At 46.0% G+C, this 71,816-nt stretch overlaps 2 protein-coding genes across 4 annotated transcripts in view; both read right to left on the bottom strand.

Moving 5' to 3' along the window:
- Positions 1-12,216: 12,216 nt before the first annotated feature.
- Positions 12,217-49,640, bottom strand: SESN2 (sestrin 2). Of its 2 annotated transcripts, none has more exons than XM_056846214.1 (10): positions 49,550-49,640; positions 29,656-29,721; positions 25,259-25,456; positions 22,989-23,171; positions 21,237-21,449; positions 19,790-19,940; positions 19,062-19,177; positions 17,744-17,934; positions 13,665-13,809; positions 12,217-12,353 (listed from the first exon to the last, which is right to left on the bottom strand). In XM_056846214.1, the coding sequence occupies exons 1-10, from the start codon at positions 49,637-49,639 to the stop codon at positions 12,267-12,269; spliced, it is 1,440 nt and encodes a 479-aa protein (XP_056702192.1). In that variant the 5' UTR covers position 49,640; the 3' UTR covers positions 12,217-12,266. The 2 variants fall into 2 exon arrangements, with proteins under 2 accessions (XP_056702192.1, XP_056702191.1); XM_056846213.1 differs by having other exon boundaries at positions 19,062-19,180.
- A 20,555-nt stretch (positions 49,641-70,195) lies between these two features.
- Positions 70,196-71,816, bottom strand: part of FAM76A (family with sequence similarity 76 member A) — a 15,287-nt gene continuing 13,666 nt past the window's right edge. For both annotated transcript variants that reach the window (XM_056846954.1, XM_056846953.1), the window contains 2 exons: positions 71,321-71,422; positions 70,196-70,326 (listed from right to left, as the gene is read on the bottom strand). In XM_056846954.1, the coding sequence (XP_056702932.1) occupies positions 70,240-70,326; positions 71,321-71,422 (189 nt within the window). In that variant the 3' untranslated portion in view covers positions 70,196-70,239. The remainder of the gene's footprint in view (positions 70,327-71,320; positions 71,423-71,816) is intronic.

The following is a 71,816-nucleotide window of genomic DNA, read 5'->3' on the forward strand; positions in this document are numbered from 1 at the left end:
TGAAGCTTCTCTAAACTATCTACCCCTTAGCCATAACAAACACGAGAAAGATCAGTCAACCTCACAACAAAGACCACACACCTCCTCTGCAGTGCAAAGGCAGCCTTAGTTTATCTAGGGGGCAAGCAGGGAGAGAAGAAGGGTTTAACCCCTTACCCTCCATTCAATTTTGCTAATTGAAACCCTGGCTCTCCACTTTATTCCCTTTAAAATGAAAATGGCAGAGCCGGGAAGCTAGTTTTTGCCTAATAGAATCAAGCATAGGAGGTTGAAAGCTTAAACCCCTGCATCTTCCTTCCCCGCATGGACCCAAGGCAAACTGAGGGTGCAATAGCTCACAACCTGCATTTAATACATGAACAAAGTTGCACGATCTTCACCTCCATAAGAAGCATACAAGCTAAACCAAACCTGGCCAAACCATTTGACTGGTTCACAGAGCCACTTTTCTGCCTAGCCTCAGACACCAAGGTGGAATATTCTTACTCATGGGGCTAGATCTTATGATACTTTCCCACTGCACCTTCCTTCAACAGACTTGCTCCAATGAAGAATTAATTTTTCAGATGGAGAAAGGTTTCCTTTGACGGAGAAAACCATTTCTTTCTTGAAGGATGTCATTTTTCCGTTGGAGGAAGATTTGGTGGAATAGAGTCGTAAGATCCAACCCATTATAAATAACAAAGGTAAGCAAGCATCCTTGCAATCATCCTGCAAACATGCCCGACACATATACTACATTCAAACTTCTCATTTAACTACAGTTAAGAAACTAGCTTGCCCTAACCTGGATGGTCCAGGCTAGCCCAATCTCATCAGATCTTGGAAGCAAAGCTGGGTCAGCCCTGATTAGTACCTGGATGGGAGACTACCAAGGAAGTCCAAGGTTGCTATGTGGAGGCAGGCAATAACAAATGACCTCTGTTCATCTATCGCCCTGAAAACCCTATGGGGGTCACCATAAGTTGGCTGTGTCTTGATGGCACACAATTATTATATGGCTCTGACCTGGATAGCTCAGACTAACCCAATCTCATCAGCTCTCAGAAGCTATGCATAGTTTGCCCTGGTTAGTACTTGGATGGGAGAACCCAAGATTGGGCCAGCCTGGGCCATCCAGGTCAGGGTAAGAAAAGGCTTTACCTGCTGTTAGGGTTGCCAATTTCCAGGTACTAGCTGGAGATCTCCTGCTATTACAACTGATCTCCGGCCGATAGAGACCACTTCACCTGGAGAAACTGGCTTCTTTGGCAATTGGACTCTATGGCATTGAAGTCCCTCTCCTCCTCAAACCCCGCCCTCCTTAGGCTCCACCCAAAAAACTTCCCGCCAGTGGTGGAGAGGGTCCTGGCAACCCTACCTGCTGTGAAAAAAACAGACATGCGTGTGTGTGTGTGGGGGGGTAGAATTTGACACCTCAGAATCAAGGTGAGAATGTCAGCTGCCCATACTAGAGCATTCTCTGTCGTGGCTCTCGCTAGGTGGAAAGGCCTGGCAAGGGAGGTCAGAAAAGCTCCCACGTTGCTATCATTTTGCAAATTATGAAAAACAGAACTGTTCAGGAGGGCATTTTTATACAATGTTGTAGCTTAAATCGTCTGTGAACTTTTCGTTACAGTTTTCTCCCACCCCTGCATTGCTTTCTGAACGTACCGTACTTTTCTGTTTACTGGATTATGTTTTACTTTTTAAATTTCATTGTTTGAATGCTGAAATCCACTTTTATCGCATTGTTTAATGTTTGTCTTGTGCTAGTCTTCATTGCATAGTTTTTATCGCTCCCTAATCCCCGTGACTCTAAACAAGAAAGGGAGATGATAAAGCAAGGAAATAAACAAATACAAGTGGAATGCCTCCTAGAAGGAAAGATTGCATAAACCTCAAAGAAACATGGTAGTGTTTGCAGGTTCTGATTGCCATGAGACCAGCTTTTCACTAAAGTACTGAACACAACAAGCTGTTTTAAACGGATTTTGATTCTTAGTCCATTTAACTCAAGTCCATTTAACTCAATCTTGTGTCTAGGTTTTTAACCAGTAACCAGTCTTTTGCCAGCTGTGTTTCCCAAGCTCCTGTTAAATGGGAAAATGCCAGGGTCTGACCTTGGGATTGCGCACACACGCAAAGTGTATGCCCTGTCATTTCAGTATTTATATCCCATCTTTCTCCCCAAAAGCAGCTTGCCATATTTTTCTCTCCATCTCTATTTTATCCTCACACCAACAAACCAGTGAAGTAGGCTGGGCTAAGAGAGAGCGGTGTGCCCCCAAGGCCGTCCAGTCTCAGAGACTTTCCCTGGCAGTGTGAGGATTCAAACCAGGCTTTCTCAAAAGCTAAACTGATGCTCTAATCTAGAGTTGCCAACTCCATATTGGGAAATTCCTGGCGATTTCACAGTGGAGCTTAGGGAAGTTAGGATTTGGGGATAGGGTTGCCAGGTCCCTGAGGAGGACGGGGTTTGGGAAGGGGAGGGACTCTATGGCATTGGAGTCCAATTGCCAAAGCGGCCATTTTCTCCAGGTGAACTGATCTCTATTGGCTGGAGATCAGTTGTAATAGCAGGAGATCTCCAGCTAGTACCTGGAGGTTGCAATCAAAAATTAACACCTCTGCACCATTACCTAAGGTTAGAAAATTAGTACAGAAACAGGCTGATCACAATGTGTAATGGCAATAGTATATTGAATGTAACAACGTGCTACCAAGCCAATAACATATATACAACAAAGTATTTCTCAGTCCTGGGTATATAACAACGTGCTAACAAACCAATTGCATATGTATAACAAAGTATTTCTCAGTCCTGGTACAGTAACAATCAATCCGAGGTTGATGTCTTCAAGTGAAGAAGGGTAGAAAGGGATACGATCGTTTCAATTCTTCCTCAGTCCCGTTTCTGTACAAATATGCATATATTACAATAAACATTCTCTCATAAACATTCTCTCAAATGACTTAAACAATATAAGTAAAAGAGTACTTACATATATTGGTGTCAAAATGTACTCATTTCAATATAAGCTTCTGTAGCTTCCAAAATTTTTCTTTGGACTTTTAAGCACCACCCTTTTAGGGATAAAGTGGCAACCATGCATATTTTTTAGCTTACCTATTCCAACATCAGGATATCTGTTGAAACAAGGTTGCACAGACAAATTTAGTTGCCACGTTCCCAAATGGGATACAAGTTGTAGCAGCCAAAGCCCCCCAATGGAGAAGCTTAAGTATCTTCCGGTGTGATACAACAGCAGGCATTTCTTAAAGAGACAGTAACGTTTTCAAATAAAACATGATAAATCATGTTTCAAATTTAAGCCATATGGCTCTAAGGAATTGAACAGATGAATGAAATATGCCTCTTTCTGCCTGAGTAGTCTCTCTGTGTCTCTTCTATCAAAGCGTTTGCCTCTGAGCCTCCAAACCACAAAAAACCTACGATCGTTCTCATTATGGCGAAATTTTTTTAAAGTGTTCTACTAATTTTTTTTTAAGTTTACCTGGAGGTTGGCAACACTATTTGGGGAGGGGAGGAAGCTCAAATTGATTATAATAGACTCCTCCCTCCAAAGCAGCCATTTTCTCCAGGGGAACTGATCTCTGTAATCTTGGCATCAGTTGTAATTTTGGGAGAACATCACACCCCACGTGGAGGTTAGCAACATCATACCACACCTGGAGGTTAGCGACATCACACCATACCACACTGGCTCTTAGTGTTAGGATTACCAGGTACCCCCTGGTGGGGGTCATAGGGTTGCTAGATCCCAGTTGGGAAACTCCTGGAGATTTAGAGATGGAGGAGAGGGACCTCAGTGGGGTACAATGCCATAGAGTCCACCCTTCAAAGCATCCATTTTCTCAGGAGGCTGAAGTTGCTAGGAAATGTGAATAAGGAACTGGGAACGAACTGGGAACCAACTTCACCCTCCTCATGTTATTCAGGGGAATTGATCTCTGTAGTCTGGTGATGAGCAGTAATTCCAAGGGATCCCCAGGCCCCACCTGGAGGTTGGCAACCTTACAATCCATTACACCACACTGGCTCTTAGTGAGCTACACTTGCCCGCCGTGCCCTAAGCAACCATCAAGACCCACAGTCTGACAACCTACAGGCTGGGCATCTTAGAATCCCATGCCTCTTTCATTGAATAAATAACAGCATCGGGCCGTGGTAGATTCCTGATTCCACAGTGCTCTGTGCGCTCTCCCACCTCCTCCTGTAGTTGCCTCACATCTGTGGCCTGCTGCGCAACCAGGGGTTCTCCTCAAAGGTTGATGAGTAACTCAGGGCAGGCAGATAACTCTCAGCAAACAGTCCTTCCTGTAGAGCTGTTATCATCCCAGGCAACGGGGAGGTGGGAGGTAGGGGAACATGACGCTGTTAAGGAGGCCTTGAGCTCCTGTGGAGGGAGCCAAACAGAAATCTCCCTCCCTGCAGCTGGCAGTGGAGGGAGCCAGGCTCCCTTTCCTTGCCTCCCTCCTGCAGAACAGTTTTGCCTAGATCAGAGCAGCAAGGTAGCTTTTGTGGATGGGCTTGAACCATGGATGGGTGAACGTATTTTGTCGTCACGGCTCAATTTTCGCTTTCACGCACATTGAACGATGCACTTTCCATGCACCTTAGTCAGTGCAAGGATTTGCAGTGCATGGATTTGCAAGCAGATCTTGCCATTTCACACAGTAAAATTCATTTGCAAAGTGCATAGAATGTGGATTGAAAGCAAGGGTTGCCAGGTGGGTGGTAGAGTGGCGGCCATGAGTGCATGCGGGGTGGGTAGCCGCTCCGGAGTGGCGGCCATGTGTGCGTGCACGATGGCAGCACTTCCAGTTTTACTTCCAGAAGTGCCGCATCGCCGTGACTGCTTTAACACTCAAAGGCACAGAACCTTTGTCAGTAGCATACACAAACCAGTCGGCACAAAACTCTTCCTCTTTCTTCGAATCCCAGCTTGCAAATGATCTCATTTATGCGTGCATCCACTGATCGAGAACCTCACACTCCTCTTGTGCCAGGAATATTGGAGTGCACTAAAGGCAGGCAGGCTCACATGACATTCCCACCCACCCACCCCAGTTAGCATGCAAGCCACCAAGCGCTTTGAGCCTTCCAGCACGTACCTTCTCTGTCAGCAGTAATCTTTATAACACGTGCAAACAATGCCTGTCGACAGGTGATGATGGAGACGTGGCTGCCGTTGATGGACTAATCCCCACTGAAGTAGAGTTTTTCCAGTCTTGTCTTACCGTATTCAACCACTCCAGAGTAGGACTGATTTGATGAAGGCCATCTAGGGCATCAGAGGGGCCCTGTTGGATCGAACCAGTGGCCCATCTAATTAAGCATCACAGTGGACAAACAGTTGCCCTGCAGGGCCAACAAACAGGACACAGAAGCCAGGGCCTCCCCATGATGTCACTTTCTATTGTCCAAAGGTTAACAGCCTCTGGACACTCATCGTCTCTTCCCAAGCCCTGCTGTGCAGAGGTAGGGTTGCTAGGTCTGGGTTGGGAAATACCTGGAGGTTTTGGGGGTGGAGCCTAAGGAGGGTGGGGTTTGGGGAGGGGAGGGACTTCAGTGGGGTATAATGCCATAGAGTCCAACTTCCAAAGCAGCCATTTTCTCCAGGTGAACTGCTTTGTCACCAGGAGATCAGTTGTAATCCCAAGAGTTCGCCAGCCACCACCTGGAGACTGGCAACCCTAGTGCAGAGGTGGACCAGTCACAAGTTGTGTCCCCGCTTTGGAACACCCTCCCAAAATTTTCAAGGCTTTCTACAGATTCAGAGGGGAATCCAAAACCAAAAGCCATGGAATATCTTCTGTTAAGAACAACTAAAATAACACCATCTGCAAGCTTTGAAGTTCTCCAAAACTCTTCATCAGGCTGAATATTTTTTTTAAGTGGGAGAGAAAACACATCTTTCAAGCCATGGTATTACGGCTTGTTTGTCTGCATCTCGTAGGATGCTTAGCTGAACTGAGCAAGAGCAAAGTGTGGCTATCTGGTATCGGACTGCACCCCTGGCATACTGGGAGGAAGAAGCTGAAACAGAAGGCATCCAGTTGCAAACTCAGCCACTAATATTTGGTCAAAGGGTCTCCCGATCTAAACAGAACCATCCAGAGGAATGCTCCTTAGGCTGGAAGAAAGCAGGAAAACTCTGTTGAGCAGAGCAGTAGAAGACAGGCTGATGTTCCCCAGATGTGGGCCTGCAGCAGGGACTAATTGGCAGCAGCCAGTGCCAAGGAAAGTTGTACGAAATGCCACTGCGCACTGCTCTTATCTTTAGCAAAGCAGCCAAGCTTTCTGAAGCAACCCTGTACGCCTACCTCTGCTCTCTGCTGATAAAACTTGTTATTCCAAAGGCACTCCCAAAGTTGAGGTTTAGTTCTTGCCAGCAGTGGAGAATCCTTGGATACTCAAAGTGCCTCCATAAATGGCTGAGTCTCTCCAGCCAACACTAGCATTGATTTCCTACAATGACCTGCCAGGAAAGAAAGGGTGCTTCAATAAGCAAAATGGAAGTTTTCACTCTTCAGTTAGGATTACCATCCTCCCAATGGGGTCTGGGGTTCTCCTTAGGGTTGCCAGGTCCCTCTTTGCCACTGGCAGGAGGTTTTTGGGGTGTAGCCTGAGGAGGGCAGGGTTTCAGGAGGGGAGGGACTTCAATGCCATAGAGTCCAATTGCCAAAGGGGCCATTTTCTCCTGGGGAACTGATCTCTATCGGCTGGAGATCAGTGGTAATAGCAGGAGATTGCCAGCTAGTACCTGGAGGTTGGCAACCCTAACAAGACAACTTCCCAAATTCTCTTCCTCCATCCTGGAGCAACATGCAGGAAACTGGATTGAAAATGGCTGCAAACCCATCTCTATAAACTGGAGAAGTCATCTGACATATATCAGGAAAACATTCCACAAAGCTCCCAGAGCCTTCTTTGCTAAGGATTCACCCAACTCTACCCATATTAAAGCTGCAGATTTTTTACAGCCCATGCCTGGCCAATTCCTTTCAGTTTTCAGGACATGTTTCATTAAAACACGAGACACGGTGCGGTGTTTAGGGTGACAGCATAAGAAGCTCAGGTTCAAATCCAACTTCCTGTGAACCCTACTGGGTGACTTTGGGCCAGTCATTCTCTTCCATCCTAATGTACCTCACAGGATGGTTGTTAAGATTGTCAGCCTCCACGTGGGGCCCAAAGATCTCCCACAGTTACAACTGAGGTCCCTCCCCAAACCCCTCCCCTCCCTCTCCAAATTCTACCCCCAAAACCTTCACGCAGCCTAAATTGCTGTAAGGATAAAATAAGGGGGGGAAACCATGTATGCCATCCCTTGGAGGAAAAAGAGCATGATTTAAAAAATACTCTTAAGTATATAAAAGAAATTAGCGTGGAAACCAAGGGGAAAACAGACAATGCCAGGCAGGTAGCTGAAGTACGAAGGCTGGCTTGTGATAGCCTGCAAAAAGTTTAATTTTATTTTCCCTTCCCTGTTCATACCACATCATTCACTGGCTGTATTATAACATGTGTCATTGTTCTGTAATTGTACAATCCAGCTTATTAGATGTATTGCACAGTGCACATACTCTTGGCTCTCCAAATGCACAATCCAGATTTATTTTCTTTTTTATTGTGCGTATTATATTGACATTTCTTGCATTGTTTTTTATAATTCTGTAATCTGCCCTAAAGAGAAAGGTGGACAAAAATGGTCAGGATAGGGTGGGATAAAAATTAATACATATGCACAGGGTTTTATGTTTGTTTGTTTTTACTTCATTTACCCCGCCTTTCTCCCCACCGGAGATTTAAAGATTCTTCAAACGTCCGACCTCCGAAAGACCCCTTACCCAGCACAAGGTGTGTAACTTCACATTGCAGGGTACTGGAGGAAATAAAGATCCAATCAAACAAGTGAAGGATCCGCTCAGAGTGGGCATGAACCACTTTTAGCCATGTCACCTATTCGGTTCCGGACTAAGCCCACTGCTTCACTTGATTGTCGCTACTCCCAAAACCTTCACGCTTATGTATTTGCAGAGCCCCAGTTCCAGACAATTTGCCTCATTAAATTCTGTCCTGCCCTCTTTACACAGAGCCTAGAACCCAAATTCTAGGAGCGCTCTTGAAGAGCTCCAATTCATCAGATGCAGAGAAACTGAGTTTTCTTCTCTCGGATTATCAATCCACTCATTTCATATAGAGTGTCATAGTTTGCCTCGGCAGCCAAGAAAACACGGGCTGAAAATTGTATCTGAAGGAATGAAATGTTTTAACCTGATAAGTACTTTTAGTTCTGGTTTATTTTAATGCTGTAATTTATGACTTGTGTTCTGTGTGGCTGATTGTATGTAATGCCCTGTCAAAACAGGATGAATCTGAAGTGTTATGTAAACCTGTAAGGAAGAATATTTACTTCCTGTAGTGAGATAATCACCCAAGTCCCTACCGAGTCCAAAGTCTGCTATTATTAGACCTGTGTGTGAACACAGGCCATGGCTCATGATAAACTTCACCACAAATCTGTCAGCCTCCAAAAGTGCCACAAGATAATCAGTTTGGTGACAGTATCTGACTGGGATGTGGGAGACACAGGCTCAGTTCCCCACTCTGCCTCTGAAGCTCACTGTGTGACCTTGGGCTAATAGAAAAGGGGAGAACAATGTTGTAAGCTGCTTTCGGTCCCTATTGGTGAGAAAGGCTGGTTCTAGATATCATTATGAGGGATAATTTAGAAAACACTCTTTTGGTTGCAGCGGACTAACAAAGCTTACACCCTTGGGTTAGCCTTCCATAAAACACGTTAAATAAAAATATATGAGTGCAGGTTCCAGTGGCCAAGCAGGTACAGGGTGCTGATATGAGGCAGACTTGCTCATACTGGTGAGAGAACAGATGCGGCAGCCCTCTGCAAACACACGTGGACCGAGGCTGCAGGTTTCCATTCTAGCAGGGTTGTTATGGGGACGAGACTATTTCATAGTCCACCCAGAAACATTTGGATACAGACAAGTAATTCAAAACACAGCGTGGAGCTCAACTGACTCTAGCCTGTTAAAGCAAGTCAGTTTTTGGCTTTTAGATCTAGCTTTTAACCCCACCCCAGCACCTACAGGCAATGGTGTAGTGGTTAAAGTGTTAGGCTAGGATCTGGGTTTGAATCTCCACTTTGCCACAGATGCTTGCTAGGTGACCTTAGGGACTAGTCACTCCAAGTCTAAAATACCTCCCAGGGTGGTTGTTGTGGGCATGAAACGGGAGGGGAAAACAGTGCCGTTAAGCCACAAGCAGGGTAATAAAAGAGCTAAACGAATAAAAATTTAACTGTAGGCAAGAAGCCATCTTTGGAAAACAAAAGGCAATTTTATTTGTCAAAACAGAATTGGTAGCAAAGTCACAACAATGGTACAGTCGAGAGTAAATACATTTTTTAAAAACCATTATAATTTATACAGAGTGAAGGTGCAGCTAAGACAATGGGAGACGGCCAAGTCTTCGACTGTCCCACTTGGGGGGCGGGGGGGGGGTACCCAGATGGCAAAAAACATCTGGTGCAAGTGTGAAATGTAGCAGCCACACTAGGCTAAAGCTACAGATGCTCTGCTTCCCTGGCCTCCTTTCCTCCCTGCCCCCCCCCACATTTATATGGGGCTGATTCTTCACCCTCAAGGTCAGAGATTTGGGCTTGCTCACACACACACACACACACACACAAAAAGACTCATCAGAACTGAACATATGACAACAACAACAACAAAAAGTGGATCTGGATGCTGACAAAAGCCATCCATACTGTGCAAAATGGGTAGAAAACATATTAGCTTGAAGAACAAAATCAGGAATCGGCAGGGGCGGCGGCAGTGTGTGTGTGCGGAAACGATGATCGAAACCAGCTCGAGGAGTTGAGGCCTGCTCAACCCAGGTCATGAGACAAGCCGGCCTTTTAATTTCACAGTGTGTTTGTTGCCTGATTGTATAATACTGTTGTGGGCGTAGAGAAAACTAGAACCCCCCCCTTTTCAGAGGAGGCGGGGGCTCATTCCGCAAAGCAGCCAAGCAACGGGCTGTTCCACGGTAACACTACTTTGACTTGTGTTCCTCTATGAAAATGGGGGGGGGGTGGGCCTTAACATTTTTTACAGGATGTGGTCTGAGATGTTTAATAGAAGTCCCTGTTTCAGAAAGGCATTGAGTCTAGCTTTGCAATGCAAGAAGTATACATTGTCTTAAGGCAGTGTCTTTATGCCTAGGACTAGCTCCTGAGCTGCGTAAGCAGAGCTGGGCTCCAGGAAATGGCTTCCCTGTTTCTGCCCTTTCACTGAAGATTTTTCGGCCCCTCCTCACACAAAAATTGCTCCTGAGGGTCAGTAGACCTGAAGGAACAGTGTGGAGGACAAATCATGGATCTGAAGCTGGGGTGGGGGAGCAAAAATCACCTTCCCCTTCACTGCAGACGGAAGAGGATCCAAGCCATAAATAAACCAGACAATTAACATAACTGGATGTTTGTGCCCTCCAAGGGTAGCTGGCAACAGCAGCTGGAGCACACAGACCTCTTTTACCATCTCTCAAGGGCATCTGTCAACTCATGATTCCAGGGACTATTTTTTTTTAAAGAAGAAAACTAGTACACCAGAAGAAACCTACATCCACATATTAACAGCAAGAGGGGTAAATCTCAAGTCAAGATGTGAACGATAGAATGAAACATACAACTACATCTTGTTGGGTGTTTTGAAATGGAGGGACACTTTTATGGAAGAACTAAGTTAAAAGGGTCATGGGGTGGGGGGGAAATGGATCGACAGCTGTGCAGAGCAAGCCCTTTTCAAACGTTACATCCACATGAGTACGCAGATCTCTCCTCTCGGTTCAGCTGCCATGTTATCTGAATGAAGACATGGCGTGTGTATCAGCTTCAGCGTGCGCAAACCAACTACTGGATTTTACAAGATGGCAACTGCACCTATCAGGAGGATAGCTTTGGCCACCAATTACATTAGAGAGGATTACAAGTTAATCCCGCCCCCCACAACTGAAAGTCACTGAGTAGGCAGAATTCCCTAAACAGAGGCAATCAGGGAAGGATAGTCTCCCATTGCTGACAGCTAACAATTAGGGCTTGGGGGAAGTTGAAAAGATAGTTTTATTAATTCGAATTCTCAGAACACAGAAGCAAGAGAGGATGCTGGAATCAGAGAGCTATCATAAGGAGAGTTTGCCAGGATACCAGTTTGACTTAAAAGTGGGAGCTTTTTGAACAGAACCCTCTCCCATTGCATGAGTGGGCGTCGCGTTGAGAAACGGGAGACCTGTGTGCTCGAGACCTGCAGTAACTCCAGTGGGAGTTTTCTCCACCAGTGCCAAGAAAACCATCTTGCCCAATTTTCACATGACAAAAAATAATAATCAAAGATTCTGGCCCAGTTTGTCCCCAACCTTGCATTCCTCCCCGAGCCAGCCTCCCAGAGTTAGGAGACAGACATATCTGCATTTGGAGTGCAAAGGCTGGGGCCCCTAACATCAGAAATGTAGTATAACCACCAATCGCAGAGGAACACAACACTCCGTCCGCCCGCACCCCCGCACGCCACCTTCCCAACTTTTAAACAATCATCAAGTTTGTCAAAGAGACACTGGTGATCTGCTTGAACCTTCAAAGACTGACAGCAGGTATATAGGCCACAGAGAAAGAAATCGAACTTTTGACACAGCAGAAGGATCTCTTTGGTTCATCGAATCTTCGCTCCAGTTGGTTGGGCGGTATCATTCTTGCAACCAGACGACCAGAAAATCATTGCACTAATCATTTGGGTAGGGGGAGGAAGTTGAGTGCAGCTGTGGTAGAAAGCTACCACCTATTTGAACACATCCCGGGCCAATCAAGGGCTTAGCAAACTAGTCTTTCCAAGATTCCAGGCCATACTGACCCCATGGAACCCCGAGCCCCTATGTTGGCCAGCGACAGAGCCTGCAAGCCACACAGCAAGCTGCTGATGGCTCCAGATCCAGCCAAGGTGGCCAGAGCATGCCAAAGTCATTTTTCATCACAGGTGTACCTGGAACAATTTGGTCTCCCCCCCCCCCAAAGCAAGTCCCTTGGCAGGAGATCCCCTTCAAACGACACACTTGTCTTCGAGAGCCAGAGACGAGACAAGGTCTTTTCATGATGACTTCTGAAAACAGATTGCTAATTTTAAAAACTCCCCTGTCCTCCAGTCGGTGTGCTCCTTGCAGGACAAGAGAGGGGACGGTCTCATCAGGTCATGTAGCGGGTGATGGCACGTAGGGCGTAAAGCAGGGCGGCCTGCATGCGGGCTTCCAGAAGAAGCAGGTTGACGTGTACCTAGGAGGAGAAGGAAGGATTTGCCAGAAATGGAAAGGGAAAACACAAGTGCCACACACCAAGAATAAGGGCAACTCTTTACCCCACCAGCAAAGAAATGCCCTGAACTGGATAGCCCAGGCTAGCCCAATCTTGTAAGATCTCAGAAGATAAGCAGGGTCAGCCCTGGTTAATACTTGGATAGGAGATGACCAAAGAAGATTGAGACAAAATCTCAATCCACCTCTGCTCCGTTCTTGCACTGAAAAATCCTACAGGGTCAATGTTAAGTCAGCTATGACTTGATAGCAAAAAAGAAAAAAATTCAGTTCCCTACGCGCAAACAAGGATTATCTGGGCTACTTCAGACAGAGACATTTTTTACTAGATCACAGGGTATGGCTGGAAGGCACATGATACTTCGTTGAATAAACAGGGCTGGATCTAGTCCAAGCCTAGACAGGATTCCTCTTTAAGTCCCCTGTGATGGAAGAAAGGCAGATGAACAGAACAGAATTTTATGATACTATTATCATAAACAAAAATGCAGCAACATAAGGGAGATTGAGGTTACACACAGATGTCCCTCAGCCCCAGGGCTGGGCGTATGCTGTGTTTGTATGGGAGTGCCGAGTTCAACCTCCTGAGACTCTCTGCTTCTTTATTTATTTTAAAGAAAGCCGATTTCTAGCTATTATGGCTGCAAAGGTATATGGGCAATCCTGGAAGTCAGAATGTATCAAAGCAATATTTTCAAGAGGTAAAGGAGAGGTTTCTAAGGCTATTCGCTGTGGGGCATCCCTGCCCCCCCCAGATTAGCAACCCCTTCCTGCAAATGCTACATATGAGGAAGTATACAGTTTTGGGCCACTGGCATAATTTGCACAAGCCAGAGAAATTCAGTCCTTTTCGGTAATAGTATCATTATTCCCCCTCCTCAAGATCTAACAATTTTTACTTGTAGATATTTTTTACACCGGGGGAGCATTAAAAAGTGTAACTCCCTCCACCTGAAGTGGTACGGCCCCACTCGCCCCTCCCCCACTCCAATTCTACCACTTCATTTTGTTGCATGACTGCATCAGGGTTAAACAAGGCACCAAACAATACATATTTAACTCTTGGGTGGGAAGATTTGAACAGGTTTGAACCCTTCTCCCGGGTCCGCAAGTAGAAATTCTTGTCTGTAGGAGGAGAAATGAAGTGAAGATTTCCCCCGCCTTTTTTGTAATCAGATTTGGGGGCTACACTTCTCTCAACAGTGAAAAATTATGGCCAGCTTTCCAATACAACCCAAAAAAGGTTAGCACACACCAGTGGGTGATACATTACCTTCTCGGAGTGCTTGAAATGTCTCCAGAAGTGTGTATACATTCTCTTGGTGGTTTTCTCTGGGTAGCAGGCTACTGTTTTGATGTAAACCTTCAAGCTGCGCTCCAAGAGCTGGTTCACTTCCCTATAATCGTAGTCGTCGTACCTGGGAAAGTGCAGACAACGAGAACTTGTGATGCTATCTTGAAAAGAAAAACTGAGTCTGATCTCTGGTTACCCTAGTCTGGCAGGAGCTGTCCAAGCTCTCTGGCACAGATCTTTCCTTGCTCTTCTGATCCAAGATCACACATATGAACATGTGAAGCTGCCTTATTCTGAGTTGGAGTGCTGATCCATCAAGGCCAGTATTGTCTACTCCGACCTGGCAGCAGCTCTCCAGTGTGTTAGGTAGAGGATCTTTCACATCACCTACTGTTTTAACTAGAGTGGCCAGGGATTGAACCTGGAAACTTCTGCATGCAAAGCAGAGGCTCTTCCACTGAGCCACAGCCCCTCTCCAATCCAACTTGACTTAAGGTGGAGGCTCTCTGCTTGTGCCCTCAGCCATTAAAAACACACGCAGGGTCCCAGGGAGAGGTGTTTCACATCACCTACTACCTGTTTAGTTAACTGGAGATGTCAGGGATTGAACCTGGGACCTTCTGCATGCCAAACAGAGGCTCTACCATGGACACATGGCCCTTCCCTAAAGGGTGTCAACATAGTTCTAACTAGCCTAAAAGTACAACTGGAGTGCATGTAGTACAAGCCATCAATGCTGGAACTGAGCAGATACAAGACTGGTCAGAGATTGGATTGGAGAGCTCACAGACACCCTAGGCATACTGCCTTGAGTACTACCAGGGGCAGAGTAGGCATTAAAGGCCACCCAGAAAAGTCCCAGTTGGGTTGATGGCCTGCCCCCATCCCGGGCCACCCTAACCACAAGCGATGGATGGAAGGCAGCTGATGCCACTGCAAACTGGCAGCCTGACCCCCACGTGGTGAGGGGAAGGAGGTACGAAGAAGAGTTGGTTTTTATATGCTGACTTTCTCTACCACTTAAGGAAGAATCAAACCGGCTGACAATCAACTTCCCCTCCCCACAACAGACACCCTGTGAGGTAGGTGGGGTTGAGAGAGCTCTAAGAGCTGTGACTAGCCCAAGGCCACCCAGCTGGCTTTGTGTGTAGGAGTGGGGAAACAAATCCACTTCACCAGATTAGCGTCCGCCGCTCATGTGGAGGAGTGGGGAATCAAACCTGGTTCTCCAGGTCAGAGTCCACTGCTCCAAACCACCGCTCTTAACCACTACACCACGCTGGCTCTCAAGCCCCAGCGGGCGTGTGGCCAAGCCAAGCCTCACACAGCAAACGAGATGCATGGCCAAGCCACACATGGGGTGGAGCTCTTTTTCCAGGCTGCTTATTTCTCCCAGTCTGCCCATGTACCAGGATGTGATATAAAAAGTAATGAAACGCAATTTAACGGGGGGGGGGGGAGAGAAGAGACTAGAACTGGGATCTTCTGTGACTCTTACATCCAAACTAGGGCCCCTCCTAGGAGATACAGCTACATCTGTCCTGCCAAGAGAACACCGCCTTCCTCCTTCACATGGATGGCCCGGCAGAGCCAGAGATGGAGCAGGTCCACCCACATCCTTCAAGCGTGCCTAACATCCGACTTTGCTAAGAGTTAGGTGACTCAGTCCTTTAGTCACACCCAATTGGGGAAGCTGTGCGCAAGGCCAGCCACGTGGCTTGGGCTCATTCATCCAAATGGATACCAAGGACAGATTGGGGAGGGGCCGTGGCTCAGTGGTAGAGCCTCTGCTTGGCATGCAGAAGGTCCCAGGTTCAATATCCGGCATCTCCAGTTAAAGCAGTGGTTCTCAACCTTTTTCGAGTCGCGACCCCCTTTTACAATTGCCAAGTAACCTGTGACCCTCGTCGCATTTGTATAAATTTGCATAAATTTGCATAAATGACATTTTCAATAGGATAAAGAAAACACATTTGTTTTTTTGGCAGTCCAGAGTATCCATATATATAATTACTTTAAATTTTAAAGTTAAAAACAAACAGTCAAACAGTACTACCACCTGTTGCGCAGCGGCTATGACTGCGTGGCACGGCAACCTTTCCTGGCACGGAGGAAAGAGTGCCTCTGAGCATGCACTGCGTTCCTTGTCCTCCCCTATCTCCCCAAAAACTCTTCCAAGCAGGCCGGGGCTCTCGCGAGGAAACCCCCTCTCTTGTGACTGGGACACTGCTGGTGCACAGAACTGCAGTTATCCCTCAAAGTGGAGCTCCGTTTAATCACCTCACGAGAGCGAAGGGCCAGGAAAAAGCCGAGGGCCGCTTATCCCGCTCGGACTTTTCGTGCCTTTTTCTCCCCTCCGCCAGTCACAGCTCCTTCTGCGCCTCACCGAACCTGCGCGCTCGAGGGCGAAATCCCGAACTGCGCATGCACCTCGACTCTCTCCCCCTTGGCCTTGCCAGAGCGGAACTGATGACTCAGGGCAGAAAAGCGAAGCCACACTATAGACATGTTCACTTGGATTCCAGGCTGAAGCTCCTGCCCCACCCAAGCGCGGCTAAAAGTAAAAACAACGTGGCTGTAACGGCCTCAAGGGGGACCGCCCTCTTCTCCTCCTAGACCTGAACTGGCCGAGCCAGGGGAGCTTCCTCGGCCTCCCACACATCCTGTCACATCATCCGCCCAGAGCAGGTGTGACAGCGCCCAGGGCTGGCCCGCCCGCCTCTCAGCTGGGCAGCGGGGCTACAGCTGGTGTGCGGTGGCACGCCGCCGCGTCTCTGCAGCCCGGCTCCTTCTGGCTATCGGTCGGCCAGTTCCTCACCTCTCTGCTTGGGGTCTTCCCTGCCCTCGCGGACAGATCAGGGTTATAGGGCATCTGGGTTAGTCCTGGACAGCCCGGGATGGGGGCTGTCCCAGGACAGTGGCGGCGACCCCCCAGAAAACACTTCGCGACCCCCTTGGGGGTCCCGACCCCCAGGTTGAGAACCACTGAGTTAAAGGGACTAGGCAGATAGGTGATGTGAAAGACCTCTGCCTGAGACCCTGGAGAGCCGCTGGTGGTCTGAGTAGACAATAATGACTTTGATGGACCCGGGGTCTGATTCAGTATAAGGCAGCTTCATATGTTCATGTGACAGGTCAGGCCACTGGTTCAAAGTGGCAGCGGTCTTCAGTGTTTTCTCATTCTGAAAATTAAATTCTAGGAAACAGGAAGGTAACTTTTTTTTGGCGTGAGAAACACAGCTGAAAGGAACCAGGCATATACCTTCAGGAGGCAGGGAGATTTAGGGCCTGACTCTGCCCTTGTGTCCTCCCGTTGTCTGCCACAGTCCTGCTGACCAGATATGTGCTAAGGGTTTCGTATTCAGAACTTAATTCCCAGGCATGCTAGGAGCCAGATTTGAATCAGGACTGTGGGGAAAAGAGGCTAAATTCCCCTCCTCCACCAACATGCATACACTGTTTTCCCAACCATTTCCCACTGGGGGTTACTATTTGCCTCAATGGGGAACTTTACTGATGGGCTATACATAAGTTCTCCCAATGTGAACACATGAAGCTGCCTCATACTGAATCAGACCATCGGTCCATCAAAGTCAGTATTGTCTGCTCAGACTGGCAGGGGCTCTCCAGGGTCTCAGGCAGAGGTCTTTCCCATCACTGACTTGCCTAGTCCCTTTAACTGGAGATGCCGGGGATTTAACCTGGGACCTTCTGCATGCCAAGCAGATGCTCTACCACTAAGCCACAGCCCCTCCCCACGGCAATTTCAGACTGGGAAAATGGCATGGGGAAGGCAGGTGGAAGGTTCTGAACCTGAATCAGGCCCAAACACACTCCTGAGAATTAAGATCCTAGCATGGAACTTTCCAGGCACACCTGGTCAACAGGACCATGGCAGACACAAGGACAATATAGCCTATTGTTAGGCCTTCAGAGAAGGGACTCAGTAGCACTCAGCTGGAGGCCATCAATCTTCCAATGCAGCAGGTCTCCAAGTGAGTTTGTGTTGATGGGACACAACAGGCTAAATGGGAGGGGGGAGGGAGAATGTGACCTACCGAATGCCAAAGACACAGTGAACATAATTCCAGATGGCCCTCCGGAGCATAGAAGTGTCCACACCACTGTGCATAGCTATTGTGTTATACGTCAGGTTGTAGACCACCTGGAATTTCTCATCTAGCAGCTGCCCCACATCAGGATACAAGCGATTGATGAGAGAGTAGCCATGGTCTTCCCAGGTGTAGTCCTGAAAAGAAAGAGAGAGAGAAGTTGGCACATAGGTTCCAAAGAGATACACAGCCCCAAACCAATACTGTGCTTAATTTAATTTATACTCCATGTTTCTGTCCAGCAGGTACCCAAAGCAGCTGGCAACATCATTCTGCATGCCTCCATTTTATTCTAAGCACCCTGCGCGGTAGGTTAGGCTGAGTGTATGTTACTGGCCCACGGTCACCCAGTGAGCTGGGATGTGAACCTGATCCAAGTCTGACACACTAACTACTATGACACCTCTCTGTAGGACACCCACGGTTTTGAAAAACGTCTCCCCAAAGACTGCACTTGGCCTAGAGCTATCCTGTAAACCAGGGGTCCCCAATCTTTTCCAGCCTGTGGGCACATTTGGAATTCTGACACAGCGTGGTGAGCGCAGCAACAAAATGGCTGCCACAGGAGGAGGAGCCAGTCATAAAATGATCGCCACAGCTTAATTTCAGTAATACAGTGCAGATCCTTGTGTGATGGTGGCAGCTGCTGCCAAAGCAACATTTAAAAAAATCTGTACAGCCAATCAAATCTCCAATAATCAATCAGAAGCCTTGCTGGGCAAAAGCCATACCAGGTCCCATCCACTTTCTAAAAACACTTGGTGGGCACCAGAAAAGGTGTTGGCAGGCATCATGGCACCCAAGGGCACCATGTTGGGGATCCATGCTTTAAACAGTACTGTAGGGTGCTCCACTGTTGACAGTAGCTTTGAATCCAGTCCTTCCTCAAGGAACTTAACGCTCTCCCTCCCAGTCAGCCCCCACTTGAGAGGAGAGCTACCAAGATAATTTGTTGGGGTTTTTCCAGCTAATAGAATTGGAGCCACCAAACTGATAATGTCCTATATTTGCAAAACGTAGCTCTGCAGCATTAAATTCCAGCCTAGCCACCCATCTGTAGTACACAGGCAATCTAAAGACCAACCAATGACCTGCAAATCATAAAAATCAAATATAGAGCATGTTAGAATCTGTACTGAATGGAAGAATTTAGCATCTTTGGGAAAAGGTTGGTGGTGGTTGTTGTTGTTTTGTAATGATGATGAATGTCAGTACCAGGCCCCTTCTGAAAAAACTGGGTCTCAAATGTAGACAGATTAAGTACCTGGGCTCGGAACGTCGGTGGCGTTTGCTCTCCTCTCCTAGTGAAATCCTTGTATCCAAACTCTGGATCCTCCACAAAGCTCAGGACATTGGGAGGCAGGGAGTGTTCAGCGATATCTACTGGTGGAAGGATACCAAGAAGGTAACAAGAGGACGTGGAGAGTGTCACCAAGTGTCATTACCCCAATGGTTCCCCTTATGGATAAACCTCGAAAGTGTTCATAGAATCGGAAGGGACCACCAGGGTCATCTAATCCAACCCCCTGCACAATGCAGGTCACAACTACCTCCCCCGCACACCCCCAGTGACCCCTACTCCATGCCTAGAAGATGGCCAAGATGCCCTCCCTCTCATCATCTGCCTAAGATCATAGAATCAGCATTGCTGACACATGGCCATCTAGCCTCTGCTTAAAAACTTCCAGGGAAGGAGAGCTTACCACCTCCTGAGGAAACCCAAAATTTTGTACTGTCAATCAAATTTAATATGAGATTAAGCCCTTCGCAGGCAGAAAAGTAACCTATTTGGTAACCTTCAGGAATGCAAAGAGCGTCCAGTTACTACCATACTTAGTAGGGAGAGTCTCTTCCTAGTCTGATAATCTGATTCCACTGGCAAAAGCTACCTGAACAGTGTTTCCACCATCCCACCTGAGTCTGCAAGAAACCCTGCAGAAGACTCTCAGCCATCTTTGCCCTAATCCTTACCCAATAACTCTGCTGCCTTACCTGAGGTAGTAACAAGCAAGCTCTCGGTCTTCTCCATCTCAAAGCGTGTTTCCATCTCCTCCTGAGTGACCTCCTCTTCTTCCAATTGGCACTCCTGAAGCAGTTTCATCCTCTCCATCAATACCTCCACCTCCTCCATAGCATCTGTGCCCTAAGAAAGACAGAAACAAACATTGAAGTATGTGGGTAGGAGACACAACCAGCCATCTAGCTCCAAGATGGGACACCGACACACAGAGCTGCCTTACACAAAGCCGGATCCTTGGTCTACCAAGAGCAGCATTGTCTACTGTGGACTAGCAGTGGCTCATTGGTAGAAGAAGTCTTTCAATCTGATCCTTCTAACTGGAGATGTCGGGGATTGAACCTGGGACCTTCTGCATGAAAAACAGATGCTCTTATCCACTGAGCCACATCCTCCCCAGGTTCTCTGGAGCCTCCTTGAGTGCTGCATTGCTGCTTTGTGCCTACACTAGGTCATGGAGACTTTCCCGTTTCCCTTCTCCTCCTTAAAATTTGTTATGGCAGTTGGGTCTCATGCATTTTCCTCCTGTGCTTCCCTCCAAGGAGTTCAGGGTGGTGTACATGATTCTCCCCTCTCCTATTTTAGCCTCTGCAAGGTAGGTTAGGGTGGAAGAGTGATGGGCCAATGAGTTTTAAGGCCAACTTGAGATTTGAAGCCAGGTAATTCCCCCCCCACACACACACACAGAGTTCTAATTCACCTTTGCTTTCCCCCTCAATACAAAGGACAGGCAAAGTCCTGCCATACTGTGCTGTAATGAATTTCTTCAGTTGCCTTGGCATTAAAACATTAAGCTTGGCAGCATACAGGGGGTTCAGCCAAAAGCTGCAACCCTTCCTCCCTATTTGAAAGCCAAAATTGACCAAAAAGAAAAAAAAATACAAGTTTAGAAAGACAGCTCACACACTGCTGGGAATTTACCAGGGACAATTTGCAGAAGTGCCACATTTTGTGCCAAAGAAAGCTATGGCTATCAGTCACATACAAAGAGGAGAGAAGGGCTGGTGGCTCAGTAGTAGAGCATATGCTCGGCATGCAGAAGGTCCCCGGCATCTCCAGTTAAAGGGACTAGGTAAGTAGGTAATGGGAAAGACCTCTGCCTGAGACCCTGGGGAGCCGCTACCGGTCTGAGTAGACAATACTGACTTTGATGGACCAAGGGTCTGCTTCAGTATAAGGCAGCTTCATGTGTTCAAGGGCAGAGGCCTTTCCAAGACTGGATTCCCCACCATCACCACCACCCCATCTTCCGCCAACTTCAAACGGTCTAAAATAGGTTGGACCTTGCAGATCCGTTCTGCTACCAGAGATGTTTCCCCTCTGGTAGAAGAAGTCTTCCTCAACAGATTTACAGAATCCACCCCATCATGTTCTGTTGCTGAAAGCTGGAAGTACACGCCACTGATTCTCGACTCCACTTACGCTGGAAGTGCTCACGCCATCCTCTGAAGCTGGACTGCTATCACAGCTGCGTGGTGAAGGGGGCTGGAACGCGTGACCCCCATCCTGGTCGATTTCCAGATTGATGCCACAGCCAAACACGAAAGAAGCCAGGGAGTGATAATGCGTCAGGAGCACCAGTGCTTGGATAAGTTCCGCGAGGGACCAGCTGTTATCGCCCGTCTTTAGGAGTGCCTGCAAAAAGAGACCATTCGCTTGAGAATCAGAGAATCAGACCCTTGGTGCATCAAAGTCGGTATTGTCTACTCAGATGGGCAGCAGCTCTCAGGTATCAACTGATCCTTCTAGCTGGGGATGCTGGGGATTGACTCCGGGACCTTCTGAATGCCAAGCAGATGCTCCACCACTGAGCCACACAGTCCCTCCACCAGTCCCAAAAGAGAATTCAGCAGTCTATGCTATTCCACCACTGAACAGCCTAGCCCAATGCCAAAATGCCACCAAGGGGTGGTTTGTATGAAGTTGAATGATTGGTCCCTCCTGTGCTACCCAGTCTCTTAGCTCTGCTACTCAAGATCCCTTAATTTCCAGAACTGCCAGGGGCTGAACTGGGAACCTTAATCACACAGTGGGCATGCTCTCCTACCGAGCTACACCTGCAAGCCCAAGAATGGCTCAGGTATCAGCCCAAGAACCATAACCAAACAAAAAGACTCCTGGTTAGGATGATGTTTTATGCCATCGATGCTGCTTCTTGCAAGATTACATTTTATGCTTTTGATGCCCTCTTGGTTGCTTGTTTCACATAACTGGCCTGTGTTACTTTACACTGTGATTATGTGTTTCACTGGAGACCAGCCCTCAACGAACTTTGAGAAGCCCTGACCTGGATAGCCCAGGCTAGCCTTATCTTATCAGATCTCAGAAGCTAAGCAGGGCTGGCAGGTATGTGGATGAGAGGCCTCCAAGGAATATCAGGGTCGTGACGCAGAGGCAGATAAGGGCAAACCACCTCTGAACATCTCTCGCCTTGAAAACCCCACCAGGGCTCTCCATAAGTCAGTTGTGACTTGATGGCAAAAAAAAATTTTAGAAAAATATTTTAAAGACTTGTCACTGCAAACTGCTTCACACACACCTTCTCTGCCCTTACATGAACTCTGCAAGCAAGAACAGTATTATCAGCAGCATGTCCTGGAACATGCCCTCATGCCACTCATGGACTTGCACATGCGCAGAAACATCGCTGTGTGTGTTCCTGACACTCACGCAGATGGAGGCAACCGCTACCTCATCACAGGCAATGTGGACAGGCTTTGCATCACCACTATCTGGGAATCAGAGATGTAACTTGAAACGAACTGAACGCTGTCAATAGCACTGCCATGGAAAGGAAGAGACCGTGGCTCCTTGCCAGCCTCCCCTGAGTGGGTGGCCATGTCCATGTTCTCCAGACAGGTTCAGCAGCTGGGTTTGCTCACATTTAGGAGCCAACGGATCGCTTTGCTAGCGGCTGACCAGTACTCATTTCCTCTCCCAGTCAGCCTACTTAATGCATTAATTTTTTTAAAAAATATATTTTTTTTATAAAAGGAGGGGTACAGAAGGAAAAGGTTGGAAAAATAAGGATATTCACAATACAGTTAAAGGGACTGAGATGCGAAAACAAATCAAACAGATTGCACTGCATTGCCTTGCTTTTCAGCCAAGGTATCATTAATCGCAAGAACACAGACTTTCTGAAGTGCCTTTCCTGCCATTTCTAGCACTCACCTTGATATGATCCTTGGTGATCAGCCAGGGTCGGTGGGCCAGGATCTTGTTGATCTCGTTGAGGTTCCGCAGTTTCTGTGGGGCGTACTGCAAACCTCGCAACCACTGTGGGTCTCCACCCACTTGGAGGAACTCTCCCATGTGGAAGCCAACCAGGTAGGAGCACTGGTGTCTAGCAGCAGCCTAAATGGAATGCAACCAGTAAGAGGCACTATTAACTTATGGAACTCCTTGCCACAGGATGCAGCGACAGGGAAAGACTTTGGTCTCGAGATATGAAGTTTGTTCTTGCTCAATCTTTGAGAGAAAATATTTATAAAATGATATATAGGTGGTACTTAACACCTAAAAAGATGGCGACGATCTACAGTACAATGTTCCCAAAATGTTGGAAGTGTAATACGGAAATAGGCTCATTTCATCATATGTGGTGGACTTGTGATAAAGCAAAAGACTTTTGGGACATGATTTATAATGAAATAAGATTGATTATACAGAACAATATACCTAAAGCACCAGAGATGATGTTGCTTAGTATGATACTGGACTCTATTTTGACGCAAAGATCATTTTTACCTTATGTCACCACGGCTGCAAGATTGACTTATGCAGCTAAATTGAAATAATCGGATATTCCAGATAAAAAAGATTGGATACAAAAAATGTTGGAACTGGTGGAAATGGCAAAACTTACAGAACTGATAAACCAAAAAGATAATATGCAATTTGTGGGAGAGTGGGAGGCCTGGAGAAATAACTGCGAAAATGAATTGCAAATGGGGAAGTTTGAGGGTTATTCTTTGATCTAATCAGTTTTATACTACTTTTAGGAACGACGCAATATTAGTATATATAGTTACTACAATAATTGACTATGTGATAGATAATAGATAATTGGAATATATATATACATGAAGATATTTGATTTGATTTAGACATAAATATATATTTACATGAATATAACGATAGAAGGATTAGAACTATATTCAAAAGAGTATACAAATTTATATTGAGATTGACGGAGATGAAGGGGAAGTCTTATGTTTAGTTTAAATATGTTTGTATTTTCAACAATAATTTACTATTTTTATTTTTTATTCCAATGATCTTTAATATTGTTGATTTAAATATTTTGGAAAAAATAAAAAAATATTATTAAAAAAAAGGATGCAGCGACTATCAGCTGAGATGGCTTTGAAGGCAGATGCATAGAGGAAGATAGGTCTACTGACGACCATCAGCCTCAATGGCTAAATGGAACCTCTGTGTTCAGAGGCAGTGTGCCACAACTCCAATTGCTTTGGCCTCTTGCGTCTGTAAGCCTTGTGGGGGGCATCTGGTAGGCCATGCTGGGAAACAGGAGCCCTGCTGAATCAGAACAATTAGTCTACCATCCTATGTTCTTAGGGATGTGGAGGGCTCTCGGTCTATGTACTGGCTCAAAAAGGTCACTCCACTTTGAAACAGTTTGACCCAGATACTGAAGCCAATTCTCACTGGGTCTATACTATAATAGTTTAAGAGTGTGCTTTATTAAAGGAAAGAGACTGCAGAGTTATACCACTGTGGATAGGACATATGATCTTTTTGCTGCATTTTGTTGCTGTACTGTTTTCCACTGATATAGCATTTTTCTCTATTCATATTGCTTCCTAATATGCTATGCTTATTTAGATTTCCAATATGCTATGCTTATTCAGTCCTCATACATTGCTTATCAGATGTCTTTCCATATTTATTTAAAGCACCTATTAGCCACCTTTCTACCCTGCAAAACTCAAGGCCGCTTACAATGGAAATAAAACAATTATTATTTTTTTAAACCCACATAAAAGACCACAATTTAAAATCTCAATTAGGACTGCCAGTCAATAAAAACCAAATTAGTCAAATGCAGTCCTGAATAAAAGTGCCTTTAGCTGCCTCCTGAAGATCGAAAGTGAGGGGGCTGCCACCGAAAAGGCCCCCTCTTGTGCGCCCACAAGACGAGTGTCTTTCATTGGAGGGACACTCAGGAGCCCCTCAACATCGCATCAACTTTCATTGAGACTCAAAGCGGATTACACAGTGTGAAAGGTGGAGTATAAAAATAGTGAACTAGCAAACTCCCAGTATGTGGCAGCCACAACAGCTCTTCAGTAAAACTGGTACATTATACAGGCAGAAGCTGGCCAGTCCTGACTGAAAATCTTTGGTTATTTACTGAAAATGAAAAGCGGGTTCTGAATTCAAGAGCGGTTGGATCTGGCTCCTGCCTCCCCTCCACTCACCATGATGGCGATGTAGTGGCGTTTGTGATAGGGCAGCGGGCCGTCCATCCGCAGGAGGAGGTACTGAGTCTTCCAGAAGCTGGTGAGGTATTCCGGATGCAGCCCCATCACCATGGTAATGTTATCCACTCTGCCCGTCGAAACGAAGGCCTCAATGAAGAGGCGCCGCTGGGCACTCTCCGCTCCTTCCTGTAGGATCTACGAGTGGTGGTGGGGGAAACAATCCAAACTTTAAGGGACCCGCCTTTATAAAGCTGTCAGATAAGCTTCACGTACATATCTCTTCAAAATGGAGACAAAAATCAATGGGGCATCAGTAAACCAGTGTGGTGCAGTGGTTAAGAGCAGAGGTTTGGAGTGGTGGACTCTGATCTGGAGAACCGGGTTTGATTCCCCGCTCCTCCACGTGAGCGGCGGAGGCTAATCTGCTGAACTGGATTTGTTTCCCCACTCCTACACAGCTCTCTCAACCGCACCTACCTCACAGGGCGTTTGTTGTGGGGAGGGGAAGGAAAGGTGATTGTAAGCCACTTTGATTCTTCCTTAAGTGGCAGAGAAAAGTCGGCGTATAAAAACCAACACTACTATTTCTTTTTCTTCTTGAGAGACCTGGTGACTCATTTCAATATTTGGACCCCACTTTCTTCCTCAGGCAGCTGACAACAGTTCTCTGCTCTTCCATTTTGTCCTCCCAACCAGCCTAAGAGGTAGGTGAGGCTGGGAGTGTGTGACTGGCCCAAGCCTCCATGGCAGAGTGGAGATTCGAACCTGGGTCCCCCACATCCTAGCCTGACGCTCCAACCACTAGACCATGCTCCCTCCACAGGAGACCCCTGCATCTCCTCCACAAGTGTGCGTGAGAGAGATGGAGGGGGCTGCTGAAGAAGAGTCAACATAGCCGGTTGAAAGTCTCCATTTCGAACCGCAATTTGTATACTTAGCCGACTGATGCAATCCTGTTGTTTGTTCAACGCCCTGTCCAGAAAATGCCCCTCTCTCCGCCAGCCCGGCCCATCGCACACCTCCCGGCCATGCCCCCTCAGCAGGGGAGTTTCAACCATCACACGCAGCTCTGGGCTGCCGGATCAAGAATCCCTGCCTCGTGACGTCTGTTGGAAGCAGAGGGTGTCCCCGCAGCCAGCATCCGAGAGCTGTCCAGGAACACGGCGATAAAGTTTCCACCCGGCCGGCCAACGGCTCTACGGAGCTCTCGGGGAATGAAGGGGGTGGCAGAGAAAGTGGCACCAGGCCAGGGGAAGGAGGCGGCAGCTGCCAGCCTGGGCGGGGGGGGGGGGAAGAGAGGAACACCCCAGCAGAACATGCGAAGGCAGGGCAGCGTTCCTGCTCAAATGCCAGAACCGTTAAGGCGGTTAGTCACACACACACCCCGCCAGAAGGTGCCTCCAAGGCACAAAAGAAAAGTGGTGGAATTTGACAGGTGTAGGAACACGGCTCAGAGAGGTAAATCCGCACGGGCTCTTGCGATATGTTGTTTGTGCACCCAGGCGGGGAAGGTCGCTCGATAAACACGGGAGATGACGCCACTGCAGGACAACGCTACCACATGGGTCAGCCGAAGCATAGCCAAGGATCTGATTGCAGCAATAACCATTCCGTGCAGAAACTCCGGAGTTGGCTCCCCCCTCCCCGCCCCTGGGAGGGAGGACGAATTAAGTAAACACCTTGCACGCCTCCCAATGTAGCAGCCTGAACACCCTGATCTCGTCACAGCTTGGCAGTTAAGCAGGGCTGGTCACAGTATTTGACTAGGAGACCACCAAGGAAGACTGGGGTGGCTATGCAGAGGCAGGCAGTGACAAACCCCTCGGATCCTCTCTCAGCTTGAAAACTCCACAGTCCTGGGGTCAACCGTGAGTCAGTTGTTACTAGACGGTGGACAATTATTACGATGCCTCCCAATCCGCCACTGATCACCTGCTCTCTTTCAACCCTTTCAGAAATCTTGGAGAAAAAAACAAAGTTCCTCCTTTGCTTTAGGTAATATATTTATACCCTGCCTTTCTCCCAAGTGAACACATGAAACTGCCTTATACTGAATCAGACCCTCAGTCCATCAAAGTCAGTATTGTCTACTCAGACTGGCAGCGGCTCTCCAGGGTCTCAGGCGGAGGTCTTTCACATCACCTACTTGCCTAGGCCCTTTAACTGGAGATGCCTGGGATTGAACCTGAGACCTTCTGCATGCCAAGCAGAGGCCATACCACTGAGCCACATTCCCACCCCAAGTGGGGACCAAAGCAACTTCCAGCCTTCTCCCCTTCTCCATTTTATCCTCAAAACAACCCTGCAAGGTTGGTATAAGCTGAGTGTGCAAGATAGGCCCAAGGTGAGCTTCTCTGGCGCATTTTACAGAGGAAATATTAATTCACTTAGGTGGGTCCTCTCTTTGTTGCCTACTGGGATGCCAGTCCTAACAGTGCCAATCCTACATCAAGGTACTATAGTCTAAATCTCATTTATTTCAATGGACTTTAACTGGAGTAACTTTGCATAGGATTGCACAGCAAAAGGCCCAATCTTCCTAGAACACACACATATGGCAGGCAAAGGAGATGGGAAGGAAAGGGTACTACATTTTTCCACCCTTTCTCAACAAGAAATCTAGCATGTGGATCTAGGAACTGGTGTAGCGTAATAGAAAGCAAGCTATAAACCAAGGTTACCAGTTCAAATCTCCACCACGAGCTTGCTAGGACACCATCTCCATTTAAGGGGGAGGGATAAACTAGGGGGAGGGGGATAAGTTCTGAACTGCTGTTTATAACAGTACAGTTTTCTGTCTTTCGTAGAATATTTTTAACTTAAATTTGTTATTTTATAATTATAGTTGTGCACGCCCATTGTGAGCTGCTTTGAGCAACTGAGGAATCCTAAGCAGGGCTACTCAGAAGTAAGTCCCATGTTATTCAATGAGGCTTGCTCCCAGGAAAGCATCCTTAGGATTGCAGCCTAAATAAGACATGTCTTGCATTAAATAAGCATAGTGTCCTACCTTACAGGGCTGTAGTGCAATGATGTGAAAACACTCAACACCAACAAATCTCTCAGTGCCAAGTATTACAGGTTGAGTATCCCTTATCCGAAATTCTTGGGATCAGAAGTGTTCTGTATTTTGGATTTTTCCATATTTTTGGAATATTTGCATATACATAATGAGATATCTTGGGGATGGGGCCCAAGTCTAAACACAAAATTAATTTATGTTTTATATACACCTTATACACATAGCCTGAAGCTAATTTTATACAATATTTTAAATAATGTGGTGCATGTGGGACACTGTGGGGAATCTGCTGCTGGCCAACCGGCCTACACACATGCCATCTTATTATCCTTTGTGGGTTCTCAAAAAAGTTTTGGATTTCAGAGCATTTTTGATATTGGAATTCCAGGTAAAGGATACTCAACCTGTACTAGGCTTTTGACATTCCTATTCCAAAGAAGCATTTTTAAAGCACCTCCTAGCAGTTTCAAAATATGTTTTTAGTCCTAATAAAAGGTATTACATGGATTTTGGTTTTGCATTTGAGTTTGGAGTAATAGGGCAACTTTTTCCCCCTACTTGCTGAACATTACTGATTTTTCTCCTGGGAGACGACAATACTCATTAGGAGATGTCTTATCCAAGCTGACCACCAAACTTTTCCAGAAATTACACCTTGTCATAAATTTAACTCCCAACTTCAAAAGTGACCACAAGATCTTCCACACCTGGACAGGACAATTTATTTTATTACTTTTATTTACAAAATTTATATTCCACCTTTCTGCTCTTACAAGCACCACCTAGACAGCTAACATGATAAAACATAAAATTACATTATTAATCCATTAAAATAAACCTCCCTCCCAAATACACTTTAAAGAGTTTTTTTTTAAAGAAGTAAAATGCATATAAAAGAGTTAAAATACATACAAAACATAAAACATTGGTTAGGACAAAGGAATCATTGAGGGAATGCCAAATGAAACAAAGAAGTCCTCACCCACTTGTGTATAGGGTTGCCAACCTCCAGGTACTACCTGGAGATCTCCTGCTATTACAACTGATCTCCAGCCGATAGAGATCAGTTCACCTGGCAAAAAATGGCCGCTTTGGCAATTGGACTCTATGGCAACCCTACTTGTGGAAGTCAGAAGCAGATGGGGGCAGACAAATCTCCCTGGGGAGAGGGTTCCAGAGCTTAGGTGCCATGACTGAGAAGGCTCTCTCCTGGATTGCCACCTGCTTAATCTCAGAGAGTGGGGGTATACCTGAAGCAGGGCCTCCAAAGATGACCACAAGGGTCGGACAGGTTCATAAGAGGCTACCGTTGCAATTGTTACCCCAAGCCCAGTAGAGAAAGAGAGTATCATCACAAACCAGGCAAACTCACCTCTTCCACGGGGATGAAGGAGCTTGGGCCTGTTCCCAGCTGCCGGGGGATTTTTATCCCTCTGTCCTGGGGAAAAAAGGAAAGAGGCATTGAACAACTCCCATCTCACACCCACCCTCTGCTAGGAGGGCTTCAAAGGAAGAGTCTCCACCTGCCCAGAGGACGTCAGCCAAAGGTTTCATATTACCCCCTTCCCAAAAAAAGCAAAGCGACAGATTGAAAGCAAACAGCCCAGGGTGAAAACTCACTGCTCCGATTCTCAGCCTTCTGCTGAGGAGATGTCTTTTCAAGCACAGCCTCCCTAAAGCCACCCGCGGCCAAATCCCCTCTGGAGGGATTGCAGCCGCCACACCTGCCCAGAACTGGTTTGCCCAGCAGGAGTGCTGGGATTTTCCACCCACTTGCCTGCCCCTCTGATCCTCAGTTGCGGAGGCAGCCCGGAGGGAAAGAGAAGGACAGTTTTCCCAGCCCCCTAAAAGGAGCTATCAAGGTTGGCTGGAAGGACGAGAGCCGTGATCCGCTGCCTGATGAAACCGCGCAGCCCAGTTACAGGGAGCGACGCTTACATCAGCGGAGTATGTTACATCGCCTCTTTCCCTGGGGCAGGAGGGGTTTCTATAACCTCGTTTCTCTTTCTGGTTCCAAGGACCTGGCTGTGCCAACGCAAACAGCCAAGGGTGCGAGAGAGCAGAACCAATCATGGCTAACAAATTCCATGACTAAGCAAACATGAAAGGCAGGGGGGAAAGGTAATCCCCCCCCCAAGTTTTTTTCTGTCTCAAAGAGTTGAAAGCTAAAACAAACATAAATCCCTGATCTAACTAACAGGGACCCACCAAAACCATCTTCTACCCAACATATACACACATTGAAGCTCTGATAATCAGGGATCTGGTAAAAAAAATTGGATTCTGCAGGAGGAAACTTTCTATAAAGGTAATCGTGTAGAAATTTTAATTGCCTGTGAAAGTGCTTAGGCTGCATTATTTTCCCTCTCCCTTCACAATGCATTGTTTATTGTATGTATTGTGCAGTCTTTATCTCACGCCCCCCCACAACCAAAATGTGAAATCCAGTTTATTGGATCCTCTAATTTATGAAATCCAGGCTAGTGGATTTATTATACTGTTCTGATTTTATTGGCCTGTCATTATGTAATCCAGTTTTCAGTAAATCTATTGTACTGGCGTCTAACACACCGTTCGTATAACTTTGTAAGCTGTCTTGAGTCTCAGTGAGAAAGATGGACAATAAATGAAGGCAATAATCAATCCCTGCCCAGCCCTGCCAACGGAAGTTGGCTCATCTTACTACCAAGCAAGGTGGGTTTTGAAAGAGCTATAGAATAACTATGGGCATCTTCCCCACCAGAGCCATACATATGCCTTTAATCCATGAGTTATCAGAACACAAAACAAATTGTGTGAAACGTTTCGCTCTCTTTAAAAAATGTTTCTAGTCCTCATGACTGTGAAGATGAACAATGTGGGTCTTCTCGGGGGGACGGGGGACCACAATGAACCAGAACACTTTTTCATTCCCCAAGTTGAATTGGATATGATTCAGCAGCTTTGTTTGATCTGTTTAGCAAACAAAGCACCAAAAAGAAGTTCTACCATTAATTCATTCGGGTAGTAGTTAGTGTTGAAATAGCAGGGTAGTAGACCATAACACATAAGGAAAAGAATCCCCCCCCCTTAAATTGCCAAAAAGTAATTGAACTGAGATATTTGATTTTTAAAAGTTGGGGATAATTATCTTTACAAGAAAACACATTTTTATCTCCCCCTTCCTCCAAGGAGCTCATGGTGTCATACACGGGCCTCTCTTCTTCCATTTTAGCCTCACAACAACCCTGTGAGGTAGGCCAGGCTAAGAGAGCGGCCAAAGCCACCTAGCAAGCCTCACGACTAAGTGGGAATTCAACTCTAGATCTTCCCTTCCTAGGACAGCTACACCACATGAACTGTTATGTCAGGACCAGCTTCGAAACTACACAGCTCAACATTATCATGCACATTCATTATGAGGATATCAAAGGCATGAAAAGTGTAGGTCACATGAAGAGAAAGCCATCTACCCCCACATCACTTGTGGATAGGGTTGCCAGGTCCCTCTTTGCCACTGGCGAGAGGTTTTGGGGGTGAAGCCTGAGGAGGGCAGGGTTTGGGGAGGGGAGGGACTTCAATGCCATAGAGTCCAACTGCCAAAGCGGCCATTTTCTCCAGATGAACTGATCTCTATTGGCTGGAGATCAGTTGTAATAGCACGAGATCTCCAGCTAGTACCTGGAGGTTGGGGAGAAAAACGGCACCTCTGTACTCGTACCAAAAGGTTTAGAAAAACAGTACAGGAAACTGTATATACACAAAGCTGCACTATGTGATGTACTTTACTGACGTCTGATTGCTCATACTTACCCTGTGTGGGAAGGAATGATGAATATGTAACAGCACTTTTGTATTAAGGACTGAAGAAAGATTTCCACTACTGTGGATCTGAAACGGCCGTATCCATCGATGATTGTGGCTCTATATGAACTTTACACAAGGATTACAATATTAGCATTCATTTGGTACTCAGTTGAGACCTTTGGAACTTCTTCTATATATTTGTGGTACTCAGTTGAGACCTTTGGAAATTTCTCTACATTTTTTGTGTGAACTGTACATATTGTATATAATTGTGTTGTATATATGTCACGTATATGGTCTATGTTTCACCTCAGTACCTGGAGGTTGGCAACCTTACTTGTGGATACAGGAAGCTCTTGACCAGTACAGATTGAAATATCACTGGCCCGAGAGATGGCAAAAGAGGATTTCCAATGTTAGGGGGCAGAACTCAGATTCCCTGAGTAGCAGAAACTCCTCCCAACTAATTATTTACAAACCCTGAAGTATGCAAACTGTACAAAAAGAGAAAAAAGAAAGAATTTCATCAGCAATTCCAGGAAACCAAGCTAAGACAGCTAATATTCTTTTAATTAGAGCTAATAACTTCCCAGAATTCACACACAAGAAGCGACAGTCAAACTTTAAACAGAACGCCTACAGTTCATTTCTTTCCTTCGGCTCTATACGTCTCCCTCCCCCCAACCTCAAAACGCTCCAGCATGCCCCATAACCCTTAGAACAATAGGATAAAATAGACCAGCCCTTTCCCTCATCTTACAAACAGGAGTTGAAGTGACTTATAGGTATTTGTACAAGGCCACCTCTGACAGGTTCCTGCTGGAGTGGAGACTTGAACTCAGAACTTCTCACCACTATGCCAGACCTGCCCTCACACATAAGATTATGCCACATTTATGGTCATTCAGAACCAGGAGCCAGAGTTTCCCTACTTTCATTTCTGAGGTGGATCTCACAAAAGTGTAATTGCATCCAGTACTAATAGGCGAATGTAGCCACAACCAAGTCTTATGTGTGTGTGTTTTTAATGTGGCTGGCAGACACAGAACTAAGACACACACAGGCAAATTCTTCACTTTTTTTAAGCCTTTGGTATTTATTTGAGGAGTGTGAAGTGAACAGACCTTGGGTTCATAAACAAAAGCTAGAATTTATAAATATTACAATAGTTTGGCAAACACCAACTTTGGGACTGTTACCCCATTGCTCCACCCACCCACCCCCATTAGCTTGCTGGAGGTAAAGTGTAGATGACTGGAGAAGGCAATGGCTAAACACCCCGTAAACATAGTCTGCCTAGTAAACATCGGGATGCGACATCACCCCATGGGTCAGTAATGACCCGGTGCTTGCACAGGGGACTACCTTTACCTTTTTAATCACCTTACATTTTCAGGGGTCAGTCTATTCAAGCTATGAATCACAAGTCTCTGGTTTAAACCTTGCCTCTAGCATAAACCTTAGGCAAGCCATAATCTGCAACATGCGGCTATTAATACTGGCCTACCTTATAGCGCCGTTGTGTCACAGCAATATAAGGCACACAAAGTGCTTTGAACCCGCAAAAAACAGACAATACATAAGCATTTCACAAAGGATTACTGCTTAACAGCAATAAGCAATAATAAAGACATTAACAATACTGCTTATTAAGATTCTTATAAATAGTACGCCAACAATGGAAGCAAAGCGTTTTGACCATTTTTTTTCCTGAGGTCTGGGAATGGAAAGCATTAGCCAGTTTGCTAGCAACGAAACTGCCTTAAAAGCAAGTCTAGTCTAAGCCCATCCTCCTATTAACACACAAGCGGCTGCAAAGAGAGAATATCTGTACTGAATCAGTCTGAAGAGGCTCTACCAGATCAGCACTGACCATAGGGTTGCCAAATTCCAGGTACTATCTGGAGATCTCCTGGTATTACAACTGATTACCAGCCAATAGAGATCCGTTCACCTGGAAAAAATGGCTGCTTTGGCAACTGGACTCTAAGGCACTGAAGTCCCTCCCCTCCCCAAACCCCACCCTCCTCAGGCTCCACCCCCCCAAAATAAATCTCCAGGAATTTTCCCACCCGGACCTGGCAACCTTAACTGACCATCCTAGCTCCTTCCTTCATGCCCCCACACCCAATTGCCTCAATGGGAAAAGCAGGGGACAGGGACCCCTCTATCATTCATATGCTCAGATCTCACTAGAAGCCCCTCCCCAACCAATAGAGTCAGCAATCTCCAAGTGGGGGCTGGGGATCTCTTGGGATTACATGATCTCCAGACAACAGAAATGGTTCCCCTGCAGAAAATAGCAGCTTCAGAGGGTGGACTGGATGGCCTTATACTCTGCTGAGGTCCCTCCCCTCTCCAAACCCTGCCCTCCCCAGGCCCCAACCCCCCAAAAATCTCCAGGTATTCCCCAAGCAGGGGAATTGGCAACCCTACCAACCACCTGTTCAAAATGTACATTATACTTTTAACTGGTGTCAATATTGGTTTTAACGTTGCTACATGCCACTCTAATCTGAGAGCCAAGTTTTTGGGTGAAATGACGAAACACACAGCTCTATTTAAAAAAAAAAAACCCTGAAATTTGCTAAAAGGCCATTAGAATTCTCAATTTCCCACCAGCCCCGGGGAAGTGGGGGATAATCCCCCAGGAATTGGGCCCTATTTCTCGCAGTATTCCCAATTCCTCCCCAGGTCAAATATTCTTTATCCCCAAAATCTTCAAAACACGCTGATTCTTGGATGACACTTTAAACACACAGAGAGCTGACCACAAGCCAAGTCCAGAGGCACACACCAAGGACTTTGCCACAGGCTGACCTTTGCCACTCTTCCCCCCCCCGCACCCCCCCCCCACACACACCTTACTGGCTCAAAAAAGGCTAACTCAGCGGGAAAATAAAGCTCTTCCAAACCGTTGACTCTGCAAACGCCTCTCCGACCTCAGCACACAACAAGAGCTTTGATAAAGAGAAGGCAATCGCCGGATTGCGGCAGGAAGAGAGGCAGGATCCAGAGGTCAGGCCTTGCGCAGGGCACAGGCGAGAACCAGCTCCTGTTGCCAAGGAGCTAGTTAAAGGGCAGAGCTAGTTAAACTATATTCCACGATCACCAGAGGCTCGAACAAGCCAATCGCAGCTCCGGACCGCTAACCACATCCTTCCACCGCAGCGCTGGAAAAGTTCCTTTAAGAAAAAGCTGGCAATTAAAAGCAAGGCGGCTCCTAATTTAGCATTTATTGTTTAATGTTTTTACCCTCTCTTTTGGTTCACAGAGAAAGAATAGCAGCTTGCTTTTGGTTTTTACTGTTAGCAGCCAACAGTAAAAACCAAAAGCAAGCAATACCACAAAGAAATAAAGGCTGCAAAGGCAAAATCACAGTGACTTCCTTTCAGGGCCTGTTTGGCCTCACCTCCAAAGGCCACTGAAATAACAAAATTCAGTAGCACCTTAAAAAACCCACAGATTTTTCCAAGGTATGAACTTACTGAACTATTTGTATCTGACAAAGTGAGCTTTGATTTACAAAAGCTTATGCCCTGGAAAATTTTTGTAGGTCTTTAATAAGGTGCTATCGGACACCGATTTTATTCTGCTACTACAAACTAACGCATAGGGTCACCAGTCTCCAGGTGGGGCCTAAAGATCTCAGAGTTACAATTGATCTCCAGACTACAGAGATCAGTTTCTCCTGGAGAAAATGGCTGCTTTCGAGGGTGGACTCTATGGCATAATACCCAGCTGAGGCCCCTCCCTTCCCCAAACCCAGTCCTCCCCATGTTCTACCCCTGAAATCTCTAGCTAGTTCCCAGTCTGGAGTTGGCACCCCACTAACTCAGCCACCATGTGGGCCTTTCATAGGAGACCACTGCACAACTCTGGAGCCATGGCAGAAAAGGCCCCGCCTCACGAGGCTGCCAATCACATCTCCTCTGACGGAGGGGCACAGAGGAGGGGGCTCAAAGTCAACCTGAGTGGACAGGATGGTCCATACTCAGGGCTAGTGTTGCAGAAAGCTCTCTGAATCAGCTGTGATCTGGGATCAAATCCTGCTACTGGCACTAAGTCCCTCTTAGACCTCTGCCCCCTAAGAACAGCGATACCGGGATATTAGTAGAACTGTTGTAAGGATAGCAACAAAATAATGTGCAAAGCTGTTTTATCACTGGAAGCACTATATAAGTGCTAATCATTATTATAAGGGAGGAAGTAGGGTATAATTAGGGCTGCCAGGTCCCTTTTCGCCATCGGTGGGAGGTTTTGGGGGCAGAGCCTGAGGAGGGCGGGGTTTGGGGAGGGACTTCAATGCCATAGAGTCTAATTGCCAAAGCGGCCATTTGCTCCAGGGGAACTGATCTCCATCAGCTGGAGGCCAGCTGTAATAGCAGGGGATCTTCAGCTAATACCTGGAGGTTGGCAACCCTAGGTATAATTCATACCCTTCTCTTTAAAGCTTCCCTAGCCAGCGAGGCTAGTGTAGAACTAGAGACCCAGGTTAAAATCCCTGCTTGCTATGAAACTTGCTAGGTGACCTTGGGACAATCTTTCTCCCAGCTTAATCTGCAGGGCTGTTGTGAAAATTAAATGGGGAGGGGAAGAGATCCATATGTCCACCATCTTGAGCTCTTTCGAAGGAGGGCTGAGTAAAAATGTACTAAATGAGTTACTGAAGCTTTGTCATTATATTTAGTAACGTTTGATTATTTTTTTGGTTATGTTGTTAATTTTTTGGTTGTGTTGTTACTGTTTCCTTAGTACTCTTCTCTGCAAATACATTTAAATTTTTAAAAAATAGTGAACTGGTTACCAAATAACAGCAATAAATGGTTTTGACCAACTGACAATTTCACACAATTGCTTTGAGCTCCCCCCACCCCCTTCTCTGAAAGAATGGGGTATACCATCTTTAAGAAATGAAGATTTTGGCCAGCAAGTTTACCAGTGATTTTGACAGTAATGCAAAGCTCAAGCAAGAGGCCAATGATAACCAATGAGAGGGAAGATAGTAGGGAGCCAAAAGCCATTTTAATAAGAGTCAAGAAACAGTGTGGTGTAGTGATTAAGAGCAGCAGACTCTAATCTGCAGAGCTGTGTTCGCTTCCTAGGGTTGCCGGGTCTCTCTTCGCTACCAGCAGGAGGTTTTTGGGGTGGAGCCTGAGGAGGGCGGGGTTTGGGGAGGGACTTCAATGCCATAGAGTCCAATTGCCAAAGCGGCCATTTTCTCCAGGTGAACTGATCTCTATCGGCTGGAGATCAGTTGTAATAGTGGCAGATCTCCAGCTAGTACCTGGAGGTTGGCAACCCTATCGATTCCCCACCCCTCCACGTGTAGCCTGCTGGATGACCTTGGGCTAGTTACAGTTCACTCCAAACTCTCTCAGCCCCACCTACCTCACAAGGTGCCTGTTGAGAGAGGGGGAAGGGAAAGCGATTGTAAGCTGCTTGAGACTCCTTATGTAGAAAAAAGCAGGGTATAAAAACCAACTTTTCTTCCTTTTACTCTAGGGTGACTCAAGTAAACCAGTCAGAAAAGTACACAGGGCTATATCAAAGGTCTCAGATTGTAAGTGCCACATACCCAAGACTACCTCCTCCTGCCGTGCTGAGTTCCAGATGAACTAATCACTGCTCTGTCCCAGACAGATCAATACTCGCAATCACCAACATTACGTACAATTCCTTCCTTGCCAACAAGCATACGCATGGAAATATCCCCCTCATTCCCTCTCCAAAATAAAACAGGAGTCCACTGGCACCTTAAGGGATAAAATAAATGTATTCCATAGTAAGCTTTCATGAGTTAGAGCCCACTCCATCAGATGCACTGGAGTGTATTTCCATTCAGTTGATGTGTTTATATGGCAACTGGGGGGGGGGGAAATCCACCCTTTCACCTTTCTTTGTTGCTTAACTCGATCTGACCACTCTGAATCACAAATCCTCACAGACTGGTGAAGTGATAAATCCACTGTTTAAATGATCCTACTGAGAACAATGAGAGTTGCAAAGGAACAGAAAGCCATAAAAATCAGCCCTTGTCCGGTGGTGGGATCCTCCAGAGGACTGTCCTCTACAGAATGTGGATCCTCCACAGATCTCCTGACCTACTTCCCAGGCTGAGAGAGTAAACCCAGGATTGCAACAATTTATCTTTAAAAGCATCGCTCCCAAAATACATGTTTATTCATTCCACATCTAGGAACCACAAAAGGAATTCAGAATGCCACCTTCTCCATAACCGGCGCATCAGGGTTGTATCAGTCTCAGATTGCTAAACGTCCATGCAGTGCTTTAAAATTAATCCACTGGTATGGAACACACTTACTTCACAAACATCATGACCCTCGGCTCTAAACAAATGGATCAGGCTACATTTTGGAGGGGTCACTTCTGCAGAATCCATAAAGGGAAGGATACAAACATTTGACAGCAGATCCAGGAAAGCATCCAGTTAGGAGGTAACTCTCGCTGGTAGGCCAGCTTCCTCAAGCATCTGTGTCTTCTCCAAAGGCTTCCGAAAAGTGACAATTCACTTCTCAAAAGAAGCCGCTGTGACCGAAGAAGGCGTTCTCAATTCAGAACTGTCAATATACCCCCCACCCCTGGTTAGGACTCTTCTATGCTCTCAACATCATGAGCTTCCTGGAGCATGCTTGGTCCTGGCCGGCTTTTTAAACATCTCCCCCCACCCCAGATTATTTTAGGAAGTCATGTTCCTGCAAACCTGGCAAGTCCTCCAAGCACTTCATGCTAAGCCTGCGCCTGACCTGGTTTTGCTGCTTCCACATGAGCTAGCCATTTTGCTATTTGAGTGGTTACTCTTTCCGGGAATCCAAGTTCGAGGATGCTCACCTGCCCCTCGGGCAGTCGAGCAACCAAGCCAATTGCCGCCAGAGATCCCATATCCCTTATGACTGCCTACAGGCTGCAACTTCAAACCAGACCAACCACTCGTAATCTTGTGGGCTCTGAACATGCAAATAAAGACTCCATCCCACCCTTCCTGCAAGGCAGAATATATTTTTCTTCCTTCCCCATTCAGCCTCACAACCACCTTGCGATGTAGGTTAAGCTTAGAGGGCACGGCAGGCCCAATGCCACCCAGCAAACACTGGGGCAGAGTGGGGATTCAAACCTGGGACTTTGAGCTCAGACTCCAGGTCTCTAACCCCACTACATGGTTAAACATTAGAAAGAACTTTCTGACAGTTAAGAGCAGGAACTGGCTCCTTTTAGCCTCTGAGTCATGGATTTGCAAACTTATTGAGCTGGTGAGCGCCTTTGGAATTTTCAGAAAAGGGTAGTGGGCAATACCACAAAATGACTGGCATGGGAGAGCAACCACAAAAAACACACTAAACAGAGCATTTCTGAATGGATGCTCCCTCTTGGCAGGGCCACTCTGTCCACTAAGCAAATTTAGGCAACCGCCTAGGGTGCCAGAGGTGGAGGGGCGCCAATACCAGCCTTGTTGCTGCCCCCACCTTAGGGTTGCCAACCTCCAGGTACTAGCTGGAGATCTCCTGCTATTACAACTGATCTCCAGCCGATAGAGATCAGTTCCTTTGGAGAAAATGGCAGCTCTGGCAATTCGACTATCCCATTGAAGTCCCTCACCAAACCCCGCCTTCCTTAGGCTCTGCCCCAAAAACCTCCCGCCGGTGGTGAAGAGGGACCTGGCAACTAGGGTTACCAAGTGCCTGGTGGTGGCGGGTAAAATCCGGCCAATTCATCGGGCTGCCCGGCACTGCGTGCACATGTGCACACACACGCGCGCATGCATCACGCAGACGCTCTGGCAATCTCAGATAAAACTCTATGGAAACCATAGAGTTTTGGCCGAGATCGCTAGAGAGTCCGCGTCACACGGAGTGCGCACACGCATTGCGCACCACAGCCCTGGAAAGCTCCTGCCGGTGGAGCTACGGGGCCTGGCAAGCCTACCCTGCCTCCAGTGTTGGGGTCAGCTGCAACAAGCTATGGCACCCCTGGCCCCAGTGGGTGGACCACAGTGACCCTGCTTCTTCCTGCCCTCTGTTGGGGGGAGGTCAGGGCCCTTTTTGCTTCCCAGTCAGCCCGTTGGGGGACATGGCACAGAGGCAAGCCATGGCCCTGGTGACAGCAGCGTGAGGGGGGGGCAGCTTCCCTGCAGAGTGAGAGGCAGGAGGAGGAGGATGGGAGGCAGCTTTTCATTTGGCCTGGGGTACAATAGGACATAAAAACATCCCCTGGGGCTCGTCCGGCCTCTTGGAAGTCTTCTGAAACATCTCCTTGTCCAATGAAGTGGAACAAAGCCCCGTAGCCCCCTTTTAGGGATCTCCAGTCTTGATTGTCACTTCACCCACTCAGAGGGAGCCTCAACTCGGTTCTGGCTAATAACGCATTCCTTACTTGGGAACCACAGCATCAGGCAGGGGACGAATCTCCAAAAGAGAGATCGGCTCTCCTTCCACCTACACGACCGTGGCTGCAACGCAAGACCTACAACGATCAGCCCCGATAACGCAGACAGATCTGCATGCCAGACATGAGGGAGCCTGTGGAAATCCATCACTCTCCTGTCCTTTCATCCCTGCCTACCAAACAGCCCAGCCAGGCAGACATACCTTGATTTTTAGAGCCTCCTCTTTGAAGAACGCCTCTGATCGTCTGTCATTCTCGACATGTTGCTTGACTGGCTTTCCCATCATCAGTGGCCTTTGGGCTTCCTGTTTTAACACCTTCTCCCGATTTAATAAGCCCGATCCCACCCACAGATCTTTACGTCACAATTCCCTGTGATGCAAGTTCCCCTTTTCACCAAGGGAAGAGCGTAAACACCCAGAGAGTATGACTTTGGCAAGCGGGCAAGTGGGTGGATCCAGACAGCTTTCCAAAAGTAGCATTCTCTGCTGGCAGAAATTAATCACACTCCTCCTGATATCTGATTAAACATAAAAGTTTTCCCTCTTCACAATAGCTGAACCAATTCTTATACACTTTGGGTCGAGGCTAGGGATGCCAGGCTCTAGGTGGGACCTGGAGACCCCCCAGAATTACACCACATCTCCAGACTACAGAGATCGGTTTCCCTGGAGAAAATGGCAGCTTTGGGGGGAGGGGGCTCTGTGGCATTGTGCTCCACTGTGGTCCTGGTCCTCCCCCGGCTCCATCCCCACATCTCCAGGAATAGCCCAACTTGGACCTGGCAACCCTACCTCCTCATACCTCACTGGTGGCTGGGGGAACCTGGCAACCCTAGTTGCGGCTCAGTGGTAAAGCATCCACTTGGCATGCAGAAGGTCCCAGGTTCAATCTCCAGTATCTCCAGCTAAAAGGATCAGGTAGTAGGTAGGTTGCCAGGTCCCGCTTTGCTATCTGAGGGAGATTTTTGGGGGCGGAACCTGAGGAGGGCAGGGGCTTAATGCCATAAAGTCCAATGGCCAAAGCGGTCATTTTCTCCAGGTGAACTGATCTCTATCGGCTGGAGATCAGTTGTAATAGCAGGAGATCTTCTGCTATTACCTTCTGCTACCATTTCCCCCCCTGCCTTCAAAATCATTTAAAGAGTCTGAAGGGATAAACTTTCTTTATAAATGAAACTAATTAGAAAAAGCAATCCATGTATGCATATGTTTGATATGAAAGTTTAAAAAAAAACAAGGGGTATATAAACACAAATTAAAACAGTTGGAAAGAAATCAAACAGATAATGAACAACCTTCCCAGACAGTTATCTAATTGACTGTGGTGTGTGCACGTTTTCTTTTCTAGAGTGAGGGGGAAGGCACTTGGTGGTGATTCTTATCATTAAGTGCATTTATATTGTGCCCTCCCTAGGAACTGGTGGTACCCGTTGGGTTCACAGTCCGTTTTCTGTCCAGGCACTGAACGGTCCCAATTCTGCTTAGCTACCACAAAGCTTCTGCCTTCTGGCTGTGTCCCTTCATAGCTACAGGGCTGCTGCTTTGCAATTCAAAATATATGTACCACTGCTCTGTGAGCTGTTGTGCGCTTCAGTACTAATTTTAAAAACTGTTTTGAATAAAATGACCCAGACTAACTCATGTTTACTCAATACATTTCTGTAGTTCTCATCAAGTGCTGAGAAGTGTATTAACCAAAATAAGTGAAGGTAAAAGTTGCAATCTCAATACCTGTATAAAGCCAAAGAAAAATGTCAATGGAAACAAGCAGCAGTCAGGCTAAAATGTCCCATGGGGGTTGTGGCAGGATGATGACATCAAGGGAATAAGAATAAAGGCAAGGGGTGAAACAAGCTTAGTTTGCATCTTTAAAAGTAGATCGAGGTAGAGCTTCAGAGGGACACAAGTGAGGAAAAACGGATATGAAAAATTGGTTGGGAAATGGGCTAGATGGGGAACAGCACTGAAGGCAAAAAGGGCGAGATGGGCAAGAGCGTAAAGATGATCCAGTAGAATTAAGAAAGGCAGCCTTTAATTAACAAAGTTATTTAGTGTGTTTTCCCTCAGGGTGGATTTGATTTAAATAAAATCAATTTAAATCACTAGTCAGTAAGACTAGATTTAAAGAATCGGGTTAACAGAGGAACGGGAAGTCTCAGGATTTGTGAGGGCAGGGCAGCGAGGTCATCCCTAATGGACGGAAAACTCATGCATAACTCCAAGGAACAACTGAGATGGGGGGGGGGGCGAACGTGAGTGAAAGTACCCATGCATAATTGACCTAAGTGTTCAGATACTTTCACTTTAAATACACCTAAGCTCAACTAAAATAATTCTCCCCCAACTAGAATACTTCTCCTCCCAACAGAAACTGCATAGTAAGTCACCCTGGAACAGTAGTTAAGTTTATGAAGTGGCATCCTCTGCAATAATTAAGGCTTATTAAAACTAATTAACCACAACAACATCCTCCTCTGGCTACAAGATCTACAAACGAAGGAGAACGTTATTGTTCGTCTAAGCCCGCAGGGCAAGCTGCCCATGGGGCTGATCTGATACCTAAGCTGTTGGATTTTGAGCATGGGAAACCATCTCGGCCTCCCTCGGAAAGAACCGGCGATGGGTACCTGAGTTACTGAACAAGCTCCGGTGTGCTGACTTGGATGAGTGACATTGCACTGAGCCACTCACGCTGAGTCAGGAATTGGCAAGCGCGCACTTGATAAGCAAGTCAGGAAAGGTTAAGCAAATTACATGCCCGTGCAGCAAAACAAACTTGTCATCATAACAAACTAAAAGAGGCCAGAGAGGCTTCCGAACTTGTTGCCAGCAGAGCCAAGCCTGCTGTCAGTCCACCAGGAACCCCCTTCCAAGTTGCGTTCAGCTTCAGGAACTGACTGTGCGTTGTTCGTGTTGAGGATCGAGACGGTCCATTGAGTTCCTTCAAGCCCCTCATGAGCTGAACAAAACGCCGCTTGCTGGGACAGCCAAACCAGGGGTTTGCCTACAAATCAGGATCCGGCTGCTTTAGAAACCCGATTCATAGGCAACAGAACAAGACCCAGTCTGACATTTCACTTGATTAGGATACCACAACAATGCAGTTCATTCCCGTTCACTATTTTTCCCCATCAGATGCTTTAAGTACACAAACAACTGGTTTTGTCACATACGTTTTCAAAAAAAGAGATCCCATCTCTATACTGTTTACAAGTTTCAGAACTTCCTGACATATCCTCCTCACAGAGGTTCATCTGTGACATCTGAATATCTTTATTGCAAGGGATGCTGAGTTCCAGTTTGAGTCTCTGAAAAGCTCCAGTGCAGATTTCTCCTCCTACCTTGTTGTCACCCACCCCCCAAATGCTCAGGCTTCTTCCAAAACCTCCTCCCCAATAGATAGGGTTGCCAGGTCCCTCTTCACCACCTGCTGGAGGTTTTTGGGGTGGAGCCTGAGGAGGAGGGGTTGGGGAGGGACTTCAATGCCATAGAGTCCAATTGCCAAAGCGGCCATTTTCTCCAGGTGAACTGATCTCTATTGGCTGGAGATCAGTTGTAATAGCAGGAGATCTCCAGCCCATACCTGGAGGTTGGCAGCCCTCCCAATGGAGACCAAAAACAGCTTAAACCATTCTCCTCCTCCTCTATTTCATCTTCACAACAACCCTGTAAGGTAGGTTAGGCAGACTGGCCCAAGGTCAGCCAGTGAGATCACCAGGTGGGCAGAGTGGGGATTTGAACCTGTATCACCCAGATACTAGCCCAACACTCTAACCACTACACTACGCTGACTCTCATTAAATAGTATTGGTCGTTCAGTGATTGCTTGAAGAGTGCATGTACATACTTTCTGTGCAAGCCAGCTCACTGCCCAGCTGAACTAACGCATCCAACTCATACGTAAGCAGGCACAGAACTGGAGTATTGAAGAAAATAAAGGGCAAACTAGGAAGCCACGGCTTGAATCTTGGATCTGTCCTGAACTCAATAGGCAGCCTTAGACAAGTCCCATGCTTATACTTCAATTTCCATCTCAGGTATTGGAGGAAGCATATTTACCCCCTTTTTGTGGGGCAGATCGTAGGAGGATCTGCAAAAGAGGATCTGCGCTCTATAAATGTAGTTCAATATTAATGGAGGTGTAATAGGAAGGAATAGTAGGATATTGTGCTATAACCATCATTTGCAACTTTATTTTCTTGTGTGGACAAACTAATTTGGGTCTGAAGATTGCTACAGCACACAGATAGAATAATACTCAACAATGAACAGATGTCTGGAAGGCCTAGTTCAGACTTGAACACATTGATCAATGTATTCCCCCCCCCCATCGCTTATAGCTGCTTAAGTCCTGCTCCACAAAACACATGTGTCCAGCGTACCCTGTCCTGTGTGACCCAAACAGACATTTTATCTTAAGGAATGAGCATACACGGCAGAGACCAAGGGTAAACTTGGGTCTCTGCAGACCACCATGCCATGAAAAATAGAGATGTGCCTTACACAGAGCAGGGTATGGGCAGCTTCCCACAATATCATGCTTGCAAACAGCTTCTTCCCTCATTACCTGCACAAATCACTTGCAGACAACATAGCAGATCAGTTCCTCTCCCCCTTCCACTCAGGGCGCTAATGTGTCTGACAATATTTTTTTTTGGGGGGGAGGCTTGCCAGGAAAAAAAAAACCAAACCTGAACTGTAAGCCAATAGCTCTGGAGGCTTTTATTTGCAAAATCACAATAAAATTGTAACTTGCCAGCACCAGCTCTTGAACAGCAACATTATCATGCTGATCAACAAAAGCCTGGAGTAAATAAGGAACTTTGTGGCTGAAGCCACAGAAGTGAAGCAAAATAATGTCACATCAGCGAATCAGTTTGGAAACTGAAGGAAGAGAAGACAGCTGGGCAACGCTATTGAGTAGAGGTTTGCATTCCACATTCAATCACAGACCCTGGTAGGCAGGGACATCAAAGGCCTCTTGTGGAATATCAAAGGCCTCCAGAGGGACATCACACCTCTTGGCATGTGCTATGATCCCACACAGGCCTGCTAATCCCATATAGAAAAGCAGGCTGCCTCTCCTGTTTAAGAGACTGCTGGGATTTTAAGATTTTCCCACAAGAAACACCTTGAGAGGGAAGAATGGCCACTATATCCTGAGATATCTGAAAGAAGAAGAATCTAAACTGGTGAAGAGTTCTCAATTTTATCAAAATCCCCCCCAAAAAAATTTTTTTGCCTAGCACTGTAATGAGAGTAAATTCGGCCTCTATTTGCCGGCTCAATTTTGAAGCCTTAAATTTTAACTTGGATTTTAAATCCAGGCTGCAGTTTGCCAATCATCTATACCTTTGACCATAAATGTATTGAAAACCATAACAGGTTGATGCAGGATATCAGACAATTTAATAACATTTATATGGCACTTTCAGCATGCAAAGTGCTTCACTCATGAGCTATTTCGCCATCCGTTCCAACAGCCCTGCAAAGTAGGGCAGCATCTACTCTCCCTGTTGCAGATGAGGCACCGAAAGACAGCATCTCAAATAAGGCCATCTACTCAAATTATGCAGAAGGTGAAATGCAAACCAGGGACTTTCCCCTTGATCACAGCTCCTACCAGCGACTGTAGTATAGCGCTTAAGCTGCCATACTAGGAACTGGGAGAATCAAGTTATGAATCCCCACTCGCTGAGCCATCTTGTGCCCATCGCTTTCAACCTATCCTACCTCACAGGGTGGTAGTTGTGAGAATAAAATGGAGAATTATGTTGCATACTGCTTTGGGTATCCACTGGGAAGGGAAGTATTAAATATATGATTATCTAAAAATTCTCTTAGCTGCTATATAGCACCGCCTCACGTAGTCTGATCACAAACCATAGAAGGATAAGGGTTATTTCACTATACGAGAATTAAAAGGCTAAGATTTTAATTTACCACCTCCTTCCCCACCCTGGTTTTTCCAAATTCTTCCTCTATTTGTTACTCCCAGCAATTATTTTCTTCTGATACCGTCTGTATAAATATAAAATCCTGAAAAAACATCAAGTTTGATCCTTTTGCAGCTTCTGCCCGTCACCCTTGCCCTCAAAAGCCACCCCCCAACCTTAATTTAAGAGAAGAAGGAATAGATTGCTTTTTGTTTGGCAAGCGTTATTTTCCAGCTGCCTTATTAACCTCCAGGCAGGGCTGTTGCGACACACTTTATAAGTAATTACCACTGAAGACTGGAAACTTCAATTGGTTCAAAATGCAACCTCCAATTTAACAAGCCAGTATGAAGCATACCAGGGCTTTCAGCACAGCACAACTCCTGCTATTTGTTTCAGAATGCAGTTCAAAAGATCGGCATGACTTTTTTTACAGCCGTGAACAGTCTACTTCCAGGGCCTATTACTTCACCATTACCTTTCCTGTTTATCTATATCAACAACTCTAAACCTCTTATTTGGCTGAAGGACAGGGACTTTTCAGTGGTGGTGTCCACTCAATAAACTCTTTCCCCACATAACGTAGGCCAGCTGGAGCTCCACCTTTAAAAAAGCAGTTTACAAAAAAAAGAACTTTAAAAACAGGCATTGGGGAACCTAGTTTGAACGCTTTTAACCATCAGCTGGAGGAGATCTACGGTATTTTTATTGCTCCTTTAAATCTTGACTGCTATGTACGAATGAATTTCTAAGCTCCGCCTTAAAGAGTGTTTGCTCATCATCTTGGAGGCTCTTTAGTTTAGAGCCCCCTTGGGTGGGGACGCTAGTGGAACAAATGAAAAAAATGTGTCTTCGGTGGGAAAAAGCAGCTCACTCATACAAGAATATGAACCAAAGTGTAAACTGGGGTCCTCCTGTCATCTGACTTAAGGGGATGGCACAAGGAAAGAGAGCAGAGGAACGGGGAGTTCAGGCCCTTGCTTGGATTGAGAGTTGTAAAATCAGGGGAAGGCTTTGCCAGAGCCTGGGCTGCTACTCCTGGAGGTGGGAGAGTGAAAGCCCTTGGTTCCTTTTCCATCTTCAGCGGAGTAAACCTGCAGGGGAAAGGCTACTGTGTTCCTATCACCATTGCCCCAAAGGTTCTCTGCACACACAGGTTTCTCATCTGCATCAACCTCCCTTGACTCAGAAGCATGAATTGAAAAGAGGAAACCAGCCCCACATAAAATGAACGAGTTAAAGGGGCAGTCCACTTTAATGATGCAATCCTACATGCAGTTCCCTGGGATTAAGCCCCCAGGAAACATGGAGGGGCTGTGGCTCAGTTGTAGAGCATCTGCGTGGCATGCAGAAGGTCCCAGGTTCAATCCCAGGCATCTCCAGTTAAAGGGACTAGGTGATGTGAGAGACATAAGAACATAAGAATGGGCCTGCTGGATCAGACCAAGGTCCATCAAGTCCAGCAGTCTGTTCACACAGTGGCCAACCAGGTGCCTCCAGGAAGCCCACAAACAAGATGACTGCAGCAGCACCATCCTGCCTGTGTACCACCGCACCCAAAATAATAGGCATGCTCCTCTGATACTAGAGAGAATAGGTATGCAGCATGACTAGTATCCATTCTAACTAATAGCCATGAATACCCCTTTCCTCCATGAATATGTCCACTCCCCTCTTAAAGCCCTCCAAGCTGGAAGCCATCACCACATCCTGGGGCAGGGAGTTCCACAATTTAACTATGTGTTGTGTGAAAAAATACTTCCTTTTATCTTTTTTGAATCTCTCACCCTCCAGCTTTAGCAGATGACCCAGTGTTCTGGTATTATGGGGGAGGGAAAAAAAACCTCTCCCTGTTCACTCTCTCCAAACCATGCATAATTTTATAGACCTCTATCATGTCTCCCCTTAGCCGCCTTCATTCCAAGCTAAACAGTTGCTCTAGTCCCCTAATCATTTTGGTTGCTCTTTTCTGCACCTTCTCCAGCTCTGTAATATCCTTTTTTAGGTGTGGTGACCAGAACTGCACACAGTATTCCAAGTGTGGTCTCACCATAGATTTGTACAAGGGCAGTATGATAGCAGCAATTTTATTCTCTATTACTCACCTAATTATGGCCAGCATTGAATTTGCCTTTTGTACAGCAGCCACACACTGGGTTGACATCTTCACCGAGCTATCCACTACCACCCCAAGATCCCTTTCTTGTGCTGGCAGCGACAGACCAAGAAAGGGATCTTGGGGTGGTAGTAGATAGCTCAATGAAGTCAACCCAGTGTGCGGCTGCTGTACAAAAAGCAAATTCCATGCTGGCCATAATTAGACGAGGAATAGAGAAACGGTGTTTTAGGAACAAGCAATACAGGTAGCACGATGTAGTAAGAAAACCCTGGGAGGCATTCACTAGGAGATTCCGACCCACCTCACAGTGCTGTTGAAGATAACACAGAAGACTGGTGCCCAAGGTTCTTGGAGGAAGAAACCCAGATCTACAATTTAGCCGTCCCTTCAGTAGGAACAAAAGGTTTGCAGCGAGAGGCAAGCCCATACTTGCCCCAGCCCTGACCCCCAGCCCTTTACGTCCCTATTAATGAACGGCGGACGGAAGCGAGGCTCGTTTGGGCCCACGCCGCTGCTCCCTAACCCGGCAGCCAAGCTTCAGAAGCAAGCGTCCTTGGAACTCCACGCCACTTAAACATTAGCGGGACGGATTCCGATATAGCAACCTAACCGTGTTTACTGGAAGCGATATCTCCTTGCTATTTTGGAAAGCGGCGAGGCAGACCTGTCACTGGCACGCCGGCCGTCCCATTTGAGGACGTCCGTCACCGCTGGTCGCACAAAGCAATCAGCCGTCTATATTCCAGCAGCCCCCTCCCGAACCCCCCCCCCGCAACTCTTTGCGGCTGATGCAACTACGTTTTAACATGCTCCGATCGGGAAAGTAACAGCAGCTACCCTTTCCGCAAGTATGCAGCAGCAGCTGAAGCGTCCTTGGCGCCCCCCCCCCGCGCCTCCCCCAGTTGCAAAACCCAGAACAAAAGTGCACCCGAAAGGACGTCAAAGGACAGGAGAGGACCCCCGACCCATAACCAAATCGTGGTTTTTTTAAGCGACAGATGCGAGAATTTTCTGCTTTACCTTTTTGCTACGGAAAGCTCCGCAGTTTCCGCAGGGCAGATAGCCTCCAACTCCGGAGCAGCCGCAGCTCTCAGAGTCTGCCACGATCATAGCGCCGTTGTAGTGAAAACGGAGGACTGATCAGAAAACTAAGCTATTATTATTATTGGAAGTTCCAAAACTTGGGAGAGTTTGCTTTATAAAAAATTAACAGTAATTCTTATGGAGAATAATACGAGTACAGGACTGAACAAGGCAGGAGAAAGGCGCCGGCGGTCGTATCGATATCAAAGGAGATCGGCCCTCTCCAGGGATTCGATCGCGGAACGTTCGGAAGTCGCGGAGTTCTAGAACGTCCAGGTGCATCAGGGTTCCATCAGGCTCAAGCGGCGCTTCCCATCCCTGCCGACGGCCACCCTCTTTCTCCCAAGGCTAAAAAAGAAGTCGCTGACCGCTTTCTATCAGCGGCTTATTTCATACTGATGAGTTTGGTGGGTGGAGTCAGCACCGACAGCATAGCCAATCGCGTCTTTTAAGGGCGGAGCTTACCTCACCCTCGGCTTTCCCCACCCTCCCGACGCCTGCACCAATGGGCAGGAGAAAAGGCACGCGTGGCCTCTCGGGAAAGGTAGTTTACACTTATAAATTGTTTCGCAATTCTAGAAGGGGGAGGGAGTGTAGGGGGGAAAAAAACCGGTGGTTATTTAGGTTTCACAAACGGAATGAGTGGGAGAGATCCCCAGGCAGATAGGAAAGCAACCGATCCTGGTAACGGCGCGGAGGGATTCGATCGATCTAGTGCCAACCCCGTCTTTAAGCGTAATGTGCTTCTAACAGGGCTCGAAGAAAGCAAGAGGAAAACATGTCGGTGTTGTTTGTGCAACTAAAAGTGCCAGCCTATGCAAACTTACCTTGGGTTAAGCCCCACGGTTTGCAGGAGGGGTTGCAAGTAAACATTGCATCAGATTGGGTCTTGCGGAGACCACTGTCAGCAATACCTTCAGCTTTCTCACCAAGCATTTACAGCCTCTCTGCTTAGCTTCTGCTCTTCTGGCATTTCTGTACGCCCACCTTTTAATCGACCATTTAAACATTTTCATTATGGGCTTTACAGCCTGCATTATTTTATAATTTCTGCCTGGCGAGTGAGTCTGGTGCTGTTTTTCCTGTTGCTGCTGAGTTGGATTGACTTGTTGATTGAATTAGGTTTTTTTTAATCATTCACGTAATCGTGTTTCACAGACAGATTGTGAGTTGAGCTGATGCCAAAGGTATCACTTGCATGGTTCCCAATTCTACGTATCTTAGGCTGCAGTCCTAAAAACAGTTCCCTGGGAGTAAACCCCACTGAATATCATGGGGTTTACATATAAATAGACCAGATTAGGATTGCTCCCTTACAGTGCAATCCTGAAGAGAGTTACTCCAGTCTAAGACCATTGGCTAACTCTCCTTAGTATTGCACTATGGTACAGTCCTAAGGGGGGAGCCCTTAGAAGAAGACGTGACCCTGGCACCAGCATAAATGCCACTTGTGCCAACTAAAAGAGCATTTACGCCAGAGCAGGGCCACTATGCCACCGGCGGTAATGGCATGGCAGCGACACGTTCCCTGAACCCTTTCGTCCTCGGAATACCCTTTTGCCAGCGCAAACTTGCACCTGCCAAAACCGTGGCGCAGCCTTGAGGAATTGCATAGAGCAGTTTCACGGGGCTTGGAGGAGCTTGTATTTTTTTTGTTGCAACCGCGGCACAGCAAGCTGCTCAAGAGGCAGCTCGGCTGCACCATGGCTGTGCCATCCTTGGCTGTGGCACAACTAACCCCCCATAGGATTGCACTGCCCGTCTGTTATCTTTCCATTCTGCTGGCTGAGGAAATCTGTGATATTCAGAACCTTGCGTACACTTACACCAACCTTTAATTTGGCCTGATAAAATTCTACCTTTCTCTTATTTTTAAGGTAGAAGGAGGGAAGGCATGGTTACCTGCGCTGACAGCCTACGCCTGGGTATTTTACTCAGAAGTAAGTCCTGTTAAATTCAACAGGCGTTGCTCATGGATAGCTGCACCCTTAATAGCAAATAGGTCCTACTCAAATCAACAGGACTGCTGAGAAAAGTAAGGATTTGCTTCTAAAAGGAAACAATGTTCCGACAGAAGCACTGGAAACATACGAAGGAGTCTAGCGTCTCTAGCATGGTTGCACTAAGTTCAAATTCTGGTCAAGCAGAATTAAAACAACACGTACAGCGATTTTAGAGGGAAATGGTTAAGGTGAAATGTATAACAGAATCATAGAGTTGGAAGGAGCCATAAAGGCCATCTAGTCCAACCCCCAGCTCAGTGCAGGATCAGCCTAGAGCACCCCTGACAAGTGTTCGTCCAGCCGCTGATTGAAGACTGCCAGAGAGGGGGAGCTCACCACCTCCCTAGCATGGGCCAAACTCTAAACTCCACTTAAAACAAAGCCGTGTTGCAACATGAACCTAGACATGTCTACTCAGAAGTAACACAATGGGGCTTTTCCGCTGGCAAGCATGCATAGGACTGCTGCCCTTACGATGCAATCATAAGAACATAAGAAAGGCCCTGCTGGATCAGACCAAGGCCCATCAAGTCCAGCAGTCTGTTCACACAGTGGCCAACCAGGTGCCTCTAGGAAGCCACAAACAAGACGACTGCAGCAGCACCATCCTGCCTGTGTTCCACCGCGCCCAAAATAATAGGCATGCTCCTCTGATACTAGAGAGAATACACAGTGGGTAGCCGTGTTAGTCTGTTTGTAGTAGTGACTAATATCCATTCTAACTAACAGCCATGAATACACCTCTCCTCCATGAATATGTCCACTCCCCTCTTAAAGCCCTCCAAGCTGGCAGCCGTCACCACATCCAGGGGCAGAGAGTTCCACAATTTAACTATGCGTTGTGTGAAAAAATACTTCCTTTTATCTTTTTTTAATCTCTCACCCTCCAGCTTTAGCAGATGACCCCGTGTTCTAGTATTATGGGAGAGGGAGAAAAACATCTCCCTGTCCACTCTCTCCAAACCATGCATAATTTTATAGACCTCTATCATGTCTCCCCTCAGCCGCCTTCTTTCCAAGCTAAACAGCCCTAAGAGTCTTAACCGCTCCCCATAGGACAGTTGCTCTAGTCCCCTAATCATTTTGGTTGCTCTTTTCTGCACCTTCTCAAGCTCTGTAATATCCCTTTTTAGGTGTGGTGACCAGAACTGTACACAGTATTCCAAGTGTGGTTTCACCATAGATTTGTACAAGGGCAGTATGATAGCAGCAATTTTATTCTCTATTCCTCACCTAATTATGGCCAGCATTGAATTTGCCTTTTGTACAGCAGCCGCACAGTGGCTTGACATCTTCATTGAGCTATCCACTACCACCCCACGATCCCTTTCTTGGTCTGTCGCTGCCAGCACAGATCCCATCAGTGTATATATGAAGTTGGGATTTTTTGTCCCAGTATGCATCACTTTACACTTACTTACATTGAATCTCATTTGCCATTTTAATGCCCATTCTTCCAGTATGCAGAGATCCTTCTGGAGCTCTTCACAGTCCGATTTTGTTTTAACCACCCTAAATAATTTGGTGTCATCTGCAAACTTGGCAACTTCATTGTTCAACCCCAACTCCAGGTCATTGATGAACAGGTTGAAAAGCACCGGTCACAACACAGATCCCTGAGGCACCCCACTGCTCACATCCCGCCATTGTGAGAAGTGACCATTGATTCCTACTCTCTGCTTCCTATTTTTCAGCCAGCTCTCAATCCATAAGAGGACTTGTCCTATGCAGAGTTACTTCAGTTACTGGTTTCAATGGTTTTGGAGTAGAGAAACAGGATTGCCATTGGAGGAAAGGATAGTCTGTTGAAGATTCAGCTTTTGGTGGTTTGGGAGAATTCAGGCTTTTCTCATGGAGAGTGTTAGGTACTAAACAATAACTTATATTTATGCATTCAGAACATCGACATTATATGTGTGTGTGCGTATTTCACAATCTTGTCTAATATAAACAGTATATATTACACTCACATGAAGCCCAATACTTCACGTTTACTAAGAATAAGGTTTGCTCCCTAGTAAGTGGAATTGCTCCCTAAAATCCTAAACCAACCTGAAAATGAGCCACCTGAAATTCTTAATCCATCGAGAGAGCAATCCTAAACAGCTCTCCTAGGAATCCTACTTGAATCTGGGTTTACTCCCTGGAGCGAGTTTTTAGGATTGTTCTGTTGGTCCAGAATACCCACACACACACACAAAAAAACACAAATTAAAGGGTGTGTGATAAGGTGGTGATCTAAGTAAGTAAATAAACTGCCTGATTAACAAACCAGTTAAATCTCAGCATAAACAAAATCAGTCTAAAGTCTTAAATTGTGCATTCCCACTTGCACGCAAAGTTGCTCATAACTGAATGGGGGTGCTTTCAGCTAAAGGGAGCAATCCTTGGCAATCTTTAATTTCAAAGCAAGGCCCCACCGAAAACAGTGGGATTTGTAGTGCACGGATCATGGAAGGATTCCAGCTCAACTGGAATGGCTAGTTAAGGCTGTAAACCGCGGTCTTAAACATCAAGAGGCTGATTGTCTTCCCATATTTTGCATAGATAACCTGAGCCAGGAATAACAGGTTTTTGGTAACAAACAAGATATCTGGCTATTCTGTTTAGCTTCCAAGGTGAGTTAAGAAAACAGACCAACTGAGCTTCCTCTTGGGACGTGCAAAACAGCAGCAGTGCAAGAGAGGAAAGAAAAGGTAGAAGAGATGGGACAAATGTAGGTGTGGGGGCAAAGATTAGAGCTGTTCAAACAATGTTTGTTCCATTGCAGACTCAGAGCACTGATCCAGAATAATAAATGGGCTCTTGAAGTTAAGACACTGCTGAAGAAGTACTTCTGAAATCCCAAAGCAGAAAAACACCAAATAATCCTGATACCTCCACTGCCCTGTGTGGTGAGCAAACATCTTCCCACTCCAGAAAAAGAGGAAGAAGAGTTGGTTTTTATACCTTGTTTTTCTCTACTTTAAGGAGTCCTTAAGGAGTCTCAAAGCAGCTTACAATCGCCTTCCCCTCCCCACAACAGATGTCTTGTGAGGTAGGTGAGGCTGAGAGAGTTCTGAGAGAACTGTGACTGGCCCAAGGTCACTCAGCAGGCTCCATGTGGAGGAGTGGGGAAATAAGCCCGGTTCACCAGATTAGAGTCCACCGCTCATGTGGAGGAGTGGGGAATCAAACCTGGTTCTCCAGATTGGAGTCCGCCACTCTTAACCACTACGCAATGTTGGCTCCAACAGGATATAACAACAATAAAGTCCTTTATAACACCTTAAAAATAGATTGCAGCAGCTTTTATATCAGATGCATGAAGAATCCTGTTGGCAGAGAGGTATACATGTGTATAGAGAAAAACCTTGACCAGGATAGCCCAATCTAGCCCGATCTCGTCATATCTTGGAAGCTAAGCAGGGTTGGCCCTGGTCAGTATTTGGAAGGGAGACCTCCAAGGAAAACCAGGGTTGTGATGCAGAGGCAGGCAATGGCAAACCACCTCTGAATGTCTGTTGCCTTAAAAACACCACAGGATCTCCATAAGTGAGCTGTGACTTGATGGCAAAACAAAACAGAAAAACAGTTCTGAACAGAGAAGACAAAGGCCACCGAGACACACCGGAAAGGGCAGATGGGCGTTACAGGTAGTTTAGGTCAGTCTGAAGTAAAACCCAAAAACAAAATATGTGTGATACCAGTTACTAAGACCAAAGCAAGTGATACAGTATGCAAGCTTTTGAGTATGCCAGAACTCTTCATCAGGCTGGCTGTTTAAAAAAAATGTCGAGGGAGTGGGGAGAGAATGATGTTTTAGACCAGGATTAGAAGCCTTTTTTGTTTGTTTCTGTATGGAGAGTCTTGGGGCCACAGCTCAGATTTGGTATCCAGCAGTCTTGGCGCAGAAAAAGTTGTACAGTTATATTGGTCTGTGGAAAATCCACACACACACACCCCGGAAAGAACAAAACCCATGTGATTCCTTTTATTGGGTCCAGTAAAAGGTATCACATGGATTTTTGTTCTTAGACTTGGTGCAGCCTGTAATTTTGCCATTCAAAACTCACTATGAATTTAGGCAGATTGTGACTGGGAGGGCAGGAAGGGATGAGCTCAGCTGTTGTGGTCCTTTCTAATATGCCTAGGGCCATGCAGATCGCCACTTTGGGGTCAAGAAGGAATTTTCCTCCAGGCCAGATTGGCCAAGGGATCCTGGAGGTTTTTTGCCTTCCTCTGGGCATAGAGCAGGAGTGGGGGGGGGGATAGCTGTGAATTTGCATTGTGCAGGGAGTTGGACTAGATGACCCTGGGTGTCCCTTCCAGCTCTATGTTTTTAAATGCACAGTGAGTGTTCACGTATGTAAGTGCTGTCAGGTTAAAACTAACCTATGGCAAACCCAGCAAGGGGGCTTTCAAGGCAAGTGAGAAGCCTTGCCTTCCTCTGCAGAGTCTTTCTTGGAGGTCTCCCATCCAGTTACTGCCCAAGGCTGATCCAGAGGACTTTTTTGAGGCTTTTAAAAAATGGGGTGATGATAGACAAATATTGTTGATTAGCAGCTCAAACAAAAAGCCTCCCTCCAGTGGCCCAGGGGAAATGGCTGCATTGTGAGACCCGGGCAGGGAAAATATGGGGAACCTGCCATGCGGGAGCCCCATTACTGCTGTGCTGAATCAGGAACTGTGGCAGCAATGAGGAAAATGTAGAAAATCGTTGATATGTACAAGAAGATGAGTAGTTGGTTTTTATACCCTACTTTTCTCTACCTTTAAGGAGTCTCAATGTTGACTGACTGATTGTTGCAAATGGGTCTACCTCTGTTTTTGCCTCAGGTGAGAGCCAGTGGGGACATGCAAGTCTGTTCATGTCTCTACATGTTCTCTGCAGGGATAGGATTTGAGTTATTTGGCATTTGTGTGTTGAAAAAAATAACTGGTTTTATGGTTTGGAAGGTGAAGAGGGGGACGAAGCTGTCAGCTGGCTTAAGCACCTTAAAGTTCAGAGTCTCCCTGGTTGTTTATGCATGGGTACTTTCACTCATATTCGCCCCCAGTCTGAATTGGTTGTTCCTTGGAATTATGGATGTGTTTTCCTTCCATTAGAGATGACCTCGTTGCCAGCCCTCACAATGTCCAGGTCTTCCCATTCCTCTGTTAACCCGACTCTTCCATCTTCCCTGAGCAAAGCCTGGGTGAAACCTCCGTGGAGAAGACAAAGTTTGGGACATGCAAGCTTGGTTTTGATCACAGCCAGTTAGAAAGCAGCATGTACAGAGGCAGGGATTGAAATGCTTCCTGCTTCCTCGGAGCTCTTTCTGAGCAGAAGAAAGGATGTTTAAAAACTGAGGCTTCGATTTCTCCCCCCCCCTTTCAGATTGCTCCTTTTTTTGTTATTGTTCTTAAAATGCTTTTTTATGTGGCAATTGAGTTTGGGGGGGATTTTCTCTCACAGTAAGCACTACAAGTAAGCCAATTACAAAGCAGCATTTAAAGGGGTGGGACTTGATTTGAGCTGGGAGACTGCTGGTGCATAGATTCTCAGCAGGAAAATGTGGGTCCAGCCAGCAACGAACCTCAGGTAAAACTCCGTGCATAAACAACCTCTGATAAGGGAACCAATGCGGGATAAAGAGCCAGTGGGGTGTAGTAGCTTGAGTGTCAGACAAGGATCTGGGAGACTCAGGTTCAAATCCCTACTACGCTATGGAGCTCATTGGGTGTCTTTGGTCAGCTGTTTACTCTCAGCCTAGCCTACTTCACAGAGTTGTGTGGACAGAGTGGATGAAGGGAGAACCAGGCAGCTTCATGTGTTCATGAGTTGGAGCTCATTTCATCAAATACATGGAGAGTACATCCATAGGAGATATATTTATACTTAAATTTACAAGTAACAGAAAGTGAGGGGGGACCATTACAAAGAGAAACAATGGCTAAATTAGAATTTGCTCCATTCAGAATGAGAGAGAACCACTCCTAAGTGTAGATTAGATGGGCAGAGCAGGAGGGTACAATGGGAGACGTGATAAACAGAACTAGTTGACATCTGTAAAGAATCAGGAGCCCTAATCTGGTTGGTCCAGGCTAGCCCAATCTCATCAGATCTCAGAAGCTGAGCAGGGTTGGAACTGGTAAGTACTTGGGTGGGAGACCACCAGGAAAGTCCAGGGTTGCTATGCACAGGCAGGCAATGGGTGGGAGACCACCTCTGTACTTTTTTGCCTTAAAAACCCATGGGGTTGCTGTGTCGGCTGCAACTTGACAGCACCTTTTCACTGAGTTATTAGCACATGTTGTGAGATAGGAAACCCAAGTCCTTGTTCAAGCCTGGGGGAGAGAGTGGGCTGAATCGCTTGATGAATCCTAATTCAGTATTTCTGTATTGGATTTTCCCTTTGAAGTTCTTTTGGTATCAGTTTTTTTTAAGTGGCTGCAAGACTCCTTTTTTGGGTGTGTTTGCAGGTAATAGGACTACTCCTCTAGAAGGAAACGCTGGAAAGCTCTCCAAACCCCACTGCTGCTGGAACTGCTCCTTTCTTGGAAAAGCAGGGAGCCGTGTCATAGAAATAAAAGTCCCATGGAACCAGAGTTGTGCAAAGGTGCTGGAATGCTAAAATAGAGAGTAGTCCACACAGGCTGGGTATCTATCTTTTCCCCATCCCTGCTAGGGAGAGTTTGCAGTAGGGTGGGACCAGTCAGCTTGTGCTAGACCACAAGCTTCTCTCGGTCCTTCTTTGTGGTGTTTCCTGCCCAGATTGGCCTAGGAACTGCCTCCAGTCAGCCAACTGTGCTTGACTGTCCTCCTCCCCTCTCCAACAACAGCCCATTCATTGGCTGCTCTAGCAAACAGCTCACGGGCAAGGTGTAAAAATCGTCTTCATTGGCAGGCTCTTCCTGATTCAGGCAGAAAGAAGGCTGTTGCTGGGCAAAAAAAAATAAATGCAGAAAGACCTGGGATGTTTGTGCAACTATTTCTGATTTCTGGACTTTGCCGCATGCTGCACTTCAAGTCAGAGGCGATTGCTGTCTGGGGCTTTTGAAAATTATAATTTTCCTGATTAACAATCCATATTGTTCCAGTGAAGCGGAGTGGGAATGCACTGAGACAGTTAAGAGTCGCACTTAAGCCCAGGGCTACTTTAACTAGGCTTAAAGAGCATCATTCAGCGCTGGTGCATATTTCCTAATGCACAGGATCACACCCTCAGTTGTACACACTTGCTGTTTGATTTACTGAGTTTAAAAAATATAAATGCCTCCTCCCTTCTAGCTTACATAATGATAACAACTTTTAAAATACAACAACATCGATCAAATAAATTAAAAATAAATCAACAACAGCAGCCAACCATAAATCATAAAGGAGTATCACTTTTATGAAGTCACCTCTGACTCATGGCGACCCTATGAATCAGTGACCTCCAGAAAGTCCTATCTTTAACAGCCTTGCTCTGGTCTTGCAAATTGAGGGCCGTGGCTTCCTTTATAGAGTCAATCCATCTCTTGTTGGGCTTCCTCTTTTCCTGCTGCCTTCAACTTTTCCTAGCATGATTGTCTTTTCCAGTGACTCTTATCTTCTCATAATGTGACCAAAGTACAACAGCCTCTCAGTTTATTCATTTTAGCTTCTGGTCAGTTCAGGCTTGATTTGATCTATATAACCCACTGATTTGTTTTTTTGGGCAGTCCACAGTATCCAACACCACACTTCAAAGGAATCTACTTTCTTCCTATCAGCTTTCTTCATTGTCCAGCTTTCACCCATAAATAGTAATAGGGAATACGATGGCATGAATTAACTTGATCTTGGTTGCCACGGTTTTATTACAGTGCAAGTTTTCATGGATTTACAGTGCATTCCTAAGGACAGTTACTCCAGTCTAAGTTCCCTGAAATGAATGGGCTTAGACTGGAGTAATTCTCCTTAGGAATGCACTGTTAGACTGCTTCCACATAGACAGCAGGAAGCCTCAGCAGTAAAGCAGAGTGTCCATGCTACCTCTTGCCTGATCTGTGGACAATTCATCTGCCTCCCTTTAGTCAAGAGAAAAGACAAAATGAATTTTCTCCAAAGTAAAGGGAGAAACTTCAGAGAGGTTGTGGCTGACAGGGCAGTCTCGATTTCCCCATTTCTTTCCAGCCCTTTAAAGGGTTTTTCTTGTTTCTTGACTGAGCCATGATGTAACACTACAGGCACAATATGTCTTCTTTTACTTAAATAACACAGGGCTCATGGTCATTTATGGTTCATGGTCATTTATAAACTATCTGATCATTCTGTCAGTTACTCAGCCAGGCATGAAAACACCCCACCTCCTCAAATCTGGACACTGGTATAACTATACCTGGTTTTTGTTTTGTTAAAGGATTCAACAGAACAAGCACATGTTTTATTATTAGCTAGTGACTCAGCAGCTGGAAACCACAAAGGAGGAAAAGATGTTGAGATGTATTAGTTGTTTACGAGGTAATTATGAGTTGTCAATATGGGCTTGTTGCAAAGAGCGCAATGATTGGCTACATCAGGCAATAGGAAGACAGGATTGCTGCTACCCAACGCCCTATTAAAAAAAGCTGTATTGACTGGGCTAGTTCTTCCTGTGTCTGCATCGGATGTGTTTTCCCATCTTTTTGTACGCCTCCACATCCCAAAAGAGATGCAGAAATACATCAGTTTACCCAATGGTCCAAAGACTGTTTCAGGTAAGGAAAATGGTCCCTGGAGCAGGAGTAGGGTTGCCAGGTTCCTCTTCGCCACCGGCTGGAGGTTTTTGGGGCAGAGCCTGAGGAGGGTGGGGTTTGGGGAGGGAAGGGACTTCAATGTCATAGAGTCCAACTTCTATGATGAATTTCTTCTTGATACCTTGCTGAAATATCATTACCAGCATAATACAAGAAGAAGAACAGCAAAATAAGAGACTATTGGATACATTACCTGTATGGATGTTGATTATTGCCTATTGGACTGAGTCACTTTTGGATGTTGTATTGCACTTGTACATTGTATATGCTTAGGATCAGGATAGGTTATTGTTATTATAGCATTGATACGATTACATATTGTATATATTGTAGCATCTGAATATATGTTTTTTGCACTTTGTGATACGTTCGCGTCTGTGCTGATTTCCTAATCTCTGTTATAAGAGCACAGAAGTGTCTATTTCTCTGCAGTACCTGGAGGTTGGCAACCCTAAGGGGGAGGCTGAAGCTCCTTCTCCATATGCCATGTGGTCCTGATCTAGGGTTGCCAACCTCCAGGTACTTTGGAAAATTCCTTGCAGGGTGCCAGAGGTGGAGGGGCGCCAATACCAGCCCTGTTGCTGCCCCCCACCTTAGGGTTGCCCACCTCCAGGTACTAGCTCGAGATCTGCTGCTATTACAACTGATCTCCAGCCGATAGAGATCAGTTCACCTGGAGAAAATGGCCACTTTGGCAATTGGACTCTATGGAGTTGAAGTCCCTCCCCAAACCCCGCCCTTCTCAGGCTCCGCCCCAAATACCTCCTGCCGGTGGCAAAGAGGGACCTGGCAACCCTAGTCACTCTTTCTCAGACTAACTTACCTCACAGGCTTGGTATGAAGATAATGAGGAGGGGTTTATGTAAACTGCCTTGAGCTCTACAGCGATGGAGTGGGATAAAAATCCAATAAATATATGTCTAAAGATGGGACGTTTTTAGAACTGATGCTGGGTTTGGGGGCAGGGGGAGAGAATCTTAACACAAATAACCTTAACACTAACATTTATTAAACATGAACAAATCCTTCCAGTTCAGGAAAAATATTTGATACTGTGACATAATGGAACCAGTGCAAAGAATTTTAGGTTTCCACAGAAGCAGTTTGACGAGGCTGCTGAATGGTTTTGATATTCAGATACTCAGCCCAAACTTTGGAGTGGAGGCGGAGTGATTATGAAACAAACATGGTGGTGGAGAAGTTTGGAAGATGTTACCAGAAACAAACACTTCTCATGTGCATTTGTGTAAGAAGGAGCCGCCCAAGGCTTTCAGTATGCTAAATTCATTTGTAAAGATTACCCTAAATTACACATTTAAGGGATCTCAGCAGATCTGGCCAAGATTGCTGGCCACTGACCATTTGACTCACTGTGTGACGGGTTACAGAATGGGAGGATAGGAACTGAAAAACATGTTCTGCAAAGGAAAGGAACTAGTAACTGTTCAGAGCCAAACTGGCTGTATGAGCAGTTTCATTAAAGGAAAGGACCTGGGAATGTGTTTAGCCTGGAGAAGATGGATGGGAGGGAAACAAGATGACACTTTTCAAACTTATTTATACTCTGCTCTTCTTCCCATTGGGCAACCAAAGTGGCTTACATTGATCTCGTCTCCAGCAATGAAAGAGCTAGAAAAGATTCTTAAATGTAAAGATGAGTCGGAAGAGACTTGATGGCACTTAACACATACACACATGCGCTTATGGTAATGCTTCTGAAACTCTCTCACTTGTGGGTCAAGAGATCTGGACTGAGAGGAACAGGGCGAACTGGAAAATGAGGACATGGGAGTCTTGACGAGAAATGTAGGTGTGCCTCCGCATAATGTGGGAAGCGAACAACACCAAAAGGAACATGGTGTGTACAAACAGAAAGGAAGAAAAAATACTAAAGAGCACCAGACTGTATAACTGTAATGGACAGGACACATCAGCTAATGGAGAAAATTCTTAAGACAGCATTGCAAAATAAGAAAATGATTATTGGGACAGAATTAAACTCATATGTACTAAATAGATATTCAAAGAGTCTCTCAAGAAGTACACATTAGTAATGATTAACATGTGTGAAATGCACCTCTGCAGAAAATCCATCATAAGTACATCAAAAGGAGAGGCAAGACACATCTGGTATATTGTCCTGCTTCGAAATGTAACTTCATCTGAAGAATGCAGAGTGGAAGACAATAAAATTAATTTTTCAAGTGGTAAATTTCCATTCCTAGACAATCAGCAAAAATGCACTGTGGGAAGTTCCGGCTCTCTTCCATATAGTCAAAATCTAAGCATTTAAGAGTCTCTTAATTCTCCTTAACATTACTGAAAAACACTTCATTATCTACTGATCAGCTGTGGGAAGTGGCCAGGAAACTCTGTCCATGGCTCAGTAATGTTATATATTTATCGGTGTTAAAACATGAAAAGTTAAATAGAAACTGGTTCTGTGTTTACTGATGTCAGATTCTTGAATTTAAAGTTGAGAAAGGGGAGAGCTGCATGCAACGGGGTCCCAAAAAGTAAAGTTTAGAATTTATTTATACCCTGTCTTTTCTTCCAATTTGGACCCAAAGCAGTTTTCGTTATTCTCCTCTCCACTATCTTATCCTCACAACAACCCTGTGAAGTAGGTTAGGCTGAGAGTATGTGGCTGGCCCAAGGCTACCAGGGAAACTTTCATGGCAGAGTGGAGATACGAACTTGGGTCTCCCAGATCCTCGTCTGACACTCTAACAGCTACACCATACTAACGCTCCCATTTCAGAGAATCTGAGAACTGTCCGATGGGAATGTGGTCCAGCTGAGGCTGATGGACTTGTACAACACTTGGGCAGGGCTTAACTCCCAGCTAGGTATTGGAACTTTTTTCTGTACTGCATTTGAAGTAATAGAGTGCCTCTGAACATGTGAAGAGTGCTTTCCGGCACCAAATAACCACAACGCGCTGCCAGTAGCATTTCTCAGGTACAGAGGGCAGGGGATTTCTGCGTTGGAAGGCACGATTTAGAGCAGCGGTTCCCAAACTGGGCTACGCGGAACACTTGGTGCGACGGGAAAGAAAAAGACTGCTGTCATTTGGTTTCGAATGTAGGTGCTAGGTGAAAATTAGTGCTCCGTGATGAATCTCTCTCCCGAAAAGTGCTCCATGACTCAAAAAGTTTGGGAACCACTGGTTTCGAGATCGTCACTGTTTTTATCACTTGGCAAACCGGATCTCCCCCATGTAAGCAGAAGGCCCCAAACTCATGGTACAAAAGCCATTTCAAGGCAGCGTCACTTTCCCAAAACCTTTGTTGCCTTTTAAGAGGCACTCAGCCCAGCCCATCGGGACCCTTACCTGGGCAGCCTGGAGCATTTGGGCGCATCGCTCCCGGACATCTGGGAAAGGGCAACTTCCAGACAACCTCAGCAGCAGCACGAGGATCCAGGGCAGCTCCAAGGCTTTTGCTCCCGGCTGCCCGTCCTGGGGAGGGCGAGGCCCCTGGAGGTGGCTGAGCAGAGCCCGGCCCAAGGCGTCCATCGCTTCTCCCCGGCTCTTCTCTCCCCGGCTCTGGAGTCCCCCCCATGTGGCCGAATCGGACGGGGGGTCCTGCGCCTGCTTTCCTCGGTCCTCCCGGGCGGGATTCCGTGGGGCCTCCCTGGAATCGGCATTGAGGGCAGCCCCAATTCCGACCCCTGCAGCGGGCGAACTGGTCATTCTCACGCGGGCAGCGGCGGCAAAATCCCCTCGGGGACCGAACCGAAGCGTGTCCGGCCAGGCTCGCTCTCTTCCGGAGGTTTCTGGCCCGGGACTGAACTCTCCACAACCCTTCCTCGCATCAGGTCAGGACCGGCCCCAGCAGCAGGCATGCACGCCCAGCTGCTCCTGACGACCTTGCGCGCCGGCAAGACCCTCCCTCCACGAGCCCCTTCTCCGCAGAACAAGCAGAGACGCAACACACGCCCTCCCCTCGGCCAAGCCGCAGCAGAACCAGCCGTGCAAAGAAGCATCCGCGGCTGATGCAATCGGTTGGTGCAGCCCGGAGCAAGCGGAGCCCGGGGCTGCGAGCCTCGACAGGTAGGAGAGAGCCGCTTTGCAGCTCGCGCCCTGGTGCATTCTGGGGGTTGTAGTCGGCCTGCCGCCCCAGGGGCGGCCGAAACACGCTCACAAGCAAAGCATGGTCTAGGGCAGGGGTCGGCAAACTCATTAGTCAAAAGAGCCAAATCTCAACAGTACAACGATTGAGATTTCTTTTGAGAGCCAAATTTCTTAAACTTAAACTATATAGGTAGGTACACTGTTTATTAACTTAATAAACTTTAATTAAAGTTTTAAGTCTTAATTAAACTATAGGTACACTGAATAAAACTTGATATCATACTTAATAGTGATCTTATTTATTGATAAAAATTAAATTGTAAGTCCCTGCCATTTTCCCCTCCCCGTCCGGAGTCCTCGTCTGGAGGCCTGGTCTACCGCCATAAAAACCTATTGGTAGACCTGGCCTCTGGCTGAGTCCCATTGGGAGGCCAGGTCTACCCATTGGCTTTCTTGGCAGTAGACCTGGCCTCCGGAGGCCCATAGAAGCCAACAGTTGAGCGGGCGCAAGAGCAGGGGCTCCGAACCAAGTTCGGAGAGCTGCACTCAACGGGCCAAAGAGCCGCATGAGGCTCTGGAGCCGCAGTTTTGAGACCCCTGGTCTAGGGCAGTGGTTCCCAACCTTTTTTTGACCAGGGACCACTGGGACTTTTTTGTTCGGTGCAGGGACCCCAAGGTTCAAAATAAAAATTCAGAGAATTTGAAAATAAACTTTAATCATAACTGTTAAACATTAAACTTAGAATAATATTTGAATATATATTTTTATAATAGAGAACTTTTAATTGAAAATATTAATTTATTATGGGTTTATAACTTTGTTTCGTGGACCTTAGTTTAGTTCTCGCGGACCCCTGGGGGGAACCAGTGGTCTAGGGACTGGAGAGAAAAATTATGGATGTATATGAGGATGGCCAAATTAACAGAATTCCTACATGGAAAAGATATGGAAGAATTTAAAATAACATGGGCGAAGGCCGTCACATATTGGGATAAACTGGCAAAAATGGATTTTACTAAATTAGTGAGTTATAGATACAGGTTTTGTATATTCTTTATATTATTGTTAATAATGATATCTTTAAAACTGTTTAGACACTTCTTTGGAAGGCCGGTGATGGGTCACTTTTTATGGTGGGTGGAGGGGCAAAGGGGTTCTTTGAACTTTCTATTTTTTTAATTTAGATTGTATTAATGTAGATTATTTCATTGATACTCTTTTGTATTTTCTTTTATTGTTTTGTTTGTTTTATTTTGTTATAAAAATAAAAAAATATATATAAAAAAAAAACAAGCAAAGCATGATCAAGCCCCCTTGACGAGATGCGCCGGCAGGGCAGGTGCTGCCATTGGGCGAACTGGGCAGTCGCCTAGGGCGCAGACCTCAGAGGGGCACAGTTTTAAAAATATCAGTTTCTTGAAAAAAAAAATGCAACTGAGAATTTATTTTTTATTATAAAATAAGTACCACAACAGTGCTATGGAATATCATCAATTACAACGTCTTATACAAAGTTTTGTGCTTTTGTTTTTTCTACATCTATTTTTGAAAATTGGTTAGCGAGGGGGGCGGCATAAGTAGTCAGCCTTGCCTAGGGCGCAAAAATGACTGGTGCCGGCCCTGTGCGCCCGCAGTCTTTGGGGGTTAGCACATTATGTATTCCCAGCGATGTATTAAGAGTTTGAAAATGTTATAAAAACCATCACTTATCTCACACCTGCCCTCCCTCCAAGAACTGCCTGAGCCTAGTATCTATAAACCTTGTGCGCATTTAGGAGGTCATGTACTTTTGTATGCTGAAGGACAAAGTGGTTTCCTTAAACCAGGCACAGTTCCCTGCACCATCTCACATACAAAGACTCAATTTTCAGAACAAGGAGCACTTCCTACTTACCTCCCTTCCCCCCCCCCCCACATTGTCGATAGCCTGCTTCGTGCGGTATTTATTTACTCTGCAACAGGCTTTCTTTCATAATTTAAAAATTAGGAGGGTGGGGGGTTGTTGTTGTTGGTAAAAATATACTAGAAAAATGTCATGTTGCCCACACTAGGTAATATCAACCGTTCAAAATATTCTTCCATTTCTGCTGTATGTCAAATGCACAAAACAATTATTCAAGAGGGCTTTTTTGCGCAGATAATAAGGCTGCACAGCACAAAATGGTTCACAAACTTGGATAAATTCTTCCTAATGTCTAGACGGAAACTCTTTTGATTTAACATATACTGCTTAGGAAAAGATTGGCAGGTTTTGAGTGAGAAATACAGCATTCGTGATAAAACAGCATGGAATGTAACGCAGAAGAACAGAAACACTCAGGGCTGTTGCAAAGGGAACCAGGAGTAACCCTTTGCCTGAGTGTGTGTGTGTGTGTGAGTCCTTTACTAGATGAGATGGAACATGGTCCAGAAACAGACGCAAACCCACTTGGCAGGTACATATAACCACCCTCTTCTCCCCAATCATATTAGCCTTACCTGTAAACCTGTCTATAGTTCACTCCAAGACTCTTCTAAAGCTGTTGACTAAAGGAATGGCTGCTTCTTCATTGTGTGTGTGTGTGGGGGGATGCATTCCCTGCCATGGTGGCATGCCCTGATCTGGATAGCCCGATCTCAGAAGCTAAGCAGAGTTGGCTCTGGTCAGAATTTGGTTGGGAGACCACCAAGCGATACTACACAGTGTGTAGTTGGATCCTACTATGTATTTAGCTCTACAACCCAAATCCTGTTTCATTGTTTACGGAATGTTCTATCCTGTTGACTGTACTGATTCACTCTGTATAATCTGCTTTGAGTCCCAGTGAGAAAGGCAGACTATGAATAATGTAAATTTTAAAAAATGTGAACATGATTTCCGCAGAGCAGGGGATCTCTCCAGGTTTGTTTTAGCTAGGAAAACATTTTCCACTGAGAACTGGTAAGAATCATCTCATTTGCTATTTATATGGCAAAAACATCAATAACTTTAAAAAGTATTCTTGTAAATTGCCTTGGGAAAACTTCAGGTTGAGAAACAGGAGGTGATTCCCCCTTCCAAGAAATAATTAAATAAAAACTTGGCTATGTACACGGAGTTTTGTTAAAAGTAACTTGACCTGGATGGCCCAAGCTAACTCAATCTTGTCAGTTCTCAGAAGCTAAGCAGAGTCAGCCGTGATCAGTACTGCATTGCTATGCAGAGGCAGGCAATGGCAAACCACCTCTCTTTGTCTCTTGCCTTGAAAATCCTAGGGAGTTGCCATTAGTCGGCTATGACTTGATGGCACTTTCCAGCACCATGTAAATGGAGTTTTGTTTTTTAAAGTAACAAGAGCTGCAGTAATGTGGCGATACTGAAACAGTCCCACAGAACAAGAAACCCTAATTACAGAAAATACTGTTTAATCCTCTACGTACATCAAATTCCACAATAGCACCAGCAGCAGCTCCTTGTACTTTAATGCTTCAACGCCCAGGGTCTATGCTGGATCAGGCCCAAGGCCAGGAAAAGTTTGGCTGACTTGACCGAGAAAGGATTATAGACAAAATATCAAAACATGAAACCACTGAAGGATTTTCCCTTCCCAGATCTTCCCCTCCCCCGCAATATTTACATTTTTTGTACAAATACAAGCATTCTTTTAAGGTCATTGATATTACAAACAAGAGAAAAAAACAGCATTACTATAAATCACCCACTTTAAATGCATGATCGAGTCTGACCACAATTGAGAAAAAGAGACACTATTTACAGAAAGTCCCTTCTTTGTCTTCATTTTCATAGACTAGAGAATCTAAAATTAATGTTGCTTAATTTAAAAAAAAAAATCCTACCAATCCAGGTTTCTTCTCTAAGAATCTTTTATGTATAAAAATTAGGTCTCCACTGTTACATGTTTCCTGGGTGATAATTTATAAAACAGGCTGAAACTTTTTAAAAAGCAAAGAACAGCCCCAACAAAATATAAATAACCCACAGCAGGGAATTCATTTTAATAAATTCCCTCTACATTCAAGACATTAGTTCTTCAAAGTGCTATAGAAGAAAACCATCCTTTATATATATGCTTAAAAATATCCATAAAAAACTCCAACAGAGCCACTGTCCTGTACCTTATAATTTTTAAAAGGTTAATTTCTCAGCTCAAGTGGCTGTATAGCGTGCATTGCCATGGTCAGGTCTCTTGCTCTGAACCAGCTCTTCAGGCCTGGGTCCTACACATGAGAGCAACTTGGCCAGGGACCTATTTACTTTGCCCCTATTTTTGTTTACAGCTTATTTTGAACAATCTGTTTCCAGAGAGATGCCTTTAGGGCATGAATAAAAGAGGGGCCAAATTCATTTAATTTCTCCACTAAATTAGGATGGGGGCTAAGTGATTACACTCCCTGCTGACTTCACTGGAGTTCCCAACAGCCCCCTTTCCCTCATGGAGCCAACATCATTTTGGAGAACACTGGTCCTCCTATCCTACAAGCTCCTGTCCTGCAAGCTAATTAAAAACACAGCAAGATTCTCCTTCCAGATTACAAAAAACACCATGCATGGTTGTGTGTGCCCTTACCAGGATAGCCCAGGCTAGCCTGATCTTGTCAGATCTCAGAAGCTAAGCACGGTCGGTCCTGGCAAGTATTTGGATAGGAGGCCTTGAAGGAATACCAGGTTTGTGACGCAGAGGCAGGCAATGGCAAACCACCTCTGAACGTCTCTAGCCTTGAAAACCCCACCAGGGGTAGCCATAAGTCAGGTGTGACTTGATGGCACACACACACACAAAGTTGTGCGTCATTAATGTCAGGATAAACCCCATATTCCTCAGGAGTGGTCTGGCCTTACGTCTGATTCTAGCAAAAAATCTTTCACCCTTTCCTTCCCACAAGAGAGTAACAAACCACAGAAAGAAGTTATGTCTTGACGATAAAGCCCCCAAACCTACCACTATTCTTTGAAAACAAAAAAGCCATGTAAATTAGCATAATGAAACAAATAAAAGCCACCTCTTCCATACAAATGCTTCATTTCCAATAAGTTGTTAACAAAGAGTTGCTAACTCTCTAGTAATTGAGACAGCAATTTTGTTGTTGTTAATGGAACCCTCCCAATGCCACAGAACGCCCCCCCACACACACCAAAGCATTTTACAAATGCTTTTGCATTCTGGCCTAATGCTTCATGCATAAGGAGAGTTAAGAATTTCTTTTTAAAATGTTAAACACAAGGAGAACGTTAAAAAGGGCTTTCAGTTCTGTATGCCTAGGACATATCAGAAGGGAAGGCAGCATGGTATACCCCAATCTTCTCAGATCTGGGAAGCTAAGCAAGATCAGTACTTGGCTGGGAGACCACTAAGGAAGGCTCTGCAGAGGAAGGCAATGGCAAACCACCTCTGCTTCACACTTGGCTTGAAAGCCCTTGCTGGGGTTGCTATACGTCGGTTGTGACTTGACGGCACTTGCGTATGTATGCTGAGGACAAAGAGAAAGAGAGCGAAAGCGTCCAACAGAAATATCCTGTTTCCAAAACAATCCCTGTTTCCTTACAGGCTAGATGGCAGTGAAAATCCAACCAATTTTGAAAAATGTCCCTATTGAGAGTGTGGGGTTGGGAGCCAGGAGGGATGGTGATAGTGGGAAGCATCCCTTGTTGCTGGATAGCAATGGGAGAACTGCGTTATTAAAAACCCAACACTCAAGCATGCTACTGAGTGGCCGTATACAACAGGTTCGCAGTCGTGCCTGTTGCAATGGCAATCAAAGTTGGAATCAGGGAAGGTTCCTATACAGCTGGCAGGGATCTCAGCCCAAAGGCTCCTTTGTGGTGGGACGAATTTCTGTGTCACGTTTAAGGGGAGGTGATCACTCCTGGCTTCTCGGGCTTCTTGCCCTTGGATAGAGCTGCAGCTTGCTTCAGGAGCTCTCTGTTCTTGGCCTGTTGAAAAACAGAGGGAGGGCGGAGGAAAGAGAGTGTGTTTTAAATACAGTTGGGCTGCAATTACTCAGGGTGGGCATTGGCACAAAATTCAAGAGTTGGGTACTGAAGACCACAAGCAAGGCAGCAGAAGTTCAGCGCATGGAAAGAAATTCCACACTGAAAAGCACCACTCCACAACTTGTAGGAGTTATGCAAACCCATTTATTCTGCAATGTTTGAAAGGCAAAACGTTGTATAATTTATTTTGATTTTGCTGCTGCTCCTACAGAAGGCAGCTGTCGATCTTCAGAAGCTAAATCTGCCTTTATTTTTAAATCAAAGATGCTGCAAGATGCTGCATAGTCCCATCTCCCCTCCCATTAAAGAATGCATTTTCCCTTCGCAAAAAATATACATAGTCCCTTGACTATCTGGGAAGATTTTACGACTTGACTGAGTTTTCTATTTTTATTTATTTATTTAATTCAATTTATACCCTGGCCTCCCCAGCCGAAGGCCGGGCTCAGAGCAGCTCACACAACATTCCAACATACAATTAAAATAGCATAAAACATCTAAAACCCTATTAGAACAGCCCTATAAAATCCTAACTAATATAAAATATCCGATTAACATAAAAACCAAATGGCGCCCCTCCACATTGTAAAGTAGAGCTACAGCAGGGCAAACAGGTGGATAGGCCCCCACAGATGGTAAGAGGGGGAATCAGCAGTGGGGATTGGAGGGTTGGGGAGGACAGCATTTATGGAAGGAGGAACCATAGCTGGCCTAAGAGCCAGGGGCTCTCCCAAAATGGAAGGGTTTAAGGCTGCAGTTTATGTGGACAGGAAGCCATAGAGATGGAAGTACAGAGTTCTGAGCAAAAACTAGCAGGTGCATAGGGACTGCACATCAGAGGGATAGAAAGGTCATTCCAATGATACAAGAGCTTGCAGAATTGGTCTAGTGGTCAGTCAGCCCTGGGATACCACAACGGCAAACCAAAAGTTACCTGCAATTGTTCTGTGACTTCCTTGTGAGTCTTTTCCATTTGATTCATTTTAACCCGCATCTGGGATTCCTGATACTGCAGATCAGCCTTCAGCTCGGTTATCTGCAGAGCAAAAATAATGAACAAATGGGTTAGGCCCGGAAGAGAAGCAAGTAAGTTTAAATTCCTCTGTACTGGAGAGAGCACCTTGCAACAAGGAAGAGCCTTACAGAAATTCAACTTGTTAAAGTCAGGCAACCAAAGACAAAGACAAGATTCAATGGAAAAGGCAATGTTAGGAAAAGTGGAAGGCTCAACATGAGATTAGTTGACTCAATAAAGGAAGCCACAGCCTCCAGTTTGCAAGAGTTGAGCAAGGCTGTTAATGATAGGACGTTTTGGAAGTCATTAATTCACAGGGTTGCCATAAGTCAGAAGAGACATCACGCACACACCCAAGATGCCACGAGCTAATGACTCCAATTGATAAAAAGGAAACATAAAAGGGTGAAACAGT

Source organism: Euleptes europaea, chromosome 3 (assembly GCF_029931775.1).
Source record: "Euleptes europaea isolate rEulEur1 chromosome 3, rEulEur1.hap1, whole genome shotgun sequence".
NCBI classification, from domain to species: Eukaryota; Metazoa; Chordata; class Lepidosauria; order Squamata; family Sphaerodactylidae; genus Euleptes; species Euleptes europaea.

Coding starts and splice junctions, on each gene's coding strand:
- SESN2 (XM_056846213.1), bottom strand. CDS start 49,639: ATGATCGTGGCAGACTCTGAGAGCTGCGGCTGCTCCGGAGTTGGAGGC. Junction 25,457..29,655: donor CCTTCATCCCCGTGGAAGAG/GTGAGTTTGCCT, acceptor CACCACTCGTAG/ATCCTACAGGAAGGAGCGGA. Junction 21,450..22,988: donor TCACCAAGGATCATATCAAG/GTGAGTGCTAGA, acceptor CTCTTTTTGCAG/GCACTCCTAAAGACGGGCGA.